The 66,666-nt window shown below is 40.8% G+C and overlaps 2 protein-coding genes across 3 annotated transcripts; one reads left to right on the top strand and one right to left on the bottom strand.

Moving 5' to 3' along the window:
- Positions 1 to 9,651: 9,651 nt before the first annotated feature.
- MCUB (mitochondrial calcium uniporter dominant negative subunit beta) lies at positions 9,652 to 56,152 on the top strand. The gene is made up of 8 exons (XM_084203816.1): positions 9,652 to 9,865; positions 48,393 to 48,468; positions 48,730 to 48,900; positions 52,184 to 52,288; positions 52,498 to 52,658; positions 53,339 to 53,542; positions 54,917 to 55,033; positions 55,982 to 56,152. The coding sequence occupies exons 1-8, from the start codon at positions 9,767 to 9,769 to the stop codon at positions 56,057 to 56,059; spliced, it is 1,011 nt and encodes a 336-aa protein (XP_084059942.1). The 5' UTR covers positions 9,652 to 9,766; the 3' UTR covers positions 56,060 to 56,152.
- Positions 56,153 to 57,789: 1,637 nt separating this feature from the next.
- CASP6 (caspase 6) lies at positions 57,790 to 66,394 on the bottom strand. Of its 2 annotated transcripts, XM_084204278.1 has the most exons (8): positions 66,279 to 66,394; positions 64,514 to 64,555; positions 63,724 to 63,763; positions 62,242 to 62,391; positions 61,729 to 61,805; positions 61,143 to 61,318; positions 58,847 to 59,003; positions 57,790 to 58,238 (listed from the first exon to the last, which is right to left on the bottom strand). In XM_084204278.1, the coding sequence occupies exons 1-8, from the start codon at positions 66,307 to 66,309 to the stop codon at positions 58,000 to 58,002; spliced, it is 912 nt and encodes a 303-aa protein (XP_084060404.1). In that variant the 5' UTR covers positions 66,310 to 66,394; the 3' UTR covers positions 57,790 to 57,999. The 2 variants fall into 2 exon arrangements, with proteins under 2 accessions (XP_084060404.1, XP_084060403.1); XM_084204277.1 differs by lacking the exon at positions 63,724 to 63,763 and having other exon boundaries at positions 66,279 to 66,368.
- Positions 66,395 to 66,666: the final 272 nt, after the last annotated feature.

The following is a 66,666-nucleotide window of genomic DNA, read 5'->3' as shown; positions in this document are numbered from 1 at the left end:
GATGACAGAGGAGGAAACTCATCAGTGTCTATGATTATCTGAAGGGAGGGTGTGAAGGGGATGGAGGCAGGCCCTGCTCAGTGATGCCCAGCAATAGGACAAGAGACAACAGAAAGTTCAACCTGAGCATAAGGAAGAACTTCTTTACTGTGCAGGTGACTGAGCACTGGAACAGATTGCCCAGAGAGGCCAGTTTCCCTCATGGGAGATAATTCAAAAGCCATCTGGATGCAATCCTGTGCCATGTGTCTTGGAATGAGCCTGCTAGAGCAGGGGTGTCAGACCAGATGAGCCCTGGTCCCTTCCAGCTCAGCATTCTGTGATCTAAAAGACAATTTCTCTTACAATGGCTTGGATCACACCACTGTAGCAGAAGATACAGATTGAAGATAAATCCCACCAAGGGAAGTACTGTGAAGCTCAACAAGCTTGTTGCCTACTTAAGTAAGGTTTGGGAGAAGAGATAAAAGACATACTTTTGTATCTGCTTTAATAAAATGCTGAACTGCCCAAAGTAGCTCTCTAGCCATTCTAGGAATTGAACTTTTCCTTAAGTGTCTTCCACACTGCATAATGTAAAGCATGTCTGTTCGATTAGAAATTTAAGATTTCCCAGGGGGAATATGTTTCCCAGCCCCAGCTAAATAAGTCTTTGGGTGATCAGTTCAAATGTTCAGTATTTTAAAATACTGACAGTGGGGATCCCCTTCATGTCTTTGCTCTACAATGCAACATCTTATATGTCTTTTACCTAGGAAGCAGTATGGAAGTTCTTGTGGGAGAAAGTAGAGCCCATGAAGCTCTTACAATGGTAGGACGTGTGATGCAGCTCCCTAAGAAGTGTTATTGAACTCAATTCTTTGTTTTGTTCTTAAGCTTATTTGAAATAAACCTATAATCTTGGTGTAGTGCTTCTCATGGCAGTGAAGGAAAGATGACCGGGGCAGGTAATTTTGTTTTGCCTTGGCTTTCTGTAAATTGTGTCAGATACTGAAATGATAGTTTTGTCATGGCTGGTGTTCATAAAAAGCTAAAATCAGTTGTTAGTAATCCTGAGCCAAGAGCTCTTCAGTAATATTAAATGTGGAGTCAAGTTTTTTCACACCAGGTAGATTTTAAGAACTTTCTTATGAAGTTTCAAGGTATGGGACACAAGTGATAAATGAGGAACTAATTAAAACCTCAGTCACTGATTTCTGCAGTTGGAAGTTTTGGACTGTATTTGTCTCTGCAGGCAGGATGTAACCCTGCAGAAATTTAGTAGCCAGTGTGGGGAGCGGGGGGGATCTGAGGATTAGCTGGCAATGAATTGATGCAATACCCCAAATATGTATCTGTTACTATGTAAAAATTACTTAAGCTATGTTTTGTTTAAAAGCAGTTTTTTATATTTTAATACATGTTAAATTTTTATATAGTACTTTCTGCTATTTTATTCAGTTCTAAAAAAGTGTTAGAGGGTTTTACATGCCCAATTGCATCTCAGATTTTCATAAAGGAGGTTGAATATAATTAGAATCACAGATACTTCTGATTTTTAGCATACCAGGATCTTTGGTAGACTTGTGTTGGGAATTTTAAAGGAAATGGGCAAACTGTAATGATTTATTGATGCAATTTCTTTACCTCTCAGCCTCTAGAATTAAAAAAAAAAGAAAACCATTTCTAGAAGTATTCCATGTCTTTACTTAAACTGATGTTATGTCATATTCAAATTCAGGAGTCTGGAAAAGTCTGGTTACAGCTTTTGTAAATAACTGGGATTGAAGGCTCTTTTGAGAACATTTTCTTTTTCCTCACGAGATACTGATGATTCCTGTCCATGGAAAAATCCAAGGCATTTCTACTTTTTGGAGTGTATCAAGAGAATTCTCACATGATTAGTATCATGTAAAAGATTATTGCAACAACAATGACAACTCAAATAACTACATAATAGGTCTTTCTTCATTTTATGCTTCAATCCACTTGCAGGGCCTTTGATATCTTTTCCTTTACAGTTTTGATATCTCAGCAAAAGTAAATATTACACAGAATTTCTTCTTACTTTCCTTTGGCAGACCTTAGCAAAAGGAGCTGCCTAATTAGCAGTACCAGTCATGCACAGGATTTTAGTCTATGCAGAATTCTGCAGAAGATAAATAGGGAAAGTGGCAGAACTCCTGGAAGTATTTCACAGCCTATTAAATATTTTTGTAAAAGGAGAAATTATTAAAATTTCATTTTACCTTTATGATTTTTTGGTTTTTATTTACTTAAAGCTACATTTGAGGCTTTTATTTTTTTCAGATGTTAAGAGAACTCTGCCCTAGAGGCATCATCAAATACAGATCTCCAATTACACCCTTAATCATGCTACCATTAAAAGAAAAATGTCAATTTTACAAAGGTCAAGAGTGTTGGAAGGAAGCACTGTTTGGTTAGCAAGCAAACCAAAGTATAATACTTACTTATCAATGTGAGTAGAAAGCTTCCACTTGCAAGACACTGAGGCCTTGTGGGATTCTTGAGTTAAGTGTTTATTGGCATAAAAATCCTCAAGTATGAGAAATAGTTGGTGATAATTAGCCATCTTGGTAATCTGCTAACCATAGGAAATGTTATTCTCATATTGCTTGAAAATATATTTTAAAAATTAACAAATTGTTTCATGTTAAATCATCATTTGGGTGGAAAAAGTAGTATTTAGAAAAATACTTTCTTCTTTTAATAACTTCTGTAGATACAAAGCTTTCAAAAAGTTCTGCAGGCTTTAAGTCTCAGCTTCTATGAATACAAAAAACTACTAAAAATTACCTGATAACCTAATGCTGAAGGACCAAAAAAAAAGGAATAAAATATGTAGAAGTCATCTGTAGCTAAGGAATTCTTTCTGCTCTTTTCGGTGGCAGAATATGATGCCTTCATTATCTGAAGTAGAGCTTAGGAGAGGCCAGGACTAAAACTGGAATCACTGGTACATGTCCTCATCCAGCTTACTGAGCATGTGCAGAGCTTCTGAAAGATTGGTGCTTTCCTATCCAGATGATGATGTTTAGGCATTTCTTACAATCTGGCTGTATTTCACAGTGCCTTATATGTTCATTCAAAATAAAAAGCCATTTGAGTTTGCAAGTTTTCCCATTTCCCTCATCCAAGCTATTATTTCAAGTTACTAAACCATGTCCATGTAAGTGGAATTTACTCTTGGAGAGCAAGCATGAAATCTTTCAGCCTTCCAAACATGTTTTGAAACTCTTTAAGTTCCTGGAAGAAAAGTGGGAACTGCCTGTGCAACGCGGGCTCTGGCATCTCCAGCAGCGCGGCGGGATCGGTTCTGCAGGAGGAACGCAGCCCTGGGAAAAGCAGCGGGAGGGGTCTGGCAGCTGCTCCAGCCCTGTCAGGCTGCAGCTGGAGCAACAAGCAGCGCTGCCCATCCACCTGCCCCAGCATCCTGTCTCCTTTAAGAGCGACTGGTATCCGATGGTCGGGGTGAAACATGAGAAATCCCTCGTGTGTAAGTTGTCCTACCCTCAGATGCATCTCTACCTGACGTATTTAGAGATCAGCTGGATATGTAAAACCCTGTCAGCATTTTTGCTTATCGGAGTAACTGAGTATTGTTGACCTTAGACTGAGTCATTTCTTCTAATGGGTGGTTTTGCAATATAATTACCTGTGGAGAAAAGTATAATTCTTCCTTCTTTCTGAAAAATTCCAAATGTTCTGTAGCTTCCTGAACTGAGGACAACAGGAGGTAGCAAGCTGCTCTATACTTTTCTTTAGTACCCTCTTAGGTCTTCTACTTAATTTGCCTTTTGTGGCTTTCAGTTTCTCAGTGTGTTTAAATTTCTGATGGCGTGTTCGTTTGTCTTTCCACAAAGGATTATACTTGACATAAGTGCAAGCTATCACGAATTGTGTTGCATGAGCTGATTTACATGAAGGTGGGTATCACCAGCCTTTTCCCTTTTCTACTCTTTTTCGTCCTGACTTCTTGTTACCATGAAAGGGGTTAACCAGTAATACCCATGTCTTTAAATAAGCAAGTGTGCTTGTATTATAAAAAATTAAGTTCTGTGTTAGCTTCATGGAGAAATTAAAAAAAAACAAAACAAAAAAACCAACCAACAACAACAACAAAAAAACCAAACCAAAACCAACCAAACAACCAACCCCCCCAAAAAAAACAAACAAACAAACAAAACACAATCTCCCCCCAAAAAAAAACCCAACTAAGAAATCCCCCAAAACAGAAACCTGTGAACTCTCAGCCTTCCTCAATGGCAGGAGTTACTAAAACTGGAGAAAGACTTTTTCAGCTCCTTCAAAATTTAGCACTTCCCTTAAAAAAATTCTGGAAGTTACTGAAATCTTGTAGGTATGTGTAGAAACTGCAAGTTGTAGAAAAGGGAAAGGTCCAGGTATGGCTGCAAGACCTCTTGAAGCAGGAGTTAGAACTTCTAGGAATGTCCTTCAGCTTCAGCTTGTGAATTTTACATGAATCAAATATAAAATATCTTAGGAGTCAGCCTTCTCTCAAACACATTGCTATGCTTCTGGCAGCCTTTCTTCCTCAGCCTAAAACACTAACAGGGCAGACCACATTATGCCACCCTGAAGGCAGGGAGGACTGTTACCCAAACAAGAACATTGCAACAAAAACCCTTGACATGTTTTCACAAATATGCTCTGCAGAACAGGCAGATGGAGTAGAATGTCCTGGGAAGGGATGGGGGTTGGAGTGGATACTCATCCCTAAGTATTTGCATAAAACAGGATATCCAGATTTTAGATTGAATAGGTTGTGACTCATGCCGTTTGAGCTTAGCTCTGGTGGTCATTTGCAATGACTAGTGTGAAAAGACTTAATGCAAACTAACAAAAAGAACATGCTGATGTGGCTGTGCATTACTTTCTCTGGTATAATGAATGTTTACTTTGAGGAGTCATTTGTTACTGCTACTTGCAGGTTTGGACTGTGAAGTGTTTCATTCAGTTCCCCTCTTTCCCCTTGCTTCCACATTCTGTGTATTTGAGTGGTGTATGTTGAACTGTGCATAGCCACTACCGCTCCCAGTACTAGCATGGAATGCTTAGGCAGACTTTTCACTGAGGAGCCCTCACCACAAGGCTTGTGCTCTGTTCTGAACAGCTGTTGTTTCCTATCCAGCACTGAGGACATTAAATTTGCATGTTCTCACATTTTAAGCCATCAGTCTTTCAGGTGTAGTGTAGATCATTAAGGCTGCCTGAGTGGGGAAAACCACTTTCTATGATCTCTTTAATACTGCAGGTGCCAAGCTAAAGACTTAAGCTCTGTCTCTGTGGCAGAGTGATGCAGAAGGAACCAAGCCTGGAAACAGCCAAAGCTCTGCTTTGGGTTTAGCCAGGGAAAAGGAAACAGCTGAACTTTTCCATCGTGCTGCTGCTGTCTGATGACAGATGCCTTGAGCACCGGCTGGGCCTGGAATGGCTCCAGAACTGAAACTCGAAATGGGAGATCTCCACCTATATCTTTCTGGCCTGTTTGTTGTGTGTTTCTCCCTCGAGCTGTGGCTCCTGAGGCAGATTAGTCTGATTGCCCTGTGCAGTGTCAGCCAGAGGGGACATTCTGCCCTGTCTCCCCACTATCCCACCAGCTCCCTCCAGCCACAGCCATGCAACCACTTCAAAGATATATTTACAAGCTAGAGGAAGCATATCAGAAAGTCTAAATAAAAAGGGACACACTGTAAAAAGACTCAGAATAGGGAGATGATGCTATCTCCCTTTAATTGTGACTCAGGTCTCTGCTGTACTGTATGATTTAGACAGCCTGACAACTCTGTAATAAAAGTGTGTTTTACGAGCCTCCACCTCTAAGCACTTCTGCCTTGAGTAAGAATTTCTCTCTGTAATTGGAGTCCAGGCATTTTCCCATGTGATGTCATGCCTTCCAGCAGTTTATTTAGGAAATCTTACTGGCATGATCCACTGCTCTATTAAAAAAACAGATCTTTTGTTTGTGTTCTATGCCGGGTGGTGATAGGTCTTGTCTCATTCTTTCTTTAGTAGAGCAGGAGGACTAGTATATTAGTGCTGGCAGAGGTAATATTTTGCAATGAACTCTTCTTTTATACCTTGAGGAGAGATTTTTTGCTCTGTGTCACAGGAGAGAACATAATTTTTCCCTGGTGAAAAAGTCTTGTCTTTACACTGAATAGCACATTGCTGATACCATGTCCAGAAGTGCTCCCCTCTTCATGAAAACCTAGGAGTTTGGGTTTCATTCTTGAGACTTTGGGAAAATTCAGGCTGTTTACTAATTACTTGTAAATGACCGTTCTGCAAGCAAGGCTTGAGATCTTACCTCATATTTGCTGCTGAAGAGGAGAGATTTTGCAGTAACTTTTCATCACCAGACGCAGGATAAATCCGAGTACAGACATGTTTTTTGGGAGATATCTCAGAATTTTATTCTATGGCATTACATTTTCTGTTTTGAACTGTTGTGCTGCAAGATTTAAAAAGAAAAACCTGAAGCTGTTGCTTTTCAAGTAAGAGGCATTGGAAAATTTTGTCCCAGGAGTATGCTGAATCCTGCTCACTGAAGGAGAATAGAATAGAATAGAATAGAATAGAATAGAATAGAATAGAATAGAATAGAATAGAATAGAATAGAATAGAATAGAACAGAACAGCCTTACAGAGAGAACTTCAAACTTTCTGCTGTGTGTTTGGTATTGTTGGGGAACTTTTAAGTCTTGTCATCAGATTTTTTCTGCTATCTCTCCCTTACCCACAAGGTCTGGAAAGGTACCTGTGAAAAGGAAGCATTTACAGAACTGTGATGAACGAAACAAGTCAGAGGATGAGGAAAAGGGCTTCCCTGTAATCATGGCTGAAGTGACATCTGATCATATTTGTTTCCTAGAGTGGTGGGAACATCATCCTATAATTGGGATCTTGATCAAATTTGTCATTGGACTTCTATAGCTGGCTAATGAAGGTGATCACCTTCATTACCCAAAGTCTGTGTGCCTTTCCTTTCTGTGCATATTTGAAATATAATGCATATCGCCTTCAGTCACATTCCTCTCTGTGGTGAGGGTGGAGATCTCTGCTCTTGCAGGGGTGTGTTTCTGACAGTCCAGTTGGTGAGGCATGTTAGGACCCTCTTCTTGGCTTGCTATTTGGCACAGGAAAAGCCTTTTTTTAATTCAGAAGGTTATTTATGTTCTTCTGTCATATCTTAAAGTTCATTTTGAAATTTATGAAACTTATAAGACAGGCCCCTCTCCACTTGGAAGCACCAGGGTCCGTCCCTCTTATTCCCCCTTAGTTTCAGGCTTCCCTAGAACTCCCTCTGGCTTTATTTTAGTAAATAGCTTTGTCTTTAAAAGATACCCTTGAGAATATAACTTGAAACGTAAGTCTTAAGTCTGTAATAATCTGCTTGCTTTCCTAGTAATTTTCTTACTGGATCTGGGGTCAGTCATGTCTGACTGATATGAAGAGAACCCTGATGCTGTGCATGCCTAAGTCACTTCCCTTGAAGTGCTGTTTCTCATTGGCAGAGCACACAGATACCAGAAGGGAAGAGATTAATCTGTACATCACAGAACAATAAAACTCCTTCAAAGATAGTTGCAGGTTAATATAATTTAACTTCTAGTTATCAACTACTATAAGCATCAGGGGGAGAGAGGAACAGGCAAAAATTTGGGAACTAGCTAAAAGTTATCCCACTTGAACACACTCCAGGTTGAGGCCCTGTTTTAGCAGTTACACTCAAGAAACATTGCCTTTCACTCCATTGTATAGGGATTTTAATGGTGTCTGTGCCCTCAGTGATGTTCACAGCAATTTTTATTTGTATGGTATTCAGTGGCCATGAACAGATAAATACAATGATATTTTTATGTAGAGTTTTCCTTGTCAAGTGTTTGTTATATATGATGTTAATTTAGACCTGAACTACAAGAAAATGCATTTTGAGATATCGTTTTAAAAAACTCAACTGAGTTACAGTGAACAGGGAATATTTACAGTGGGAACTGTAAGACACAAAACTTGTTGCTTAGCCAGAAAAGCAGGAGTTGCCTCATGAGATGCACAGGTGTGAAAGGTAAATTTAGGATAGGTTTTCAAAGCATCAAAGTCACCTTTTCAAACTTGGCAGTGACTAATGTTCTCTTAATTCTCCTGCCTGCCTATAAAAACATAAGCCTTGGTTCCCAGTCCCCTCCATAAGTTAACATTCACAAGTTCCAGTGAGCATCAGTGTTTCTTTGCTCCCTATCAACATTTGAAAACAAAGTACAAAGAATAAATACAGCATTGAACAATGACCAAAATTAAATTATGTTTTCTAGTACTGACATTGTTTTTCCTCTACAAAGAAGATAACTTTGATAAAGCCGTCATTTTGTGGTAGAAGTATTAAAAAAAAAAAAAAAAAGCCAGTTGCCATGGCCTAATTACCTTTGCTTGATAAAACCATAAATATTACATCTTGAATTAATATAGCTAACCATTTAATCCTTATTTCACCTTTGGGAACTTTGTGTATCCTAATATAAATTATGTAATAAAATACATAAGGTTGAGAAATTAACTCTTAGTTTTCTAAAGGGAAATTACTAAAAAAAAAATTCAGAGAATTTTTGCGACAGTAAATACTAATAGTGATTGTATCGCAAATTGATGGCTTTGGGAGTCACTGCCTGCTAACAGCACAGCTGCTCTTCTACTGTTTCCTGGGATCACATTCATTTTAATAGATCACCGTGGCCCTGAAATGTGAGTGAATGTCTACGTGACCTCAGGTCTAAGCTGCTGGAAGTTTCTGTTCCAGAGCTCAGAAGATGAATGCAAGTGGGGATTTATTCAGTCCCCTTGAGCCATCAAGTGTGCAGTTGCAGAGTTTTTCCACGACGGTGGCACTTTCAGCTCTACAGCAGCCCCTTTTCTAAGATCCTTTTCACATCCTCAGAGAAGGTTTTGTTTTGTGCAGTACTGCTTTGGAGGAACACCATTAACGGTGGAGAAAGCAGAGGAATACAACAAAGCTTCCCGGTCCGTTTCCCTGATGCAGTGCCGAGGGTCTGATGTGCTTCCGTGGTTTGTACTGAACATGAAAACCTGAGTTTGTGGGCATGGAGGTGATACCCAACAAGTGACTGAATAGGAAAACGCTGAGCCTTGCTAATTGCTCTACTGCTGGAAACAAAACTCTCACATGAATTAACTACAAGAGCGTGTTCCGTTGCTTTGCTGTTCATTTCGGTGGTACCTGAATGTTTATTTCACTGAAACCTAGGAGCAGCGAGAGTGCCGTTCCTCAAAAAAAAAAAAAAAAGGCAGTAGCGACAGAAGAGCCATATGTTCTGGTAAAACAGGCATTAATGCCTATTTTAATATTTTTTAATAGAAAATCTATTTCAGTAATAAGAAGAACGACGCGGAGGAAGGTGCCAGCACCTGTAAGCAAAGGGCGGTGCGTGGGGCACGGCGGGGCGAGACCCGCTCCCTGCCGGGCAGCAGCGCATCGCCGCCGCCGGGGACCGCCCGAGCCGCGGGACGGAGGGAGCGGCACGGCACGGCCCAGCCCAGCCCGGCCCCTCCGGCGGCGGGCGGGAAGGGGCCGAGGGAAGGCGCGCACACCGCCCCGGCCGCCGGCGGAGCCGCCCTCCGTGCGCTCGGGCTCGCCCACGCCCAGCGCGGCAGCGGCGCTGCCCAGCCCCAGGCTCAGGCCGCAGGGGCCGGAGCCCGCCGGGGCAGGAGGAGGCGGAGGTGCAGGACCATGCTGGCGGGGCTGGGCCGGGCGCTGCGCAGCGGCAGGCGGCAGCTCCCGGTGCTGCCGGGCAGGCGGGATGGCTGCGCGCCGCCCTCGGCGCCTCAGGTAAGACGGGGAGCGGGCGAGGATCCCCGCGGGGCAGCGGCGGGAAGAGGCGGAATTGCCCCTCACGGCTGCTGGCGCCTCGCCCGCCTGAGCCCCGGGGTGCGGCGGGGCCGTAGGGGACGGAGCTTGGGGCAGGTGTCCCTCCGGCCGGGCTGGCGCCCCACAGCCCGCGGGGTTCCGCCGCTGCCCTCGCTCGCCCCGGGCCGTGCCCGGCGGGGCGCGGTGACTCACGGGCGGCAGGAGCCGGGGGCTCTGCCCCGGGTGACTCACGGGCTGCTCCGTAAACAGCGAGGAGTAAAACGCCAGTGCGCTAAAAGTTTCGCTTGCGGGCTGTCGCGGTGCTGCTGCTGCCCTGTACGTGAAGTGCTGAAGTCCACCTGCCTTTGAGCTTCTCCGGGCTTTCAGAGGCCCCAGAGGTTCTGTGATTAGGAACAATACAGGCTAACAAACGCACGATGGATTCAAAGATCTGCTGGCGCGTAGGACAGTGTGATATTGAGTCCTGAGCGACTTCTAATTGCTGGGAGAGGAGGCAGATGAGTCCTTTTTTTAAAGTTCTTAACAACAGAGATATGCTTGGAAATGACTGCTGTGATGGAACACTACAGAACCCCGTCCCTGTGTCCGGGGCCCTCCCATGGCAAGGAAGTTGCTGGGGTGTGTGTGTGGTGACAGAAGGAAGTCCAGGGCGATCTGGCGCTTCTTACTGAGCAGCTTCCACAACCCATGTCTCAAAGCCTGCGGCAGTGGGTGGAGTGGAGTTGTACAAAATGAACTTTCTATTTTCCCCCAATATTTTCGTTTCTCAAACTATTCAAAAAGCCTATTACAAAATTCCATTGCATTAATTTGCACCACATCCCTTAATGTGAGTAGCCCCTTCTTTCTTTCTCATGCCTGTACATCTAGAAGACATCTAAGTAGGGAATTTAAAATTAATATTGACTTAGCCTCCTTAATCTTCTGAGTTTTTAGTGGGGCGTGCTGAAAACACCTTTTACCTTGCTGAGAGCGTTTACACTGTCATTCAGCTCACACTGACACTACCTATTCAGTTTGCCACCTCTTACTTCTCCAGGGTACTGCTTTGCAGACAAGCTTCGTGCTTTTCTAAGGCTCTAAATCGAGACTGAAAGCTGATAAAGCTTTAAGAAGAGACACCAAAAATGAGAGGAGAAGGAGGTGGTGGAGGAGGTAAAGCTCTGACTTTGGCACCACTGTCATAATAAGAAAGAGCAAAAAAATGATCGTGTCTGTTACTTTGTGGGATGGAACGACAGTGACATGCATTGGGAATTAAATTATTGCATCAAATAGGTGAAGCAGAGAGATGTAATGGTGAGGAAAAATCTAATTGGGAAAAGTGTTTAATACAAGATTTGGTTTATTTAATAAGTGCAATTTTTTAGAATAAATTAATATACAATATTTTTTATGGTGTCTGCAGCTTGTTTCATGCTGTGTTTGGTGATGGGAATCAGTCTGCCCTTGTGCCTTTTGGGGCCTTGACTGGAGTTTCCACTCATAAAGCTGGAGGTGGTACTTCAGTGACTACCCCAGGCTGTAGGATGTGCAGTTGGTCATCACATACTGCAAGTTACTCAGGTGTTGATGGGCAGGTGTGTGAATGCACAGTGTGTTTTTGTGCTGTGTTTTTGACTAATAAATACACAGCTGTGGGGATAAAGGAGCCATTATTGCTAATTCAATGTCGTTTTTTTCAGGTTTGCAGGATTACAGCAGGGATTGCTGTCCTAAGGAGCTGTATCCTTAATCATTAGTTTCTCAGCTCCACTTTTAAACAAGAACTACAGCTCTTCCTAAAGCTGTCATTAGCTGCTTTGCCTTTCAGAGGGATGCTTATACAAATTCTGTATTTTGTAAAATTGAGGTTTTTGTTAGGTGGATCTTTCTGTATTTAAAGTGCTTAGTTGTTAGACAAACTCTATGTCCTGGGATTGGTGCTTTGACAAGAATGTGTGAGAAATCTGGATAGCAGGCTATGTGCAAAAGAGAAAAGGGCTTAGCAGCATAGGCAGTTTTTCAAAATAATTGATGCATGTTATATTGTATTCTTTGGACAGGCATTCCTATTACACATAATTTCATTCCCCAAAGGCTGCAGTTCATTTTGCTAGAGTCCCAGATTTGTAATTCTGCAGTTATTTTGCATGTGGTAAAATCTAAAGGTTGCCAATTCTTTTGCTTCCTCTTGACTTGGATGTTTTAACTCTTGCAGCTCATGTTGAAAGAAATGCTCTGCTTGCACTGCTCTCTGTGAGGAACATCTCCCCTAACCGTATCTCAGTGGAGAATGCATTTGTTAACACAGAATCAAGGCTATAAATTGTTGGGGGTTTTGTTGGTGTTGTTTGTTTTTTTTAATTCATAAGCCTAAGCCAGGAAACATTGAAGGGACTGGATTTAATTTTTTTTTCAGATGGTCCTAGTTAGTTTCTCTATAGTGCTGAATCCTACTGGTCTAAAATTGTGTTTCTTTTTATGGCCATTCACGTAAGTGAAATTTCCAGTTTAGTCTGTGCTATGGAGATCTCTACCAGCATGCCTGCATCACTCAGGATGGGTGGCAACCATGGGAAATGAAGAAGTCTGGGTTACAGGGTTTTTCTTAGCTTAAAACTGGGTTTTTTGCAGTCACACAGCCCTGTGTCTTGCTAAAACTGTTTCTGTCCTGTGTGAAGGTGCTGGAATTGTGACATTTCCTCTGCAAAAGGCAGGGCTTGCTTTGAGCAAGTATTAGTGAGGGAAGTAAAATGGCAAAACTTGAATTGTTTTCAAAATGTACCTTTATTTAGCATAATTAATTTAGAATACATTTCATTTCTGTGCACAAAATTCTCTTTAAACTGTGCCTCTGGAATATATTGGCAAGGGGAAAGATCGTGTGTAACCTGGCAAGAGCAAATTGCAAAGGTTTCTGTGAAAAACATTATGGATTTATTTTCTTCCTTGATTGGGATATTGCACATGCTTGTTGCTGTGGGGAATTTTCTTCCTAGCTGCAAACTGCAACCAGTGGAAGAGTCATTGGGTTTATCTGCAGAAAGCAGAGTAGTGAGGGTTTTGTTTTGGGGCTTTTTTTTTTTTTGGTCAGTTCCCAATGTCATCCTTATCTGTCAAAAAATATTTTTTTCAGTGCTTTCAGGTGATAAGTTTTTGACTACCCAGTTCCTCAGACTAGCTTGAACTTTTTTCCCGTCCTTCCTGTTAGTTTTTATAGTAATTCTTAACTCTCAAACCACCATAATTCTCCTAGCATTACACCTATCCAGTTTGTCCGTAAGTTTTATACAGTTTTATAAGCAAGGATATGAATGGGTCCTTAATAGCCTCAGGATATTTCCACGGAAGTTTTTAATTTTGCCTCTTTCTCTTGTGCGTATGACCTACTGCTGGGATTTCTAAGATATTCTGACAAACAGCAACCCCAGGACATCCCAGGCAACTACAGAGAAGCAGATTGTCATTGAATTTCTTACGCAGCCAAGTATTTCACATAACTGTGGTTTGAGTCCCTACTTTTTATTTTCTTTTCAGCCCACTTAAGTCCTTTGGAAATTGATATCTAATTGGAGCCAAGAACTGGGAGTAATTTATGGCCGCTGGGCGTGTTTTCCCTTGTCTTTCCTCCACTTTGAAAGCCTGGCACAACAGAAGTTAGCTTGTTGATCCAAATCTTCTTTTCTAAACAGAGGCCTCCTGCTCATACTGGCATATATCAACAAAAACATACAAACTGCTGAACTGTTTGTTTATGGAATCACTGTTCACTCTTTCAAATACTAATTTCTGAATGTCTTAGAAAAACCTATTTAGAAGATCTCTGGTGCTTCTGCTGCAAAAAAATTTCCTGTCTCAGCAAGTTCATTTTTTTGATTTTGCTGCTGTGTCTGTGCCAGAATAACAGGGTGGCATTGGGAATGGCTGCTAATCATTAGCTGTTGTCTCTTCTCGTCTGGCAGCTGGGAGATGGCTCTATTTTCCCTGATAAATACACTTTTGGGGAGAGATGCGATATATAGCACAGAAGTTCATCTCTCTTCGTACTTCTGCAGGTACTCCCATGAAGTCTTTTGCTGTCTTCTCTCTCCAGTACAGATGCTGTGGTTACATAGTGGGCTGTGAGATACTCTTGTGTGTGCACATACAATTACCTGCACAACACTCATTCACTTAGAGGTTTGGGAAATTTCTAAAAACCAATCTCACTCAGGGTTTGAAACACACATCAACAGTGAGACTTCAAATTCTTGGTGTTGTTTTCCAGTGGGGCAATTGACATAAAAGCATGTAATTGAAATGTGTAGATCAAATCAGGTTTTCTTGCATAGTGTTGCTTTTTTTTGCCTACTCTGAGTGTCTTTGGTGGTTGTGTGAATATGGGAACTCCTAAGGAAAGGAAATAAAAACCAGCTCTGGCAAGGCTGGAAAGAATGTGGTCATTCTCTTCAGCATCACAAGCCTAAGGAAGTTAGAGCTTTTGTGTGCCAAGTCAAGGCTGTGTGGTGCTGCAGGAAATGTAAAGAAAACTGAAATACCGGTCTAATATTTTTGTCCATAGCAAAATCTGTGTAATTTTAGATTTCTTGAAGAGCTTTCTCATATGTGATATAGGAGTAAGAGACTGCTTCCCAAAGTTTGGGAAGTTTATTATTCCAAATATATTCAACAGGTTTGTTGTGAAGGAAAATGAAAGTTTATATAAATTCCTGTTGATAGTGACTTTTTAAAATATTTAATTTAGAATGGGGATAGAAATAGTCATAAGGTGATACCTGTATTGGGGGCTCCATGATTAATAAAGTAGATGACAGAAAATGATGATTTTATTTCATTTGCAGTGGATGCTGTGATCATACAAACAATGCTGTAATTATAAGGTTTTTGTTGCTCATGAGATGAAGCTGTCTGGCACTGTTCCTTTTAGCACTCTTAGCAAGTGTCCTGAAAGAATTCACTCACAATCTTTATACCTGCAAAAAAAAAAATACTAAACCTCTAGAGGATGTTCGAGAAAATTGCTTTGCAAGTGTCTGAGATGCTCTGAAGATTTGCCACAAATCACTGAAGTGCTGAGCACTTAAGGCTGTTGACAAACCTTGTTTTAAGAGTATGAATCTCTTCTGTTTTTTTTTTTCTTTTTACATTTTGGTGTTTGAAAGCTTCTAGGGCAAAAATGTAGACCTTGTCCTAGAGTTTATAATATCTTAATTTCTGAAGGGATAGAAGAAGAGGGAAAGGAAAATTGAGATGTTTGTGTTTTGGTTTTTGCTTTTTTTGTACTGAGGCTTTCCCCTCCGGAAGTCCTTCTTACACAGTGAGATTTTTGGCATCAGAGAGGAGGCAAACAGCACACCTGTTCTCAATAGCTAGTTAAACAGCAAAATTTTCAGTTCCCCCTTCCCACTGAGGCAGAATGATCTGAAGGAAAATGAATGGAGTTGCTGTGCTTGAGTTGGGCTTGCTTTCTTTCGGATTATCTTCATCCTGAAGACATTCCAGCATCAAAGGTGAATTTTTCATTGGGTAGCTCATGGTGGGGAAGTCCCTACATCTGAGAAGGCAGTAGGCTCTTCTGAGCCTAGAGATGTTTCATGGTCACTTCTGTGCCTTTTTATAATATGATATTAACTGTCTGTTAAGGGCATGTATCAGCAGCTCTTCCTCTGGGTTGGCTTCTTATGCAGAAAGATGAAAGGGAGAGGCAGGTTCTCTGTGTTTCTGTCTTGTTCTCTGTCTTGCTGTCAAGATACTGAGTAATAGCCTGGTCATTAGGTTTGCATAGGAAAGAGGTGGCTTTTTATAAGGTCATTTCTGCCATTCATATGACTACTCACTTTGTTGTTTCTGTTATCTCAGAGCAGATCTGAGGAGCCCAGCAAAGAATTGAAGTTAACTCTTTGTTCTGTGAACTTGCATAGGGAGGCTGGGAGGAGGACAATTTTCAGGCCTGCAAGTTATTTGCTGTGACATGTTCTATTCTCAGCTCATGCCTGAGTCCCTAGAAATTCCTGCCATCCAGGTGTTGGGAAAGCATGGATCTATACTCTGAAGATCAGGTCTATTGCTAGGAAATAAATCCCTCATGTTAGAATGACTCTGTGGCACAGCAGCTGAAGAAGTTAAAATGAACATTGTTTGGCTGGCTGCCTACTAAGGGTGGTAGCTTTTGCCCATGAACTAATTCTCCTTTGTTCAAGTGAGGCTGGGTGTAAGCAGGCCGCTGTCAGCAGTCAGGGAATGGATAAATAAAAGGCTTTGTGCCTGTGTGATGAGTACTGGCAAGCACAACCTCCCCTTAGTAATCAGGAAATACTCAGTACTTCTTCAAATGGAAATGGAAGAAAGATGTTTACTCTATAAATGTGACATTTATGCCTTTAGAAAAGTTGAATTTATCATCATGAGCACAGGCAGTCCATCCTCAAAGGGACAGAAAAATTGAGTATGTTACACACAGGCAAGATATAATTTACTTTTTTCCTTCAGATTTTGAACAACTTCAAAAACAGTTTTGAAGCAGTTGTTTTCACATTTATCATCTCATCATTACTTCAGTTGGAGAGAAATAAACTGTCAGTTGGAGAGAAATAAACTGTCTTCTTTTAAGAAGTATTTTGTTTATCTGCAAAGTAGGCAGCAATTTCAGCTTCCCAGCATCTCCCTACCTAAAACCAAAGAGACTACAAATTGATTTTGAGATCACAGAAGCATCCTTAAGTGTATTGTATGCCAGAGTGGAGGAAAAATTGCTTTTCTTCCTGGAAAATCAAACTCCATATATCATGAGGATTTCACTTTGGCCAGAGGGCTGTGGTGAGGAAAAGATCACAGAATCACAGAATATTCAAGGCTGGAAGGTACCACAGGGCGTCATCTGGTCCAGGCTTCTTGCTCAAGAAGGGACATCCTTGAGCACATGGCACAGAACTGCATCCAGATGGTTCTTGAATGTCTCCAGTGATGGACACTCCACAGCCTCTGTGGGCAACCTGTTCCAGTCCTCTGCTCCAAGATGAGTGTTATTTGTGCAGTGTGGTCACTGCTTGTACTTGAAGTGCCTATGCTATACAGAACAAGATTCCTAGGGGTTTGTTCAAGGTTTCTTCTTTCTAGGACCTGATCTGACCCTCCCTGCACCTTCTCATGCACACTGTTTGTTATTTATAGTCTTTTCTTGCTGTTTGAACCAGGTGCTCTCTGCCTGTGACAGTGCAGCTGTGAGCACTTTCCATTGTGCTGTCTGTGGTAGGAAGGCTTTTGTAAAACACTTTTATGTGTTTGCTCTAAATAGAAGCATAAAGGTGCCAGGCCCCTGAGGTACAGCAGCATTCACTCTTCTGGGGGCCTTTGTGGCCTCAGCTGCTCCTGAGCCAGCCCCTCTAGGCTGGAGTCCCTCAAGGGAAACATGGCCACGACAGTGTTCCTGATCCAGGGGCAAACCTAGCACAGGTGTGGGTTTGTAGCTGTGGCCCCTGTGGAGGGGCCACTGACAGGGATGGAGGGAAGGTGCCTGTAGTAGTGGGATAATCTGCAGGCTGAGCTAGGTAGAGGCGGGGAACTGAGGTGGTGATTCATCTGGGAGTGGGGCACAGGTTTTGGCTAGCCTGAGGTATGTGGTTTTAACAGGTTAATTGCAGTAAAGATGGGCTGAACTGTCTGAAAGTGTTTTGAGAAGGTGGCAAACCCAGTGCATAGCCGCAAAGTAACTCAGCTTTCCTGCAGATACTGTCTCTGCCCTTCCCTAGACAAGGAAATGAGCTTAAAGAATTCTTTACAATACAAAAATATAAGACAAATAGAAGCTATATGTCTGTTATAAAGAATTGCTGTGTGAGAAGTTGAAGTTAGTGGTCTTGCTGACCTGAATGCTGGACTCAAGGCTGGTGATAATGAGTCAGGTAGATGTTGGAAGTCGAGGGTCTTGATCAGTGACTCAGGTAAATACTCGATGCTTTTAACATAGATAAAACAGTTGGAACTTACAATGCAACTGTGAAAAGCAGCTGCCTTTAAGAGCTGTGTATCTGATCTGCATAGCTGATGTGTTTTAGGTAGAAGAGATATTTGTGAAATAGCAAGGGGGTGAGCTTATCTTTGCTTCTCAGTAGATACATTTCAGTTTACTGGCCCCTCTCCTCCTCTCACTCCATCTTTTCAGAATTTGAAAATTCCAGATAAAACTACCAGGAAGCTGCCAGTTTCTTAAAAGACAGAATCAGATTTTAAAGTTTATGCTGAGATCAGGACTTCCCGCAGCTCTGTAAACACTTTTCCAGAGCAATACACATGCTAGTGTTTTTAACTAAAGGCAGGAAGTCTCTTAAATTTGGGAAGGGAGGGAATGCAGACACAGCAAATAGTGATCTTGAACAATCACTTTTTTCCCGAAGCCAGACGGTGAGTATGTCTTTCCTGCCTTCCCATTTTCATTTGTCTGTTGGATGGCCACAGCTGTGTTGAAACAGGAAGACTGAATCAAGTCCTTGGAGCTCTTTTGTGAGGAGCTTTTGTGCTCAGTAACCAGATACAGTGCAGGGTTGAATCATGTTAGATGGGACTGTTAGATGGGACTTTGCTTTTAGTTCGCGCATTCTCTTTTAATCTTAGGTGCTGCTGGCAATATCCTGGATTCCTACTAGTGCTTTCCCAAAAACTGCTTTCAGATGGGTCCTGAACTATTAAGGCATCAGGTTACATATATTTGTGGCACACCTTTTGGCAGTTTTCCTGTTGGTTTTGAATAGTGTTTCAAAGCCATAATGTGCTTACTGTAATACTGCAAGGCCTAAGCCTTGCTAAAGGTACCCCACAAAGAGGCAGTGAGGGTTGAAAATGAGGAGGTTCCTGGGGATTTTGCCCTTGGTTGACTTGGGAAATGACCTGCTGTAGGATGAGTTGAAATTCACTTAAACAAAGAAAATTATAATTGAAATTTTGAGACAAGATTCCTGCCAGAATATGTTCCCAGGCATTGGTACCACAGCAGTATCTTTTGCAGTCAGTTCTGACTGATACCCTTTCTCAGGTACCTGCTGTGGATTTCAGTCGAAAGGGTTTTTTTGTGAGGCAGGTAACACTGTTATTTTTTGCAGAGCTGGGGCTAGTCCAAATTTAATGTTAAGGGACTGAAATTTTCTGTGCTGAATTGTCTGCCATTTTTTTCCATTTTAATCTTTTGGGTGTGAGATCATTCTTCAGTATTTTTTATTATAGTGGTTTTCAGTAATATTATTTATCTGATGCCATAGAGTTTGATAGGCTAATGGATATGAAAATATAATTCATATTGACATCTGTGGGCTTCAGTCAGAAGCCAAAGGTGGGTGCTCAGTGTTTATAGCCTTTCTGGTAAAATAAAATCAGGCATACTTAGAAGATTGCAGTTTGAAGGCTGATGTTTCAGGCTTGGTCTTGCAGTGTCCTGTGGCTTTAAACACACTGGAAATACAACTGAACTGGAGTAATTTAAAGAGATGCCAAATAACCCAGGCTCTAAAACTGAGTTGTGCCTATTGAACCATACATGGGTCCTTGGAGTACTGACCCCAAGCTGTTCTTCATGGCAGTGGAAGTGTTAAGTGCATATATTTTGCTATAGATCAGACCCTGATACAGCTTTAATCTGTGCAAACCCTCACAGTGGTCCATTCTTCAGCATTTCATAATGCTGCACAATCTGTAGCTTGTTTCCTTGGGAGTTCCTGGTTATTTCTCCTTCTGGAATAGCCGTGCTAACTTTTCTCAGCTATTTTGGGGGATTCCACTGAGCCAGCAGATGAAAACCGTGATCTCACTGGCATTCTAATACAAATACAGCTTTGGGTTGTTGGGAAGTAAGACCTTTTAACTGGGGCACTCTACTGCTAACAGTTACAGCTCATCTTGTCTCACTTGGCATTAAGTATCAGTAGTTAATTCTTTTCTTGACATATGATAAAAAAGATTTTGTGGAACTTAGTAATACTCATAACTAATAAAACAAGTAACTGCATAAAGGTACATAATAAGGTAGAAGCTATCAAAAGCTATTAATAGGTCTAAAAAAATGCCCATGTAGAGTATTGATATACTCAATACTATACTCAAAAACTTTGAATGTGATATAACATTTAGAATTAAAACCCCTAGATACTGCTTTTTACCTTTGTGGTACCTCTGATTCTAGATTTTGGGTGTGTAATTCCACAGCTCAAGGACTTGAACTCTTAAGAAAACTATACAGCGCCCTGTGGCAGCAGTCAGACCAGCAAGACCCACTAGAAGGAACCAGGAGCAATGTGCTGGTTCATAGGTCAGTGCATGCAGCTGTGGTACAAGTTAATCTTTCCTGCAAGTGTGCAAGAGAATAATAATAATAATAATGTATTTTTGTGGCACATATTTGAAATACTCCATATGCACAAGCAATGCAAAGTTCTGAGAGTCAGACAGCAGCTATTCCCAGGCCTGGAGCCAACAGGGGATCCACCTTATCTGCTGGTTTTTTATTTTATCTGCAGCCAGACTCAAAACTGGGATGGCAGGTTGCATGTTATATTTAACTCAAGTGGCTGTTGGTGTCATAGGGCCTCCCTTGTTGTTGTAGAAGTTGGAGTGTGTGTCATTTAAAATTTAAAAAATCCCTATGCCAGTTTATCACACTTAGCATTGCTGACCACAGAAACAGCCCAGCCCACTGCAGCTGGCCCTCAGGGTGCCTCCAGCTCCTGCTCCAGGCGCCTCACTGCCTTCATTCCAGAGCAGCTCAAACCCTTGGTGGGGGATGAGGGTCACACCCCTGCCGTGCTGCTTTCTCAGCCTGTGTTGGGGTCATGATGTGGTTTTTGGTGTTCTCGAGGGATCCACTTCAGGTGGGAGCTGCAGCTGGGGGAACTTTGGTTTTGTTCCCTGCTTTGATGCTCCTCTCCCTGTCTGCCTTCCACTGATGGAAGCAGAAAAGTGTCTGACTTCAGGAAAATATTTTTGAAGCCCAACAGCATATATTCAGAAAGAGAAATGTGGAACAACTCTTATTCCAAGGCAGTGGTAAAAGCACAGAATTAATGGACTCTTATGTTTAGCCCAGACTATCAATATTTACTGAGCAGTTCACCTACATTTTTGCTGGTTGGTTGTAGCATGCTCTGTCTACTCTAACACACACTCTGTGGTATTTATAAACCCTGATCAGTGCAGAACTAACTATTCAGACTATCCCTTCTTGTTTAAGTTATTTTTCATAGTGTTACTTAATGCCTTTGTTTAAATTTCAGTAGTGTTTGCATGTTGCCTCAGAGCCTGCAGCAGCAACAGGTAAATATGGCAGTAGGGTTTAAACTGAGTTTCACTCATTCAGAGAGTAAAAGATAATAAACATAAGAGGGAAACAACCTACAGATACTGGTCAAGTGAGGAAAGAGGTTTTTTTATGATGTTTGTTTATCCATATAAAATCCTCGCTCTTGGAACTGGAACACTGAGAAACCATATCCCTGTGAAGTGCTGTGGTATCAAAGAGACTATGACTGTATTTTCTTCCCTTGTACTTTCTTCCAGGATGACATGTTGCAAAGATGGTTATCAGTCTCTGTTCCTTACTTTTTGTTGATTAGATGTTTTTTCTGATTTTGTAGATTTTTAATAAGCCATCTAGACACTATTTTGCACTCTGGGAAAAAATAAAGGCCTTTAGGATTCAGTATGTTGCTGTAGCTTCTGCAGACTGCATTCTTCTCAAGAAGTTTTATAATGCAAGAAAGATTTACAAGAATCCTTTTACTGTGTGACTGTGGGGAGCTCAGATCAGCTCCCACTGTCTTTCTTCCTGACAACAAAGCAACAAGACAGTCTGAGAGCCTGGCCAATGCCATTTTCTCCATTTCGCTAAGAAGGATGGCGAGGCGGAATAGTCCTGGGTATCTGCTTTCATATTGCAGATGGTCTTGGGTATGCAGATCGGCCTCTGTGGGCATGATTATGCTTTTCACTGTGTCTTGTTCTGAGTGGGCTGCAATATCCAGAAAAAGCTGTCCATATGGAGAGGCTAGCTGTGAACCTGGAAGCAGTGCGCAGCCTCTCAGTGTGATGGTGCACCTGGACCAGAAACCCTTCTGTGTTGTGTGGGGGGCGTGTAGTGTGCACCTAATCACCGGCTGGGGAAGAGAGCAGTGAGCCGGAGCTTGTTTGAGGCTCTTGCCTCAGGATGCAGCTTTTTGTCCAAGTGTCAAATTCACAAGGTAGCAGAGACAAAAAAATAAATTCTTAACCAAAGCAGGTTATAAGGTACAGAAGCCTTTTTCCTCTCTGTATTTCTTCTGGTGGATGTTGTCCCTGTCCGCTTCAGTCACTTGACGGCAAGCAGCTCCTTGAATATTTTGTGTGTGTGTATTTTTCTTTAATGTCATAACTTCTCAGAAACTTTAGGCACTTATCTGCTAAACAAAATACTGTGGTTCTTTGTACTGCCTTCCACTGAGATTTGAGCTTTTGAGACCAATTTGAATAGTGGGGTTTTTTTCAGGCTCTTTGACAATCAAGAGGATAATACGTTCTTTTATAAAAAACTGAGATTCTTATCCTGTAAACAAGCAAAGACAGAAGGGCTGACATAAATAGATTTGGAGTGTGTGTGTGTCAGTGAATTGCCAATGGATATATTTTACTCTTTGGGATTGGACTTTTTGAATTTGATTTTTTTAACTTGTTCAGCAGTAGTGACCTGAGTTAAGGATTGACTTGACAGAATGTGAATGATGTTGTTTCAGAAGGGAATGGCTTTCAGCATCAAATGGATTTTACAACAAAGGAAGTTTGATTATTGCTTTGGTATTTTTTCAGGTACTTTCTGTCAAAGTAATTTTGGTCTCATTCAAAAATTAAAAATGCTTTCAATTTTAGTGTTCAGCCTCTCCTGCATAACAGAAGTCAATAAATTGTACTAGCATGATTTATTACAAATAAAAAAATGTAAAATTTATGCCTTTTGAAGCATGTAACAAACACCCAAAGTCCTAGATTTGGAAAAAAACAAGGAACTGGTGTTAATCTTAGTTTGAAGGAAAAAACAGTCAGTGTAATTATTTACCTGTTGTGTACATATGAGCTATTGCTATACTGAGGGGCTTTGCTGCTATAACTCTGCTATAAATATTTTTTCGTGGTCATTTTGACAAGCAGGAGATATTTACTTGTTTACTTTGAAAGTTCTAGGCTTAAAATACTTAGAATAGCATATTGTTATCATAGATTCATATAATGGTTTGAGTTGGAAGGGACCTCAAGGATCATCTAGTTCCAACCCCCCTGCTATAGGCAGGGACATCTTCCACTGGACCATGGAGGGGCTCAGAACCCCATCCAACCTGGCCTTGAACACTTCCAGTGATGGGGCATCCACAACTTCTCTGGGAAACCTATTCCATTTCTATTCATTGATCATTTTCTGTATTGTAGCTAATGACTTTAATTAACAAGGAAGAAAAATTTAGTGGATTTTTTTTTAATTAGATACTTCTGAGCCAGCAGTAATAGCTAAAGCACTCACACTGAAATTCACCCTTTGTCTTTGTAAAGATGTTTCCTGATGATAGCTATAGCAGTAAGTGCTTTTTAATGCTTACAGTGCCTTAGCATTAGAGCTAATGTGAAAACATTTTAAAAATATATAACTGCATCTTTAAGTTCTTAATTACAGAGGCAAGAGCTAAGTGTGGTTTTGAGCCAGCTGGACACCCACCACATCTATTCAGCAATGCTGTGAATCCAGGTGAGCAGCTTGTCAAGAATAGCATGTCAGGTTTTCTTTTAGCAAGTCAAATTGTCTTTTTCTTTTCTAAGGCAGAGGTTAAGAATTCTGATGGGTACTAAGTGGAAGCCAGAGGTGCTGTCTCTCAAAGAAGAAAGATGCTGCCAGCCAGTTAATTGACAATATCTTGCCTCTGTGTTCAGCAGCGTGTCTCACTTTCTGTTCAGTGCAGAGCTGTGTGTGAGTCATGAGCTGGGGGCTGATGAGGACTCTGGATGCCCTGGGATGCTGGCCCTGTACCAGCCTGCCAGCATGGCCTGCAGCACTAGCCATAGCACTTCTGTTTGCACCAACACCGTGGGATGCTGTTGTCTGCTTTGTAGAAAGGCATTTTTCCTTGCCCACTGCCAAATGCAACATAATCATCTGTTTTGTTGTTACTTATGCTAAAGCAGATTTAACTCATGCTCATAAAATGCCTGCTGTGTGAGTCTCATATTTTTAGTGGAATACTGAAATAAAACAGCTGGTGTAATAATGAGACCTGCTGCTTGCCATGGATCTGAAAGTATATTTGGGAGTGCAGTCCCAGCATTACTCTTATAATGACGCTGGTGACAGTTGAGCTGGAATTACAGAAATAAATGATATTTGAAATCCTCATTAAAAAAACTAAAACTATCAACTGTTCTCTGCCGAAAACAGTCTAACTAGAGCTTTTTACTCTTTTTTGAAAGAAAGCTTCTTTGTCCTGTCTTTGCAGTGGCACATAAAAGGCATAAAAAGAAATTGCAATGTTGCTTAGACCCACAGATGTGTCCAGAGGTGTATTTCATATTGGCCCTTTGGATCTGATGCCTTTGTAGCATTCTAATCCTTAGGAATGTAGTCAATTTTCTTAGCAAATAGATTTACATATTAGATAGGACCCTGTGACTCCAGCTTTAGGGTTTTTTAGTGTCTGTTTTTTTCTGTGAGCTGTTCCAGTGATCTCCTTTCAGTTTGGAATGCTGACCCGAGGACTAGAGCCTCAGAGGTTCAACTGACTTTTTCCTAAGGACATCTGGATATGCTAAGTGTAATTTTAACAGGCTGAAGAGATAAAAAAGAGGAAGAGAAGAGGGAGAAGTGATAGTTGGAATGACAGCCATTCTCTCATTCAAACTCCTTAGAGAAGGAGGTGCCTCGTTCTGCAGTTCTTGCAGTGTGAAGAAGCTGTGGGCCTGGAACAGACAGCTGGATCAGAGAGTGGCCCGGACTTGTCTTGCATCATCAGAATGGTGCAAAGGTTGGGGCTGCTCTACACTTGATACTTTTCTTTCCTCTAGCTACTGGGCCCTGGAGTTGCCTGATGACTTTTTCCACATCTGCCCTTCATCACCCTGCTCTGTGGCCAGCTGGATAACACTTCATCCATAACTGTGAAATGCCACCCCTGTCTTCTTCAAACAGTTTCTGAGGCCAAGCACGGTTCTCTCCCTCTGTTAGTACTTGGGAAAAGTTTTTCTAATCTGTGAAGCTGAAGCTCATAAAGCAACAATGTAGAGCAAACATTCAGATGATTCTTTATCTGAAGAGATAAGATGACTGAAGTCCATTTTAAAGTAAATGGTGTCATAATATATTAGTAGGATCTGTTCACATCCTTGAGGAGAAAGGTGCTAAATATGATACACTCTCTGCTTCAGGCCCTAAGGGATGAGGAAAGCATGATTCTGAAGTAAATTTAAGGAGAATCAAGCTGAGAAGTCTGTTGGCTTGGCTCTGGTAGTTAAATATTTACCAGCAGCAGACAGCTCTTGGAGTCTCATTTTTCTTTAGCCATCGGTATAATGAGGTAATAAGCCATGCACAGATCATAGGTTTCCAGGGAAGTGGCTGCAAAGGCTCCTGCTTCTTGAGCAAGGCCAGTTAATGTCCAGTTCTTTTAAGAAAGAAACTAGAATACATTGAGTATTTATTGAGAATCACCAGAAAACAAGTTTCTGCTTGAGCTATAGAGTTGGTGTAGCACATCTGGTTTCATGTGGGGTAGAGATAATTTTCTTCACAGTGGCTGGTGTAGGGCCAAGTTTTGAATTTGTGTTGATCACTCAAGGCCTTTCTCTGTATCACACATGACTTTTGCAGGTATGGTTCTGGGTTTGATGTAGTCCTCCTTTCCAGCCCCCCTTACGGTCGCTCTGGCTTCTGCCTTTGGACTGCAATCCTTAATGTGCCTACAGAGGTCCAGAATTTGTTACATGAAGGGGAAGAGCAGCAGCAGTGAAACAATGCCTGCTGTGTCTTGACAAAGCTGCCGGCATCGCCCTGCAGCTGCTGCTGCTGAATAGAGAGACTGTGCTTATGTGTACCTTATGTTTTGCATAGGCAGAACACAAGATGAATTTCTGAAGTGGCTGGTGGGTTTGGTTTTTTTCCAGGCTGTGCTGTCTCACTGGTGCTGAAAACAGAGCCATTAATAACTCAAAAGAGATTAATAACTGTAAATTCCTTTTGTGTCCCAGTGGAATCAAATGGCATAGATGTTGAATCTGAAAGGCCATTGAATAATGAGAGCCTTTATTGAGATTAACATAGGGCTTATTTTGTAATTTTTCTTGTAATAAATTAAACTTGAAGTCACTTGATACTCCATTTCACTTTGCATTATCTCAGTGCTAGACACAAAATTGCTGGTCAAAAGAAAAAGAAGAATGTAAAACCTTTGTCATGCCCTTCCCCATCTCCTTGTGAGGAAGCCCACTGAATTTTGGCACTCCTGAATAAAGGTTTTAAATGAGGAATCCCTGTGAATTTGCTAGGGTGGTAGGAAATGTCAGTGTAGTTGCGTTGCATGTGTAGGAGGAGTTGTTTCAGGGGACAAGAGAAGAGTTGAAATATTATATTACAGGAGTTGAAATATTATATTAGTGTTCAGTTATAAGGCCAGTGGTCACTGAAGATAACTCTGAGGCAGTAAATGGGTAGAAGCTGTATAGATTAATTTATGAGGAAAAATGTAAGAATTAAATATGTATAACTTGCCTAAGCAGATTCATAAATCTAACAAGCATGAGAGGTATAAGCACATACACAAAAATAAAGAACTCTGCATGTAGTTGGGGCTATGTCTGAAATGCAAACTTTGGGTATCCTGTGTGTGTCTTCCTAGATGGATATCTAGTAAATATGTAGCAATTAATATCTTATCTTCTTAGGGTGACTAGAGGTTTCTGTTGAGCCTGGCTTCATCCCATATTTGAATCTAGTGTTCATTTAGAGTTAACTGTGCTGTCTTAGGTCCTACGGACAAATGCTGACAAACTCCTCACTCTCTTCTCATCCTTGAACACCAAGCTGGGGGAAGGAGTGTAACAATCCTTTTCAATCTCTCAAATTTACAGGACAATATACTCTATAAACTAAACTTTATTTAATGAGCTTATTGTGAATGAAAGCAAACAAATATGTCAAATGAGCTCAATCCTCTTTGTACAGACTAGTCTAACACAATTTCACTAATTCATCACTTCATTCATGAGTGATTATCTTTTAAAGCCCTTCCAGCTAATTTGATTATAAGTCTCTTCCTCACAGTATAATTGAGCACCTCTGTCTGTGATCCTCAGACAAGTGCTGCAGGCAGGGAAGAACAATTACTTCTTTATGTGCTTTGAAAAACCATCACTCTTTAAATAATCTAAGTTACTTCAAAGCAACATAGGTAACATTCTCAAGTTCTCTCATTTGTAACTTGTGCACCAGTGAGCAAAGTAGTGACCCCACTGGTAATGCTGATCCTTCCTGCTCCCATACAGTGCGGGCATCTTGGTGTTTCCCTGAGACGAACAAAAGCCTCAGCAGTCCGGCTGCTGCTGGATCTGCTTCAAAAGCTTTTTGGGTCAGCTGAGGATCTATAGCATTTCCCTAGGATTCTGAAAAAACTGCCAGGCAATCGTAATGCTAAGGTGGTGGTTGCAGTAGACAGCAAGCTGCAGGTGTTAACAGCTTTTCCTCCTTTGCCAGCGACTCTTTCATAGACTTTTGCTGCTCTTCCTCAGTGTTCTTCTTTGAGGATGTGCCCGTTGCATTTTCTGCTGTTTATGGTCCCTGCAGCATGCAGGAATGACAGGAGTCTGCCTGAAGCAGGCCAGAGTGTGGAGCAGAGCTGGCTGCAGTGTGTGCAGCCCCTCTGTGCTGCATTTGTTGTTTCTGTTTGTTGCAGCTGTTTTCTAAGTTTGACAAAATAGCTGAAGCCTATGAAATTAGATCTCCTAAATGCAAGTTGCTGAATGTCTTCAGTACATGTGATCTTTGCAGTGATAGTTGTGAGACAAAGCAGAATCAGAGTGTGGCAGGGATGTCAAGCTGCTGCATTTTGTGATAGCCACTTTAAAGGTATTTGTATTTTGCTCTTTCTGAGTGGAAACCTGTAAAATGGGCCATGAAAGGGAGTGAAAACATCCTTTCCTTGTTCTCATTCATCCTTGGGTATCCCTAAGGGATTTTGGCAGGTTGTTGAGGTAGCTGGACTGTTGTTGGACCATGAGGGCCATTCAGAGGGTTTAAGAGCAGTTCTTGGTTTTCATGTGGTTCTTGTTTCTTCTCAGCTGATCTGCTATGCCCTCAAAATACGGGCAGCAGATATTTTGACAACACTTCAAAAAAACCCTGGGGCCCTTGTTAAAAAAAAAAAAAGTCAACAAAAATGTGCACTTACAAAAGAAATAGATTTAGACATCAAAGATTTAAAATTCAAAAGTTGTATGTGGATGGTTTAAAATGTAGTGTTTCTCTTGGTAGGGTTATTTTTTTTCTGCTGAGTCTTAGGACAGGGAAGCACACAGCACTCTTTCACACGTCATACAGAGATGACGCTCAGACAAACTGGATTTGTTCTTTCCTCTACCATAAGTTTTCTATGTTCCCTTTAAGTAGCCTAAATTATTTAAACTTTGTGTTGTTTTTTCAAAGTTGATAAAGTTAATTGTTCTTCTCTGCCTGCAGCAGTTGTCTGAGATTCAGAGACAGTCAATTATACTGTGAACATACAATCAAATTAGCTGGAAGTTCTCTAAAGAATATATTTCCTGCCTCCAACCCTCCCCTGTTCTGCAAAGCAGTTTTTTCTAAAACAACTTTTGGCAGGCTGACTGCTCTGTTGTTGAGCTGCAGATACTGGCAGCGGTTATGCTCTGTACAGAGGTGCTCTTTGCTGCCTGTGCCTGAACACCCAGCAGTGGCAAATAAAGCCATGTAAAGGACCAAGATGCCAGGTGCTCGTTCTGTCTCGTATTTCAGATGCCAGCTGTGATTACCACGTAGGGTCAGGCTGTTCAAGCAGAGGCATCCTTCAGAGAACATGGAGTGAGGAGCTGCAGAGGGTTGTCTTAGGGCACTCCTTTATCATTCCTTGGCAGGTGTCAATCAGCTGCTCTCTGTCACAGGCTGAAAGTGCAGGAGCTACCACAGCAGCTGCTCCTCAGGCATCGGCTGTACTGAGACAGGAGCGTGGCTTTTTCCATGACAGGAACTAAACAGCAACATGAATTAAAGCTAATGGTTTGGTGTAAGGAAGCAGCACTTCATGGAGACCTAGGAAAGCTGCAGCCCTGTAAAAATTTTTGCTCTTGTCCTAGTTTAATTTTCAGAAAGCTCTTCCTTCCTCTTTTCTAATTTGAGCTGTTTCCTTTTTGTTTAAATGCAGCTCATGAAGTACATTGTTAATTTAGTCAGGTAGTTTACAGTTACTTTATAAAATCCAAATGAACTACACAGTGTAAAGTAAATACAGGTTTCAGCACTTGGACTCACACAGGTTTGCAGTTACCTATTGGACCATGACTAAATCTTCATGCTCCAAGCTGATGGATATTGTTGATAGTTGTTCCAGATCAGTCATCCATGAAATATTCACAGATTTATAGTCAACATAGAAGTGAAACTGTCAAAACAAGTCACCTGATTATGACAAAGAAATAGCTATCAGAGAAGTGGCAAGCAGCTTCTGGGCTGAAGTGTTTCACATAAGAAATTTCAGTACCATTTGTATTTTGTATCCTTTCTGAGTAATGCATAATATGCAAAATGCATTTGTGGTTTTATAAGAATTTTGATATGTCCAGATCTGTCATCTGGCTATTGACTTTCATGGTGTTTTTCTTTGGAGAAAGAAAAAGTAAGTAGACTAATTACTTATAACATGTATTGTAAAAAATACATGGTGGTGGGTGAATTGCTACAGCTTAACTTTCTGACCCCATAGTCTGAAGACAAGTGGTTGAATATAATTTTTTTAAGTTTTCAAAAGAGATTGTCATGTTAATAATAAAATTGAGTAAGTAACAACAATTGGACACTCAGCAGTTGAGGTCATCTGTTTCCTATCTGATTTCTTAAACATGGGTCTACTTTTCAGATGAAGAAGGTGAAGGGAAATGGTGCTCTTGTACTTGGATAGATCTACTTGGCTTCCATGATCCTGATAATAGGAGCATGGAAAATGTCCTAGGAAAGAGGAACGTGGAAATGGTCTCATCTGGGATAAAAGTATTATGAGAGAGTGTGGAGAGATGGAGCTATGTTTGTGAGCACAGCCAGGTGAACTGAGAGTTGCAGGACTACTGAAGACTGACAGCAGTGCTCACAGCAGCTTCCTTGAAGTCTTTCTTTTCCTGCCCCAGCATCTGTCCATCCTGCCCTGCAGAGCTCCAGCAGAAATGTTGCTTACCCTTATTACGGAGGGTCTGCCCACCTTGGATTGCTCTTAAGAGTCAAATGTTAAGTCTAGAAACAAAGAAACTAACCCCATAATTTGCAGTTTGTTGTTGTTGACATCCCAGGCACTGTTAAATTCAGGCTGTATAGAATACCTGTAAAATTTAGGTGATTGCAAAATATAGGTGGGACCTCTGGGTTATTAAAATGCAAATTGAGAGTGAAAGGGGGGTGTCACTGCAGGAGTGGTGGCACTGGTATGGAGGCAAGGCTAAGGTGCGGAAGGGGCTACAGAGAAAAAAGCAGCAAGCTGTGGTGCTGTGGGTTGGTGTTGTGATGCTGGTCACATTTGCCTGAACTCCCTGTGATAGACTCAAACAGTAAAGAAAATCCAAACACACTGCTGGAACAATGTACCTTGGTTTTGTACCTTTAGACCTGTAACATGTTGTGAAGGCTTGAGCCATTTTATAGCTACAGCAACTCCCTTCCCTTTTCTGTCTACCATGCTTTCACTGAAGTATCGCTTTGTTTTGGGCTGAATTGCTCTGGAACACCAGAAAATGTGAGTCCTGCCTTGTGGGAACTCTCTGTCCTATGTAAATTTAACGTATGTGCAAAACTGATGCAGAGCTAAAAGATCCCTTGACAGCTTTTCTTGATGTTTCTATTCAGGTAGCCTGTAACAGTGTGATTATAAGTTGCGCAGGACAAGCCATCCAAGTTAGATGGCTCACAGACCTAACAAGGCTGTTTCTCTGCAGGTATTCCCCTAGTCACCTGTGCCCACAGGATATGCCATGTTGAGCTGAGGGTGGGAAGCATCAGTGGGTCCCCAGCTGGTAATGCAAGGACTGTCTGTCTGCCTGCCATCTCTCAAGACTGAGTGGAAGTTTGTTTGCAGGTTCAGGAGCTCCAAGGGTTGAGATTCTTCTCTTCCTTCTGTCAGTTTAGTATTTTGATGACCATGGTCAGGTGGATTTGGATAAGTGGTGGGGTATGTGATGAATGTCTCCCAATGTGCAGTTGTTCAGCACGCTGATAAAGTGCGTAAGAGACTTCCTTTAAAGAAAAAAAGTAATCTTTAGGGTACTAAAGCCCTTGGGGAGATCCATTAATGTCTATGTATGTGTTCCTGGTTGGTAAGAATAGTGCTGTGCTACTTTTGGAAAACAAAACTGGATGCCACATTTCCAAGAGTTACAGATTCCAGATAGTGAGGATGTAATGCAAATGTTAATGTTCTGAAAATAATGAGCATGGTTAAGCAGCAAAACAGAAATAGATCAAGTTGAATAAAGCCAATTTTTTTTTTCTTTTTTTTTTTTTCTTACCGGAAGAGAATTCTGAAGTGAACTGGGGAGTTCACTGACCAAAATCCACCTGGATTTCAGGCTTTTCTAATTTCAGCTAAGGGCAGGAAGGCTATATATATATAAATATATATGTTTATTTATATAGAGATAGATGTAGATCTCTCTATATATATAGGTATGAAATAGCTGTTGAAGTGCCTCTGATATCATTTTCCCATAGCTCAGGGTTTGGATTGGCTTATCTTGGCTCTAGGCAGAACAGGAGTATGAGTCTCTGCAATGTGGCCTGTCATTTACCTTCAGCAGTTAACATGAAGCTCTGGATAATAATTATAAAGAATAATAAAGAATAAGTATTCTTTGATTTGTTGCTTTAATCTTCTAGAGATAACATTGAGCTTTAGACTTTGCCTGCCTTGCCTTGGAAAAATAATTGAGTCATTAAGCTCTTTGAAGAGAGTAAATGGTTTACTTCTGATTCTTTTCATGTACAGGTGATTGCACTGCTTTTACTTGTATGACATTAATTATGAAACAAAAGTGAGGTGATTTTTTTTTAAATTATGGTGCTAAAGACATTTTACTGACTAGCTTGGAAATTGCCTGTGGCTGGCAGCTTGGTATTTCAAAACAGAAAGAAATTCAGCTGTTCAGTTTGACAAAAGCTGAGCTCTGACTGCTGCACAATTTTGTAAGGAAATGGGTAATCACACATAATGTAACAGAGGTATGAGATGGCAGGTTAGCTAGACTGTAAGAAAGAAGTGTTTGTTTTCTTTGTGATTGTAAGGGATTCTTGAGCAGTCATTGTGTTTGCATGGTGTGAAACCTTTTGCTGTTTTGTCTGTTGCATTTCATATTTAATTTATATCCTTGAAGCCAGTTGTCCTTGTAAAATTGACTTGAAAGCTGTCTTCCTCCTTTTTGTGAAGGAGTATCTCTGACGCTGTGAAAGGTGCAATAATCCATTTCAAATTCTAAAGTTTGACAAACTGGAGGTGGGAGCAAGTAAGGCCTAACTGGACTCCCAGCATACCAATTACTAACACCTCCTAAAATGTACATCTTGAATTTGTAAACAGGATGGCACAAAATAAACTGGATGTAGTGATGCCACATGTTTGGTGTGGCTGTGTAAGAGCTCTTACCTGCCAGTGTTTATGGTTTAGTATCCTCAGTGTCTAGAGCAAAATACAATTACCGGTAAGATACACAGATTACCCAAACAATATGTTTTACCAGTTGCTTTGCTGATTAATGGAGAGATCAGTGGTAGGAAACTCTGTGTCCTTGCTGAAATTGATTCCTTTGCATCCCATGTAATATGTAAAGGCAAGCAGAAGTTGGGTGAAGTGTCATTATTTCCATCTTTGAGGTGCAGTAACATGTCCAAGGTTTTCCAGTAAGCTACCAAACCTAGTAGTGCTGTTTCAATAGAGATAAAAAAAAAGTAAAAGAAAATTATAGGATGTAAAAAATAAGTTCCACCATCTGGAAACAGGAGAATGTAAATGATATGTCCCATAATGAGGTTGTTGTGAAAGAGGCATGACGATAGTGATGGCTGTATTTGAACCCCATTGTAAGGTTATATTCAAAAGATTTTGGGGGGATGTTTTGAGTATGGGGAGGGTACTGTGAGTTAGGAGTATTAGTCTCCCAATGTAACATTAGTGAGTCTGGAATTCTGAATGCTGAAAAACTGGAAAGTTTTGAGCTTTCTTTAAAAATACTACAAGGATTGTTTCCAGAGCAAAAAAAAAGATATTTTACAATAAAACCCTGAAGATTGTCAGTCTAAGTAGTTTCTTGTAGTCTGCAGGTACCTACAAACAGGAGACATTTCTGAGGCTAGAGAGTTGTTAATCTAAGCAGGTTAAACTCTACAGACCAGCTGGCTCAATTCATAGAAGAAAAATATAGCACCAGGCCTTTTTTGATTATGCTAGTTCATTATTGTCATCTCTGATTTAGGGGGAATCCACAACATCCCTCTATTAAAATCTTTTAAGTCAAGGTAAAAATGCTTTCTGGGGAACAAAATGGAATTCCAGCTTAGGCTGAGCTTTGTGAAGAAATCGCCATGCTGTACATGTGCAGCACATCAAATAGGATCAACCTCTCTGGTCCATTCTGGCCTCAATATCTTGGGGTGAGTTTGCTGATCTGTGCTGCTGTTTTGATTGCTGAGCTATATTTAATAACTGACCAGGACAGCAAAATGTCCCCAAACCAAACAAAAAGGTTCTTCCTCTTCAGATAGTACATTTTTGTGGAAATAAGTGTACCTGCCTTTCTGTGCTTGCTTTGGTTGCTTGTGAGAACCCTAAACTGAAATAGTGTAAATGCAGTTTATTTAAATAAAGTTTTTTCCTAGGTAGTCTTGGCTGCAGTTGTGTACTGGAAATTTAGAAATGGTATTAATGTATTGTGACACTTCACAATTCTTTTTCTAATAAAAATGGAGGAAGATAAAAACTGACAAGAGCCAGAGTTCTTTGCTGTTTTGGTGTGTTGTTTAGCTGATGAATTCAGATATTTGATTACATTCAGTTTTTATTACTGCAAAGACATTGGTTGGGGTTTTTTGGGGCACTGCTGGAACAAATTCATTTGTGTGCCAGTTGGCTGTTGAGGTTTCAGCCTTAACTAAAAGAGTAAGTTTTATTAATGGCATTTTAAATGTGGGGCAAAAAAAGAGAAATAATGAATTCAGATATTGCTAGTGGTGTTGTGTCACTTTACAGGTAGACCTTTCATTGTTTTGCATCCTTCAGTTCCCCTCATTAGCTGTGCATAAAGTACTCTGTGTTTACCTCCCACTGATATGAAAACACGATGCACCAATGTACACTTCCAGTCGAATCTATTTATCCCATGAGTGCTTCGTGCCCCAAGGAAACAGAGGTGTTGTAGCTGATGAATGTTGTACAAATTCCTGTGAGGGTCCATATGGAAATCTCTAGTTCTCTGTCCTACAACCTGCTCTGTGCTAGGCCAAAACCCATGAGACAGACCTTGTTAAATCTCATCCTCACAGAATCGTTCAGGTTGAAAAGATCATCGTGTCCAACCATTCAGTGATGTGTGTTACAGATTATGGGAAGTTATGGCTGGCTATGTGGTCTGCTGGAAGTCTTACAGCTGTATTTCAGTGTGAAGCTGAAGTTTAGAAGCTGAAACCCCCAACATTTTATGATGTGCACGCAGATTTGGAGTGCTCAGTTGGAAGACGTGAGACTGAGGTTGAAGTGTGTGGTAACTTTAGGGTGCTTGATGCCAGGCTTAAACACCTCAAGTGTGAAACACCTTGAGGGTACTGCTCTACCTTAAAACTTGGATGTGAATGCCTTTGCCAAGTCTAGACAGTGAGACAAAACCAGAATTACCACTTGGTCTGACTTCCAGCTCGCCTGCTTGCATTGGCAGCAGGAAGAAAATTGCTGCCCTGTAAAATGGCAGAGAATACATTAGCATGCTTCTTTCACTTTTATGGATGTTAAAATTGGTACCTTTGCTGAGGTATGAAAGATACACTCCTATAATAGACTCCTGGAACAATCTGTGCTATCCTTGTCCAAGGGCAGATTAGACTGGGAAAAGCTTGCAAAAGGATCCTGGGGAGAAAAAGCCTGAAAAGTGCAGGAAAGATGAAAAATGTATTAGGCAGTTTATTAAGCCATTTTCCTACACAAGAGTGTTTTCTCAGTGTAGGTTGCATATCTTTCCATGCTTCTGACAACGCCTTTGTTATAACTTGATTATTACAAGAAGGGCGTGTCTTTGAATATGGTGCCCACAGTGCACTTACCCTGCCAGCACTCGGGCTTTGTGGGAGACCAGGGACTCCACACAGCAATATCTGCAGTGCTCCAGTGCCCATTGTGCAGGCCACCCTGCTGCTGACCTTTGTGAGAGTGGTTTTTTTATTTGGCTGGGGGTACTTTTGTCCACATGCACAGAAAAACATGTTAAAACTATTTTGCATACAAATTAATTGTTGTTAGAAGATACTGGGTGAACACACCAAGGGGGAATAGCTCAGCCTTGCTCCTGAAGGACGTTGCTACTTCCTCTTGCTTTAGTGGTGCAGGGTGACAAGTGTGCTGTCAGGACTGAGCAGATATTAAATGTCACTTTTGAGTAACCTCTCTAATCATATTTAATTTAAAATTAACATCCCTAATGTGCTAAAGTATTGTGTGTCCCAGTAGAGGCAATGCATGCTGTTGGATCTTTGAGAGCTTGTTAACTGTTTCTGACTGAGTGGCTGGTAAGCTGCATAATTAAATGATCTTAAATCTTACTGGAAACTGACTTTGGTAGATAGACATGGGGTGTGATTGTGTTTCTCCTTCCTCTAGGAAACCACACTACCAAAAAAAAATCTCAAAACCAAGCCAGGTCATTCATAACTCTGCTAATACTCCTACCTTCAGGTGGGACATTAATTATAGGGGGTTTTTCCTGTTCTTCCTTTGGCAGAGTTCCTAAGGCTTTGAGTTGCCCCTGATGAACTGAGAAACTTCACCTGGAAAATACTTGGTCACTTGGAAATTCAGGTGTGCCAGTTAATGAGATAGATAACACAGAGCTGCCTTGCTGATGGGTTTAAAAAGCTGTTAGTGCTGTGAAGATACTTCAGATTTTTTCAGAACCAGGAGTTCTTGCAGCTTCTGATACAAACCTGTACTCTACATCTTCCTTCAGATCAAAACTGATACAAGGAAGAAACTGGACCCATAATTTTTAAGGACTAAGTGTAATTTTGAATTTTATTTTATATACTTTTTAGCTTTCCACTAAGTGTTTGGTTGATGTATCAAAAATACATGTTGTCCCTCTGCGTTAGTGTTCTAGGGATGAATGTCTCTGCTATTTCAAGAGAAATTTGATGCAACATGTTAGAACACCTGTTGGCTTCCCCAACCTTTTTTTTTTCTTTCATAAACTGGATATATATAATGCTTTACAAAATAAGATGAACTTGATATTCTTTGGTGCTTAATTTCAAAATACAGTGGCAGAATATTTTCCTGTTAGGAAATCTCTTTGCAAATACACATTTGTGTAACAGAGGGAAGGAATAACTTTAATTTTCCAGTGATCCTGTGTTAAAATTCCAAGATTAAGAACTGAGCAGCTTTCAGGTCCTTGGAATGCAAGTATGTAGTATTGCTTGCTCTGAGTAGTAAAGCATTAATGATGTGTATGTCAAAACACCCAATTCTAAGTTATTTGAAATTGGACTTTGCATAGAATTCCTGTGTGAGTTTGGGTGCATGTTGGGAGGGAGGTGAAGATAAACAGGGTGACCATTGATAATTCATTTTCTGGGACAGTGTTGTGGCTTGTTCTGGCGTACAGGCTATATTTCAACCTGATGTAGAGGATTCTGTGGGATTTATTCATTTTTTATTAGAGTTTTCCTCTAGTAGTAATTTCCCTGAATAAGATGCTTCCACTCAATTAGGAGCAAGACTAGGGACAAAACTCTGCTTTAACTTTATTAACTAACAGCCTGAGAGGATTTATTGGAGGTACCTCAGAGGAAACTTGCCACCATGACTTCTGTCAGTGCTACAGGCCAGAGATTCTGCTCTCTGCAGGAGTGTGATTCATAGATGACACCTGCATTGAAATGTATCCCAGAGATGGAGCTGGGTAAGGGGTTCTGCCTTACAATCACTGTTACAGCAATCTGCTTATGTTGGAAGACAAGATGACTGCATCCAATGCATATATTGGCATTAGTGTAAGCTTGAGGAGAAAAAGGGCAATAGCTTCGGGCCACTGCCTGCTTGCTGTGTGTGGCATTGAATTCTTGTTTGCTGTAGTGATAAAATCCTAAAAACACATGGTAAACCTTGCATTCAGAAGATCCAGATTCTTGCCCTGTCTGTTGCATCAGTCTTTCAGATACATGTCCTGAATGCATTAATAGAGGAAGAGGAAATAGAACAGCTCTTAATTGGCTGGAGTTCAAAGGCTCTGGGGTGAAAAGGGAACAGCTACCATGCAGTTCTGCTCACTTCCCCCCTGGGAGGCACAGCGGGCACATCGGAACACAGGTTCTGCTCCATCCGGGGCACACAGAGCCTTTCATCTTCCTCTACTCCTTGTGATTGTTTTTCTTGTGACAGTAAGCTTTAGAAAAAAAAACACTAGAAACCTTTACTGGAGGACTTCATTTTTTGTTTGCTTTGCCTGCTCTGTAGGAAGGGATAAATGTGCAAGCATGTTGTACAGAGTAAAACTGAAGGTCAGAACAATAGCTCAGCAGTGGTTGTTGATTTCAAAGTTTCATTGCTGTCTGTATGCTTTGTGCTTTTACTCCTGCAGGAAGAAGGTAAAAATCTGTTTATGAGGATTTGGTGTTGCAAAGGAGTTCACCCATTCACTCGTTCAGCTAAATTATGTTTTTAAAACATTGATGCCAACAGCTGAAACATGGAAGTGAGTAGTATCACCAAAGCCACAGCCATTTGACAGCTTTAGATTAAAAAAGCTTCTTGAATGGCAGTGGGAGAACACAGAGTTCCAAAAGAAAATTTTAAAATAAAGCAAAAATGTTTCCTTTTTGACATCTGACAACATTTTGGCGTGTCTTTTTGGGAATGGCAATGTTGAGACCTCTGTCCACAAGTATTTGGGAGTGATGGGTTCTTAGATACAAGTCATGAAGTGCCAGGAACATACATGCTCATTGGGACCTTAATTGAACTATTGGGCTACCGATGCCTCTGCACTCTTGGCAGCAGGTTTGTGTTTCATGCCAGGGTGGTTGGATTTTCTAGGCACCTCTGCTGTGGCAACTTTTCTGTCAGGAATGCTCTTGAAGCTACTTCTCCCAGCAGAGCTCTCTTTCAAGAAAACAAATAGATGTTTTTAAGCTTGCCTGCTAGATGAGTTTCGTAGTTTTAAAACTGTTAATGTAGTTAATCTCTGATAAGGACTTAGAATGAAGTTGTTTTCTTCTGTGAAGTGTTGGTCTTGTTAAAACCCATTTTGTTGTTACAGCTCTGCAAAGTGTGCATGAAGGCTGGAAGCTCTTGAAACTGATGAGTTCGTAGTTAGCGCTTTGATCTTCTTTCTTAGAAATGTTTACTTCCTTTGATTTTGTCTGATTTTTTTAAGTTGTTACCTTTCTGCTGTCAGGCTCTATTAAATGGCAGCTCTGAGGTTTCTGACACCACCTGTTGAAGTTTTTATGAAGTTGAGATGTTAAGTTTGCAGTTGGTTGCTCACTGTGAATGTTTTCAGAGTGTCTGCCCTAGAAATTTAAAAAAAAACATTATTCATTAGAAAGGGAAAGTAATATGGTTCTCTGTTAACTTCAGTTCTTGTGCCTTTGTTTTCTTGGGTTATTTTCTAACAAGGGTAAAAAGTATGTTCTGTACTCCCTGTAAGTAATTTGAGCATCCACAGGAGTGCAGCAGCATATAAAGCTGGAATGTAAACTAAGTTCCATTTTGGAATTGCTTCATAGCTATCTGTTATAAAGGATACAGATCACTATATCTACATCCTAATGCCAGCTACTAAGAGAGCAGGACATTTGGTTTGATCTAGTCTGTCAGTTGTTTTGTTGTTCTACTCCTATTTTTTCTTTTTTTCTTTCCTTTTTTTTTTTTTTTTTTTTTTTTTTTTAAGATAAGCCATCAGCAGAAATATGTGTTTTCCCTTTGGAAAGGTACCTGTTTACAGCTGCCTGCAAAAAGCATGAATTCTTAAGTGTTTGGACAAGTCTTACTGCAGACCTTTAAAGAAAAAAAAAATTATGGTTTCTAAAACCATCAATATATGATGTGCTGTTTTAGAATAATGATAAAGACAATGCATTTCTGGAATTGTTGTGACAGGAGAAAAAGGAAAAACCTCTCTAATAGTGCAATAACAGATAGTCCCAGTATAATTTAGAGCAAATCTAGGTGTGACTGAGCCAGACATGGACTGTTACTGTTCTCTGTTTTCTTAGATTTGATCCCTAACATTTTCCTCCCTCTCCAAATAAAAATTAACAGTCTGCATTGCCAAAAAAAGTCCTGCTTTGGGGTGATGGTGTTTGGGCAGGAGAAATTGCTAGCTGTGGGAAATGCTCTTCAAGAGAGCAAAGTTTCTCTGCTATTTTTTAGAATAGTGCAGTTAAGTTTTCAGGGAGTGGAAGAAAAGAGGTGATACAATTGATCAGGGGAGATGGTTGCTTTGATTCTGCAGAGTGTTCTGGTTTCTCATGGCTTGTGTTCAGACCCTGGGGAGGCCTTAGGGGTGGGGAACATTCCCAGCAGGAGAGAGAGCAACCCTTTGCTGGAGAGGTGGCTGGGTGAGGAATGGAAGGGATGCAGTGAACAGCCAGTTTTCCTTGCCTGGGGCATTTCAGCAGCTGCTCACCTGGTTGCCTTTCCAAGATCTGTTTAGTGGAGCGATTCTGAAGTGTGTTACCTGCTAGAAAGCTTGCTGAAAATCTTGGTGAAAGCTGTCACTGGTGGTAATTCTCACTGACTTTCACTCACATCTATTAGATGCTAATTCTAAGCCTTGAGTCAGTCAAACTTTCCAAGCAGTCTCTTCTTTATTAGCCAAGCTGTGAATGCCTTAAGGCTTTTGAAATCTGCAGTTGAGTAAAGAAAAGCCTGGGGAGAGAATGCCCCTGAAAGAGAAGTACATCCTTGTAGGTATATGAAAACCCAATTCTAGTGAATTGTGGGGAGGAGGAACAGGGTTATTTATGTTGTAAATAGAAATGTCCATTATAAATGAAAATGTTGACAAGCAGTTCTATTTTCTGAGTTACGTCATCGTATTTCCTATGTACTACAACCTGCTCAATGCTTTCAATCTGAAAAGTTCTGTGGGAGAAAAGGAAGACTTGGCTGTAACTTTGATAAACATGTAAGTGTATTCATCTGACTTTGCATCCTTGTGTCTCTTGTTATCTCATTTCAGCTGAAATTTAAACAAGGTTTTGCTTGTCTGGCAATTTGAACAAATAATGTTATTCCTAGAGAAGAGTTTGAGCATATTTTTTTTTTCCTTTTAAGAAACATGAAAGCAACTGTGTACATTAAGATACAGTCTTTCTAAGACTTTTGTAACAAAATGTGCAGCAAGCCCATTTTCTTACGTAATAAAATATAAATGTATTTTTGAAAACAAAGTAATTCTTGTTATTCTTAAAGTTTTCCAACATTTCCCGGGTCAGCATGCCTTCACAAAAGGCACAGCACAAGAGCAAAGATCTGTTCTGTGGGACAAATTAAAAATCCTGTCTGGGCTGACACATTAATCTTTTGACCTAGACTGTTTTGGGGAACAGATGGTACAGCTCTTGGATGTAGGCTTGCTTTTGATAAAGCACAAATACATTTTTGTGCTATAATCCCTCCCTCTCAAATTCTTAGCCCTGTCTGATTTGTAAACTACCTTTTAGGTGTTGCATCCTATCTTTCCCTCTGAAAATAAAGCAGATTGGGAAGAACAGCAGCTTTCAGACAAGCAGACTTCATTGAAACTGGATGAAGATGCAATATTTCCAATAATGTAAAACTTTAGACTCGGAAGAGATTTAACATTTGCTTTTCTTTGTAGGAAGAGAAGAAAAAGCTTTGATAAAATAGTAAGACACAATGATATTGTTCCTAAAAATGCACTTGGCCTGCACAGCTGTCTTGGTTTTAGGTCTGTTTTTACACTGGTTTGGAAATCAACTTGTTTTGTAAAGGGGGAATGTCTGTACCTTCAGAGTAGTCCCCAGAAGACACTACAGGCAGATGCTGTCAGCTGATGTTCGTCCTTTTCATCTCAGCACTTCTGGTGTTGCTTCTTTGCAGTGAGGAGTCACTGCAGTGAGGAGTTACTGAAATCATACTTTTGGTTTAAGAAGGGCAAGGCTTAATTTCAGCCTGGTTTAAATGTCAGTTTTCTCTGCATCTGTTTTTGTGACTTGTAAAACGGATGTGGATGCAAATCCTGGTGCTTCCCTAGAGCTCTGCGTCCGCAGGTGCCTGGTGTAGAGTCAGATGACCTCAGTGAGATACATCTCAAGAAGAGAGACCTCTCCCTGTGTTGCACAATGGATTCTCTCCCCAGTGTGCATGCATCCAGTGGAGTGGGGTGTGCATGAGGGCAGGGAGAGTTTGGGCAGGGAGTGGGTGAGAGAGCACAGAGGAGTAGTGAGGGAGCAGAATGCAGCTGGAGGATGCACACCTGCCCAGTGGGAGAGTAGCTGCGCGGTCTCCCAGGAAAAACCCCTCTGCAGTGGTGGGTTTGGCCTGCTGGACCTTCATAAAAGAGGTTCTTGGTGGCCAGTTGCCTCAATGTACTTCTTATCAGAGCTGTCATTTTGGTCATTGGTAATGATTGGCTGATTAAAACTGGTGGCAGCTGTTCTTGGAATCTGAGCAGAAGCAGGAAATGAAAGATCAGCAGGGATGATAAAGGCACAAAAAATAACAGGCACATGAAACCAAAATTTTGATGGCTTTGCCTCTTTTATTGGGTTTTAACAGTGCTGTAAGGCAAGTGAGTTTTGAGGAAAAGCCTGTGTTGCTCTTACTTCTTCAGCAGCACTGGAATGTACAAACTCGTGATGAAACTACTGCTTTGCTGGAAGAGACCTGCTGGCTACTTCTTTTAAAGTTGATTTGTACTGAGGAAGGGTTAAAAATATTGTGGATTTCGAATTAGCTGCATTGAAAGGATTGAAATATAAATGTTGTAGTTTCTACAGTGCCTTGCGGCTACAGTGCCTTGCGGAACAGCTGGGAAAAGGCTGGGAAAAGATATTCACTGCATGGCCCATTTGACACAGGAAAACTGTCTCAGGAAAATAAAAAAAAATCTGTCCTTTTTGTTTAGGGTTTTTTTGTTTGTTTTGTGTGGGTTTTTTTTTGTTTTGTTTTGTTTTTGGTTTTTTTTGTTGTTGTTGTTTGTTTGTTTTTTTTTTTTGTCCTAGGAAAGAGAAATTTGTCTTGAACACTCCCAGGTGTCAGAAGTATCTTCCCTGGCTGAAACTGGTGTATTGGTATAGGGGTGTTATGACAGAATGAGTGATGTGTCTGTTGCAAAGATTTTGACGGATTTTGTTTGTTTAATTTAAGCTGGGCTTCCAGACATCTGAGCGATGGCTTAATCTGAGTAATATGCTCCGAAGCTGCTGTTTTCATTGAGGCTATTGTTTTGTGATCATCTAAATCAGTTCTGGGACCAGCAAAGAAACAATGGCAACCCTTTAAGTGTAAGAAGAGACAAATGAAAAGTTAATAAGAGAGAAATCATCTGTATCTCAAATAGGCACTTGTTAGATGATTGTAGGCAGTTGTTAGGGCTCCATATGTCTTATTTTCCTGATCATGTAGGACTGCTTACAAAATCAGCACAGAAGTTTAATAGCAGATATCTCCAAAATGGCCTCAGTGACTCATTTTAAAAAGGGAAATACCTTATGTGTGCTTCTTGTAAACTTGATCGGAACAATGATTCATCTTTGGTTAGCTTGGTTGTGCATGATCTGCAAGCTCAGTAGACTGTGGCAGCACTTGCTTTTTTTCCTCCTTTCCCTCAGTTTTAAACCATTCTGAAATGTCTGTAGGTTATTCTGAAACTACAGATTGTTAGTCCATAATTAATTAATCTTGTTTGGTTCCCCTCAAAGAATCAGACAGGAGCCGACATCATTCATCTGCAGGGAACTTCTAAGTGTGTTTGTCAGAAAACCATGAAATCCCTATGGAAAATATACATAGCTATTTATAGCACATGCCTTCACTGAATGGTGGCTAACACGTGCCCTCATGTTTCTCCTGCCCTTGCAAGCAGGCAGCATCCAGGGAGGTGACTTGTCCTGCACTCTTCTTCACAAACTGGGTGAGATCAGCACGTGAGGAGAACTATGGATACTGGGGATGTTGGCTTGTCTGGTGACACTCAGGGGGAAAAAAGGCCCTAAAATTCGTTCTTAGGCATTGCAACTACTAGTTTCCCCCATGAATTGTCACTTCCTGCTCCTTTCATGCAGTCCTCTTCAGCAGCTGTGTAAGGGAGCTGTGCCAGGTGTTGGACAAGGACTCCAGGAGATAACTGAGCTCTCCTCTTCTGCCTGCAGCACTGCATCACTATGGAAAAGCACACTGCAAGATATGTTTTAGTTAGAATGTGTTTTGCTGCAGTGTAATTAAGGGCAAAATGCTCGTGCTCTGTGGAGTAGGGCATTTTATTATTGTGCTTTTCCATATCAGATTCTTATTATTGCTTCAGAGAGAAGGAAATGAGAGTGTGGGAGACCATTGACATAACAGTCTGCATTATTTTTTGTGAAGACTACCTACCTATGAGTTTGACTTGAGGCAGTCTCAAAAGGGTCTCACACTGAAGGAATATAGTATTTCTCTTTGTAGTATTACATGTCCCTTCATGAAGAGGGCAGACAGAGTTGAGCTGACTTCTTTGGTTGCTTTCTCTAATAAAAGCAAATTATTGCAGACTCAAATGCTGAAGGTGCATTACATTTTTTATTGCTGTTGAAATAAAAACCAAAAACTACCATATATTCCAGAGACATATAAGCAAAGACAAAAATTTTAAAAATATGATTTCTGGCTAGCTGCATTTTGATTCAGATTTGTTACAATATTTTGGTATGGTAAGTCAAAATCAAGTAAGCAATAATTCAGAAAGTGTTCTCAGAAAGTCCTAATAACATCTTTTTGTAGATGTTTCTTGTGTGATGACTTTCTTGTGTGAAAAATATTTTATTCCTATGCTCTCTCTCTCTTCCCACCCACATTACAACATTCTACAGAACAGAAGTTATGGTTCCTGGTGAGGTGCATGCATACTATTTGTATGTGCTGAGGAACATCAGATCTTTCATGTTGCCTCAGATACTGGTAATGATATCAATTTCTTAGACATAACTGTTCACAAGTGAATTTGAGCTTAAGTTTGCAAGAACAATCACTCAACATCATAAGAAGTAGATTATTTGGAACTGTTAGCTCCAGAAACTGCAGTGTAGGTAGGTTCAGTCATTTGCCACTCTCAAAAGTGAAAAATACACTATTTCTATTCCAGTCTCTCCCACTCGTCATGTCTGGCTGCCTGCTTTTCCAGCTCAGTTATGATGCTGCATTAGTCCCTAAAACTGCTGTAAACCACCAGAAAAATATTGAAATTTCCACTCTTGATTTTAACAGTGGCAACTTCTTTGCTGTTAGAGACCAGAGGAAGTATGTCTTTAAATATATATTTTCTGTTTTATACCAACTGGTATTTTAACAGACTATGTTGGATTATTTTTATCCCAATTAACACTCTGTGCCTTAAATCCTTAGGAGATTTCACTCCCAGGAGGGTCCATGCCTTGAACTGAATCAAGAGATGAGGCCAACTGCTGCTCCCATGTATTTTGCATTATATATCTATTTTGAAGGTATAGCTGAGGGAGAAGGAGTGTTTCACAGCTAAATGCTGTTCATCAGCCTTTGACTCCTGAACATAATTGTGGTTGTGTCAGAGGTGTTTTAGAGCCAGATGTCCTGCCACATGTGTGTGCAAATTGCAGAAAGCTGTAGAATAGCTTGCTTAGCCTTTGTGAGGTTAGAGGGATTAGCCCAGAGGCACTCACTGGCATGTGGAAGAGTTGTTAGCAGTATGCTGTGCTCCTTACAGTATCGGAAAGCTTGTGATGCAGTTAGTTCAGGACACACATTTCCTGTTTCAGCTCTCACTGATGTTGTTGTGAGGGCAGTCCCTTTGCTTTGGTCCTGTAGTTCAAGTCTTCCTTGTAGCTGTGATGCTTGCTGAGTAACATTTCTTTTCCAGGGGTAGGATAGGGGTCATTCCAAGCATCTCAAAAGGAGTAAGATGATTTGGCTGAAGGGCACAAGCTAATGGTTTAATCACTTCACTCAAAGTGGAGATTTAAGTCTGGAAACAGAGGGAGAAAGTTAACCCAGCCCCTCATGCTTTCCAATTCATCAACCTAGAACTAATATGGAAAGAGTTAATTGTTTGGAAATTAGTTCAACTCCATGGCTCTATGGCTTTTGCTTTTCTTATTTGTTGCAGGTGATTTTAAGGGCTACTCTGCATTTAGACACAATCTAAAAAAACCCCAAAACAGCTCCAGTATATAGAGATTCTTTCAGTGGATCATGAAGAGTAATGTCAAAATCTAAAGAATAATAGAATGAACTACTATAAAGATCTTATTTCAATAAATGTGATTTAATAAGTATTTTAAATTGATATTTGAATATATTTAATTTGCATTAATTGTTGAATGCATTGTTTCTTTTATAAATGAAGTATATAATTCATTCCTTTTGTTGGGAATTGGGGTAACCTTCAAATACAGGCAGGGTGCAGTTCATTGCCTGGGGCATTTTGATACTGATTGCAAAGTTACACATTAAGTGTCTGTAATAAAATTAGTTCCTTATTATCCCTTTATATCCCCATGAAGAATCGAGTTGCTGTTCAAAGCTGTTGAGTTTTCCTGCCCGCTGTTCCAAAGCAGATCCTGTTTTGATGGCTGTCTCCCTGCTCCAGGCTGTGTGTTCCTAAATGTTTTGTGGGTGCAGGTGCCGCCTGCAAACGGGATGAGAACTGGTGAGCTGGGCTGTGTCCTGCCTTGCTCCAGTGAAGGTCTCTTGCCCTGCTCAAGAAACAGATGCATCCTTAGCTCTGGGTGGCTGTCAGCGTTCCTGTGCTCCTGCTGTCTACCTTTCTTTGGGCAATACTTTTGTGTTTAAGATATTCTGCTGTTTGGTCTAGGTTTCTGACTGTCTTTCATCCCTGAAGATTACAACACACAAATTTCTTAGTGTTGAAAACACCCAGAATTACTTACTTTCTTTAATTCCCAATAAGTGCTTGTTCCAGATAAAAAGTTAGGGCAGTGTCAGCATCTTTGAAACACACAGATTCATTTATGGAAGACTTTTTTATTTAACCTAATAGCATATTCCTATCCAGACAGCCAAGGCTGTATTTCTTTAAAAACAAATAAATCATGTGAATGTGGTGAGCAGTGTTTGGCATATTGAATAGCCAGGGCCTTGTGCATTTACAGTTTTGTTTTCCTGCCTTGTCAAAGAATATTATCTTGCAGACTCTGAAATGTTTGGCCTTCAGAAAGATGAGCTATAAAACTCACCGGGGGAAAATCGATCCTTATCATCTCCCTCCACATTGTTTTCCACCTTCCCCAGCTATCATATTTCAAATCCCAGGCCTTGGTCCAGCCCATGTGTGGTTTTTGTAACTGGCTTGGTTAGAGATGTGATTTCGCTTCTTTTACCTGTTACTCTTAGTTTATAGCAATAACACCTGCTCTGTGGAATTGCTGTAATAAAATTGTCCCTCTCCTTGTGCAGGGGGATTAGCTGTGGCTGCAAAGGACATTGCCCCTTCCACCTTCCACAGCCTGCGTGGACAGCTTTAAGTACTGGGTCTAATCAGAGCAGTTTGTCTTCTGTGTTTAGATATGACTGTGTTGAAGTGTACTGATGTGTTTTGCGGAGAAAAAAAACAAAACTCTACAACTTTGTGAAAGTTGTAAAGCTGGTATGTTTTTAACATGCGCTGGAAGCATGTGGGAATCGTTCTCCTAAAATGACATGTGTACCTCTACAAACTTCAGGTCTCTTTTTATGGCCTTCTCAAATACATGTGCATATAATTTCACAATAGGTTCATACATATTTATTCTACTGATTTCATGTGACGCTTGCTACTAATTCTTCAGAAGGAACTCTTGGGTCAGGTTGCCTTGCTCTGTCTGCTCCCCTCCTCCTCCCTTATCTCTTGTCTTTTGGCTGAAGCAGTCTCTAAGCACAGGCCCTTCAAGAGAACAGGCAGTCAGACTAAACAGCAAGCTAAAGACTTAATTCAAAGATGTACATTTCACCTAAATCACAATGGATTTCTACCTTGGAAAATTTTTACTTTGTCTCAGATGGTTCTCCCCAGTGGCTCTGGAAGGGGCAAGCTTTGGCATGTAGCCCTGCAGGTTCAAAATCCCAGTGTCATTGCTGGCCCAGGGCAGGGAGGATGCTCACTGCAGCTGGCTGTTCCTCCTTCAGTGTCATACCAGAGCACAGTCTGGTATTTGCAGCAGCATCTCTCAGCATGCAGTTCAAACAGCTATTCGTATTTAGAACATAAAAGATCTTCAGGCTGTATTGTTGTTATTGTCCTTGAGCAGCACAAGTCTCCACAGCCAGCTTTTGGTATAGAGTATATAACTATGAAGCAACAGGTAGTGACCTCAGGCCCTTATTTTTTTATTTGTGTTTGTTGTTCATGACTCAGCAGCAAGTTTTCACTGAAGCCATGCCCTCTGTTGGAAGTTACACTGTGGAATTCTGCCTTCAGGCACCATGAGGTAGAGGTTTTTCAAGTGGCTGTTTTGTGGGGAGTGGAGAGGTTTTATTGCAAAAGTTTGATGAAGCACTTCAGAAACGCTGCAAATTTTTTCCTTTCTTTTCTTCCCCTCCTCTTTTTTCGTTAATTAAACCACAACAGACAAAAAGTTTTTCTATGGGCAATACCATAATACCTTTAGCAAAAATCATGCTTTCTAGAAGGATGGTTTCACCTTCTGTATAGAATTGCCAAGTAAGGGGTTTTTCTTCAGGCAGATACCTGTGATGCCAGATCACACGGAAGGAGATCACCGTGAACAGGCTGGGTGCTGCCTTTAACCAGATGCACTTTGCATCCTGACTATTTTAAGGCAAGTTTCCTTGTGTCCGTGCTGCAGGTGGGGCTCTGGAGGCACACCGGAGCCTGGAGGGGCCGGGAAGGAGCACCTTACAGCACGCTGGTGCCATCTGATGGTAAGCGTTCACAGGAACTTTTCCCCCTTCCCGTCGGTGTCAACAAGCTTTTTATTTATTTTATGAGAGTCTTGTGAGGTCACATTAGTTTCATGGTTTTATATGTATCTTCCAGAAACAGAAATACTATATTAATTTTTTCAAATCTAGAAATGTTTTATTTAATTTTTCATGTTTATCCTGTGTTTTAAAAGCATCTTTACATTAAGCTACAATCTACAATGCAACTTTTTAACTTAGTTTTCTTTCTTTACCCCCCAGAAGTAACTATTAATTACAGACATGGTCTTCCTGTGATAACTCTTATGCTGCCCACAAGAAGTGAACGCTGTCAGTTCACTGTCAAGCCAGTAGTGACCACTGTAGGAGCATTCCTGCAGGATGTGCGAAGAGAAGATAAAGGAATTGAGAGAGCTGAAGTCTTTGCAACAGGTATCTTGTATTTCTGTTATTCCTTGAGCTAAATGCATTCTGTTTCAAATGAACTGTACTTCTCTTCTGGAGCATAAGTTCAGTCCTCCATCAGGTTTAGCACTGTTGGTGATTGAAAATACAGAATTGAATCTATTACTGGAACTCTTCTCTTATCCCAGTAGTGTCCTCTGTTACCTTTTCACATTAGTTTCTCATTCAAATGCTGTCTTTAAATAAGTGTCTCCTGATTTCCTTGATGTCTCTTTCTTTCCTTGTACTCCATGGTCATTCTTAAAAGACAGCCTGTCTGGCTATTGAATGTGATGCCTGCCAGTTCTTCAGTGTTACCAAGAGCTCAAAGAATTCATTTGCCTTACTACAACACAAACTTGGGTATGAAAAACTCAAGAGCTAAGCAACCAGATAATGTGTGCAATAGTAAAGGACAGTTTTTTAAGACATTGAGGAGATTTCATTTATCAGCTGGAGTACAATATTTCAGGGCCCTTGGGTTGAAAGGAAACTGATTGCCAGGATCAAAGGATAACTGGTATTTTAGCATTGGTGTGGCCTTTCCTCCTTGTAATATCCTGTTTATCCCATTGTCCCAAGTCTTTAGATAATTTTCTCAAGCTTTGCTCACTGTTCTCTTCTATTTTGTCTCTTTGGTTTGCCCATTGATAAAACTAATATTGAATTAACCCTGTTCTCCATTTTACCTCCAAGAAAACTTGGTCTGTATTTTGGCAGTGCTCTTGCAATCCCTTCCCTGGTACTAGAGAAGGATTCAATCTTAAAACTAGAATTGGGATGTAGGGTTTTTTTGTCTGAATCTGGTAGAATAGGTACTTGAATTTGGCTAATCAAAAGCATCTATTCCTCCCCCTCCCCACTCACACCCCTAAAAAAAAAGAGAAATAAGGATACCTACATATCTACAGAAAGATTTATTTAACAGCAGGTAATACATAAACAGAAGAAAAGACGGTGTCAATGAAAGCTGGTCCAGTTTCATAGCTGGGTGGATTCATAACATTCTTTTTTTACTGGTTGATTCTTACAGAGGGGCTTTTAAAGAAACTGAAAATAGAACTGATGTTCCCAGAAGGTCAGGAAGCCACTGACCTAAGAGAAGCTGCTTTAGTTTCCTTTGTGGGCACTTTTAGTAAAACAGGAAAATACCCCACAGGGCAATTTATTGATTTCCTCTGGAGCAATGGAGATGTGATCTGTGTGGATCCCAGTGTGGACATGAGCTTCAGGAGCTTTGTGTACACAGGAGCTTTGGTGTTGGCTTTTTTGGTTTTGTTTTGCTTTGTTTTGACAGTGTCTGCTAGGGAGCAAAAATAGAAAATCCTCTTGAAGATAATTTCCTAAAAGACTCTTTATCTTCAGAAGCCACTGTAAGAAATGGTCGTTGTGAGCAGCTGGCCTTCCCCTTAACACAGAATTCTTTCCCTACAAAAGATTTCTTAATGGGGTGGGGCAGAACTTGTGCTGGCAGCAGTTAACCCCTGGGTACTGCTCTTGTGCAGACATACAGGACAGGAGTGTTTGGGATTCACTGCCAGATTGCTTTCCTCTCTCCTATGTCTGCAAAAGCTACCTGTTCCTGCTTCAGGGCAAACATGGGTTCCTTGTGAAGCATGAGGTAATTCCTGTAAGAAACCTACAAGTCTGGCATTTTTGGCATGGACAGGCAGCAGATTCCAAAGTGGAGATGAATTTGAGTTGTTTTCACCTCGTCTAATCTGTTTAAACACACCCCCATCCCCTCTGATTTGGGAATGCTTCGATTAAAACACTGACTCAGAATAATTCTCTGCTCTGTATTTGTCAAGTGCTGGGCAATTGTTATGTTATAGAACAGCTGAGATGTTTAATTCATTAGGAAACTGATACTGTAAAGAGAAACTATTGGTCAAGTACTGAGAGTTGAACTTAAACATTAATTATTAAGGAAAAATTATGAAGCCTTGGTTTAGTGTAGACACATATCTGTGTCATTTAAACATTAAATGAAACCTAACCTTAACTGAAGTCGTCAGTACTGTATGTGATGACTCTCTTTCTTTACCTGTGGATTTGATTTTCATCCTGCAAACCTTTTGTAGACAAAAAATGACCCTTTGTCCACATTGGAGCACTTGTGTGTAGGTACAGAAAACTACAAAGTAGCCTTTGCTTAAAGCCTGTGAGGAATTTTCTGAAATAAAATACCTCCCTTTCCTCAAAACTTCTCTTCAGTTAATATAAGATTGCACAGGTTAATAAATGTGGTGTATTCAGAATATCTAGAACAAAGAGCCTGTCTGACACTTCTTTTAAAAAGCATTTTTCCCTTAAATGTTACAGAAGGAATTATAAATGTCACCTTAATAATGTGCATGCAAATGAGCCTTGATGTTTTATTACACTGGAAAAGAAAAAATAAGTGAGTGGATAGGCACATTACAATTTTGGATTGAAAGTGATCAGCTTCTGGGTTTGCTTTGCTACCCACACAGAGTGGGCAGGTGAGCCAGCTGGGGCATTTCCCTGCAGAGTTCAGTAGTCTGCGTCTCATCAGATGGGGCCTGAGAACAGGGTTCTGGTGAACAAATAATTACAGATGTGGGGTTTACTGGGGAGCCTTTCTGTGGTGTATGTGTGAGGACAGGTGGAGGAGCTGAGGCAGTAGCACTGTGACAAATATCTACATACAAAAATCTTGGTATTTGTAGCCTGTTTGGTTATTCATCTTGGGAGTAAAGCTGCCTAGCCTTTGCCAAGGGCAGGGGAAGGTGCCCTTCTTGTGTATGGAAAAGGAGAATCATCTCAAACAGCTACTGCAGGGCAGCTGCTCCATGGCTTTTCAAACCCTCATGCCACAGTGATGTGTCCAGCAGCAATGGTGTGTGGCTCTGGGGGATCTTGGGCCATCTGAGCCCCAGTGTGCTCCTGGCAGCCACTGTTCCATGTTCCTGCTGATGAATCCAGAGCTCCTTTTTGGTAGGAGCTGTAAAATTGCATATAAAATTTGTGGGGGACCATTCATGTAAATTTCTGCATTAAAAAAAAAAAAAAAGTAGAAAAGGGTTCTCCAGAGCATCAAAGTTCAACTCCATTTCCTGCACAGGACAGCCCCAAGAATCACACCCTGTGTTCCTCCTGACTGTTTAGTATTTGCTACTAGTTCTAGCAGTAGAGTTGCTTCCAGACATTATTAGTGAAGAACCCCAGCACTTTTCTGCAGGATTATCTGCTAATGTTTAAAACTCCTCATGATAAGTGATCTAGAACTGAAATCTTTCTTCTGCAGATGGTAGCAAGGTCTCTGATGCAACCTTAATGGAGGTCTTATTGATGAATGACTTTAAGCTTGTTATCAACAATAGAGCATACAGTGTGTCACCTCCTGTAAAAGGTAAGAGCAATCCTTATAAAGTGATCATTTCACTTCATTTAGTGAAAGGCATGGGAAGTCTCAGAAAACTGGGACCTGGGAGAAAGGTGTTTCTCTTTGGCTTTGTCTTTTTACCTTTGGATGGTCCAGCTTTTGGGGTTGGAGGTGGGGAGAGAATGAAGAAGGGTGTACTCTTGAAATGGTTTATATGACAAATATTTTCGTTTCAGATAAGCTGAGTAGTGAGCATGCTACTGAAATGGAAGATATAAAATCCTTGGTTCACAGACTGTTTGTGGCTCTACATTTAGAAGATCACCAGATCAGGAAAGAGAGAGAATTGCTACAGAAACTAGACCATCTGAAAGGAGAGCTGCTTCCTCTTGAACAGGTTGGAAAGTGGGGGTACTTTTTTTTTAACTCAAAAGTTTTTCCTGTCATCAGAATTGGAAGAAAATCAGCATGAATGGCTAGGGTGTGTCTGTTCTGTTTCTTATGTAAATGAAGCCAACTCAGGTAGAATGCAAATTATTTTCAATTCAGTTCTTTTTATTCCTGTTGTGGACCTTAATGGGGTTGAAACCACAACACCTGGAGAAAGCTGTCATGATCATGGCTAGTAGTGAGATTGAAAGGCCATTTGTTGAAACGTCATTGAAAGTCACCTGTTGCTTTATGAGTTCTGAATACCCATGACAGCAAAAAGCCACAGTAGTAGGGCTGTCATCCATGGCTTAGGTAGTAGTGGACCACAGGACTCCTGCTTTATGAGGGCCAGCCTCAGTGTTACCCAGAACTGCTTTGAATGATAAATGGAAATCAAACAGACAGAGATCCCTAGTAGAGCAAAGGGGAGATTAATAGCAGGAATTCTTGTTGCACAATGGCAAGAAGATCTGGTTGTCCTTGGACTTCAGTGCTTTTATTTTCTCAGCGGATAAGTCAGTAAGAGGTGTTGGTAAGAGATCCTGAGAAAGGATCTAGCCCAGAGGGAGAAAGCATAGTTGAGGAGCTGTTCGTCAGAGGAGCGCTCAGGTTTATTTGAACAGTTTCTGCCTTTCTTTTCTTCAGATGAAAGCCAGAATCATGGACAGTGCAGATGCAAAAACTTCCAGGCTTTTATGGGTTGGCCTAGCCCTGATGTCAACTCAGGGGGGAGCGCTGGCGTGGCTGACGTGGTGGGTCTACTCATGGGACATCATGGAGCCAGTCACGTACTTCATCACCTATGGGAGTGCCATGGCTTTCTACGCCTACTTCGTTCTTACCAAGCAGGTGAGGGAGTCCTGGTCTGCTAAATGTCTGGATTGTGGAAAAGGAGGAAAACTGAGTCTGTGAATCCCAATGTTTGAGCTCTAATGAAAACAGAACTTGGTAAGTGGCCTTGCCATCAGGCAGGGGCTTGTTTGATCCCTAATGCAGCTGGATACAAACATTACATCATGCAGAATCAAGCAGGCACTGCTGCACATGAACTGCAGGCCAGCTACTGAGCATAACTACAGTCAGTAAGATTTCATAACCTAGGGAATGAAAGGTGAGTAAAGATAAAGGAGGAAAGTCTCTCCTTTAAAATGTTTGTAGATCACTTTGCATAGTAAATGGCACCTTGCTGACTGCAGTAACAGGAGAGCAACTGATAGTGCTGTGCCAGTTTGTGAGTGCTGCATTACATCAGAAATCACCCCAACAGTAGTTTTTATTTGCTGGAGTTTGTGTGCATACAGTGCAGGGTACCCAACTGTTTGGAACTCTGGCAGTTGCATTACTGAAATGTACTGAAGTATATTTGGTGCCTGAAAAAATGCTATTGCTCCGCTCTTCATAATCAGACTGCTTTTCCATGACTTGGAATGAATGGAGGTAAATCTAGGACAGCTGAAATGAGGCAGGGATTGTGTAGAAGCAAAAGGCTTGCTCAGATCTTAACTTAGCTTCATAATACATACTTGTTCTGAAATCCTCTTAAGACTTTGAGAAATGTTTCTTTTTCCTGTTTTAGCTCTGTACTTTACTCTCAAAGTGGGCATCTTGATGTTGAACTTTCTGTGATGCAAAACTCTTTCTGTTGTGGAAGTATGTGGAAGAGTAACCAGTATTTTCTTCCATTATACCAATGGATCTATAGACCGTGTGAGAGATGAGGTTCCTTCAGTGAAAAGGGGAGACGTATCTGTTTTTATGAAGAGCTGGCTCAGAATGTTTTACTCCTTCTGACTGGTTTTTAAGAAGGGCTAAGCCATTCCTACTTTTTGTGAGTAGATAAGAGATTACTACTTGGCTTTTTTGAACAGCTACCTGTGCCATTGCTTAAGACTTTCAAATAAGCCCTCAAGAAGTAGTTCCTGACTTTTCTCTGGCTCCTTGGAAGTAGACTCCATTGGCTGAGGTGGCCCCAGTCATGAAGATCACACTATGTCTTTATTATAACTGAAAATCCCTTCAGACATGATAGAAGTGACTCCTACTATGTGTTTAAAAAGCCCTTATGGTCCCCCTAAGAGCAGAATTTCATATGTAGCCTCTTTACAAAACATACATAGGTGCTGGACAAGGTAAGTCTTCCTGAAACAGGCTGAGTTTCTAATCTGCTGACCTCTACTCAGTTTCCTTGCTAACCACAAATCCATGTCCTCCTTCCTTCCCCAGGACTACATTTATCCTCACGCTAAGGACAGGCAGTTCCTCCACTACTTCTACCGCAAATCCAAAAAGCAGCGTTTCAATGTGGAACGATACAACAAGCTCAAAGACGACCTAGCAGAGGTACTTAGGGGCAGTTCTGCAATAATGACGCAGCTTCTGGTTTAAGACTTTTCCAGTAAACTCTCAGCTAACAGAAAATTGACCTCAAGGCTTGCTACCAAAACTCTGTATTGCTTATTGGCCAGTTTCAGCTTTTCAGCTAATCATGCAATGTTTGCCTTTGATGTATAAACTCCAGAGGTCGTCAGAAAGGGAGACCTTCATGAATTTAATTTAAAACAAGTCAGTTTATCAGCATGACATCTCTGTTTTGCATAGTCTAATTAATGTTGCATTTCTGGCCATTTAATACAATAGCTGCATTTATTTTGGGCACAGTATGTTTGCTGCACTGCTGTGGTAAACCAATCTCTTCCCTTCCTTGGAAGGAGATTGCCTTGCACAGTGTTCAGTATTTGACATCAAAGCCTTATTCTGTACATAAAAGACTTAGATTTACAGAATATGTGTGACTGGATGGAAAAGGTGGTATGTACACCTCGGAGAAATTTAGTGGCCTTCATGAAATAATTGTAGCATATCTCTCACTCCTCAGTTATTACTCCTCCATCCCATCTTGACAGCCCTGTGTTCAATGTCTCATAAAAGAAAATAGAAACTACCTCTAACTTTAGCTCAAAACCCAGAGTTCAGGGTGTAATTTTATGTGCCATAATTGACATAGTTTGATGCTTTTTTGGTGGCCTGGGGGTATGGATTTTTAAATTGTCATTTCAGGAAAATAATATTTTGAGATGTGGGTGAGTGGGTGTATAGGAAGGGTTCATGCTTCTCTCTGGAGACTGCATGAGTTGAGCAGGTCTGTCAGTGTTCAGCATCCTCCTTTGAGTGGTTTGGTTCCTTGCCTAAGACCAGTGCCTTCTGAGAAAAGAAAGACAGTGCATGTGTGAAAGAGGAGAAAACAGAGGCTGCAGAAGGATGAACTCTCCCTCTCTCTTTCACTGGCAGGCCGAAGAATCCCTAAGGCGTCTGCGCCAACCTCTGCACCTGAGGCTTCCCATCCAGGAAATCAACGACAAGGACTGACTTTGGTTTTGTGTATATTGGAGATGCCCTTTCAAAACTGATAGGAACATGTAGTTACTCCATAGCACCTGGGTATTTTTGACCACTGAAGTTTTAAAAGTTGCAATAAATAGCTTTAAAAATTATTTGGTTACTTGATGTTACTCTGGTGTGGGTTTGTTTTGCTTGTTTGGGTTTTTCTTTTTTTCTAGGAAGAAACTGCTAAAGCAAAGTTCTTCTAAATATTTGTCAAATCTCATTAGTACAATGGAGGCATTCTTACTGCTGGTAAAATAACAGAACAAACAAGGACAGCCTTTTTAGTACCATTTACTATAACATCACAGTAGCTCATAGGATAATTAACTTCTGTATGGAGTAGTAAAGATTCTTTCCTGAAGTTACTGTTTCCTTTTCCCTGGCCTGTGCACTGACTCTTTGTGACACCATAGGTGAAGTTTAGATTAGCATGACAATTGAGCTTTCTTAGTAAATAGTGCTGGAAAAGTAAAGTATCTCAAACTTGGTATAAAATCATTTGTTTCACTGTTGCATTTTATTGAAAGAATTTATCAAAACATTCAAACATGCATGATTCATACAACATTTAAAAACAGGTGTAGTAAGATACAGCATTTATGACTCAGAATATTGTATATGGAAAGACTTAACTAAAGCAGAACCAGTAAACCAATGATTTTTTTTCCCCAGGAAAGTGGATTAGTGCTGGAAAAGTAAGATGTCTCAAACTTGCTAAAAATCATTTATGTTTCACTGTTGCATTGTATTGAAAGAACTTATCAAAACATTCAAACATACATGATTTATACACCTGTTTAAAAGCAGGTGTAGTAAGATACAGTATTTATGACTCAGAACATTGTACATGGAAAGACTTAACTAAAGCAGAACCAGTAAACCAATTATTTTTTCCCCAGGAAAGTGGAATCAGACACTTTGCTCAGACTGAGTTCTCTGTTGTCCCTGAGAGGAACAATTAATAATGTTTAAAAAAAAAGAAATATTTGGTTCAAGTCAGCACCACAATTACTGCAGCAGTAAGAATCCTGTGGTGACCATGCACCATCACTTTTGGTGCATGGTCAGAGGTATGGCTGATCTTCTCCAGGGCCAAGAGGAGGCCTGATGCAACTCAAAGGCCTGAAGTGTAAAGGTTTGCATGTTATATTTTGTAGAGCTGCCTAGAGATCTTCAGCAGCATCAGCTTTAGAGATATGGATCACCCTGAGCAAACTGTACGTGGTCTCGTCTCATTACTGCCGTTTTTCTCCTGAGGATGTAAAGCACCAGCAAACTGTAACTGTGCCTCAAGTATACATTATATTCAAGTAAAAGGAAACCCTTTATTAATCAACCCTATTTGATTAATCCTATATTAATGCTATAGTTGCTATAATGCTATAGCTCAAGGAATTAGGTTCCTTTTTAGTGCAGCAAGAAAATTAAACGTCTAAAAAGCCCAATAAAGCTGAAAAGTTGTGGATTCTGCTGTCCACAAATTTAAAAAGATGCGCTACAAACCTGTAAACTGTATATTTCCTGTAAACTGTGCTCTAGGAGCAAGACAAGTTCATCTAACAGAACATTAAAAACGTTTTGGAAATAGTAAAATTTGCCATAGTTAGATGGCAATCAAGCAAGATGCTTTTAGGGAAAAAAATCAATTTATTTCAATTTCAAGCATCAATTTCAATAAAATCTGAGTACCTTCTAATAGTTTGGCCCTGGTCAACTTTTCCTATATTCCCTGAGATGAATTCCCTGGTATAATTCTAGTTTTAAGACTGCTTCAAGATTTTAGAAACTATTAGGTATGAAAATTGTAATGTTTGATCCCAGTGATTTTACAGACAATCTTGTAGAATACTACATCTTCTCTACTAAGATGGTACTGTTTGCTCTGCTGCAGATACTAGTAATGGTCATCACTGCTAAGCAATCTAATTAGATTTTGGATGAAAATACAGTTTTTTAGTTAACATTGAGGCAAAAGAAGGAATCTGTTTTTTCCCTATAGCGTTCCTGTCCTTGCATCTATCCACTCTGCGATACGATACTTTCCTGTTAACCACAGTAAGAAGTTCTGTGAACTCCCCGGAAGATCCATGCTTCCTAAGGGTCTCACACAAATCTTGGATGTACCAGGAGCCATTAAAAGTGTCACGATGAGAATAGTAGCCTAGAGTAGAAAAAGAACATAAAATTACATCCAAATGTAAGTAGTGATAACCTCTTGGAAAAATATTTATGAGAGTCACTGTTTGCTATCTACCATCTATAAGGAATTACTTACTAATGGGTGTAAATCTTACTTTGCCAATTACACTGCAAACTGTAGATGGGAAGTGGCTTTGGTACCACCTGTGGTGCTCAGCTAAAAGGAATGTGATTCAGGGATTGGTAGCTTACAGGACTGCACCTCTACTTCATAAGAGAGCAGATGGGACTGAGGACAACATACATGGGGGACTGGAGAGAACAGCCATGTAGTGCAGGGAAATTTATAAGCTACCAGAATCCTGGAAAAGAGATGGATGTTGGCTGTCAGGAGGCAGCTCAGCCTCAAGACTGATGACAATGCTTTTGTTTGGCAAATTTAATGCACCTTGATAATTTACTTTCACTTCTTTAGCACGTAACATTCTTTCCCAGACAAGTTGCTACTTATCAGATGTGCGAATCAGATTTCCATGGAACTGTTCTCATTTTTTGGACTGCAAAATGAAGACATGTTCAGAGTTGTTACAGAGAAGTATCAGACACAGGATGTAAAATACCAGAACTCACCTTGTGCCACAGAGTAGCACATGATAAAGTCTGCACCAGCAGGCAGAGTATAGACGGCAGCTGCATCCACTTCAGTCTCATTGACAGGGGATTCCCTGCTGTTGTCTGTTGCATCGTGAGCAATGACTGCATCATCATGTTGATCACCACGACAGGCCTGTTGGTGAGAAGTGTTGTTATGTTTGCACCCCTGCTGAGCACTGTTAATATGATAATTCTGAACTAACCAGAGGCACTTTCTTCAGCTAGGTGTGCCACATCACCATGGCTCTGCCTTCAGAAAGACATTTATTTCTCTGACACTTAAAATGTTGAGGACAAAGTCCACTGAAAGTTTAAAGATGATCTCGGAATCACTAAGATTGGAAGGGATCTCTTGAGATCCTCTAGTCCAGCCCCCTGACTGAAGCAGTGCTAGCTACAGCATGCTGTCCAGGACTGTGTCCAGTCAGCTTTTGAGGATCTCTATAGGTGGAGACTCCACAGTCTGTATGGGTGACCTCTTCCAGTGTTTGACCAACCTCACAGTAAAAAAAGTGTTTTCTTGTGTTTAGGTGAAATTTTGTGTTTTAATTTGTTCCAGTTGCCTCTTGACCTGTCCTTTGGGTACCACTGAAAAGAGCCTGTCTCCCTCTTGTTCCCTCCCACCAGGGACACTGAATAGACAGAACATTGGTAAGATTCCCCTGAGCCATCTCCTCCAAGCTGAACAGTCCAGCTCTCTCAGCCTCTCCTCATATCAAACATGCTCCAGAGTCCCTTAATCATTTCTGTGGCCCTTTGCAGGACTCACTCCAGTAAGTCTGCATTTTTCTTGAACTGGGGAACTCAGGACTGGACACGATACTTCAGAGGCAGCCTCACCACTGCTGAGTAGAGAGGAAGAATTGCTTTGGTGGCAAGCAGTGTTGAATCACTGCTCTGAAGCGCAGCCATCATTACATGCTGTTACACTTCTGCTCTTAGTGCAGTCTCAAGTGTGTTTGTTGAGGCAAGGTTTTTTGTGAGAAGTCAGTAGTGATCCCACTATTGTCAGTGGTGCAGAAAGGCTACACATGAAGGATGAGGTGAGAACACACTCAAAAGATACAAAGGAGCATTACTTCATAACTACCACTAAAAAAGAAAACACAAAGAATCTTTACAGTGATAAAGTTTCATCTTGAGGTCTCTGATTTCCCGAGGTAAGTGCTATGCCAGTTGTGCTGGAAAAGAACTCAGCTGATGAACTAAGTTAAATAACTTTTTGATGAGTATATATTATGAATATTTCCAAGTATTACTTAGACCTAAAAATTGAAATAATAAAGTATTTTTCCCATCTTTGGCACTAGGTTAAAAAAAAAAGGAAATCTGAGTGAGTCCTAATGAAAGGTGAATTAACAATATACTACTTCTTGCAGCAACCCTGTGCCCTAAGGAAGCTTGCATTTGGGGAAAAAAAAGGTAATACTTAGAATTACTCTGTAAACTACTGCAATTACAATCTGCTGAAGCCCAGGTTCATATAAGAGTTTGCTAATTGTAATCTGGATAAAGATGGGATAAAGCCCTGCATGACCTGGTCTGACCCCATAACTCTGCTTTGAACAGGAGGCTGGACCAGAGACCTCCTGAGATATCTCCCAACTTTCATTCTCCCTTGAACCAAGGGAAGAAACAGGAGGTTACATATGGTCTTTATGTGACCACTTAGCACAAACAGTATTCCTGAGACAATAAAGCCTTAATTTGATTCCTTAGATTCTACAGAGATGCTGAGTATAGGTCATAAACAAAAAAAAAACTCAACCAAACAACAACAACAACAACTGAAAATCACTACCACCACAAAAACCAACCAACCAAAAAAAAAAGAAAACCCACAAAAAAAAGAAAACAGACAAAAAAGTCAAACACAAAACCCAACTTCACTGAGGATCACGTAAAGGGACTTGCCTGGAAGGAAGCAATGAAGATACAAAGGGTAGATAGCTTATCAGCTTAGCCTTGGGCTGTGAAGTGTGACCAATAGGAACTGAGCTGAGGCTGCAAAAAACACTGTACTGCTATTAAATACACACTGACAGTAGATCTGACATGGGTTTAATCTGAGTTTCTTTTTTGTAAAATTACTTACTAAGTACAGCTGTAATAATAACATTAACAGTAGTATAGATTAGGATTTCTAATAAAAAGAGAAGAATCCTTGTCTTAAATGCCTTGTGGAAAGACTGCATCAGAAAAACTGACATCTGTATTGCAGGAAGACACAAATGACTGTTAATGTCACTGAATTCAGAAACAGACATCTTACCTGAATGATAAATATCTTTGGTTTTCCTACCAAACTCTGGCATGTGTTTCCTCTGAACTTGTCTGTCATTGTCTGAATTTTGATTTTGTCATCATAGGCATAAATGTGATCATCCTCACCATGGCTCAGGAACACACACACAAAGCAGTCAGCATTGCTGTGGTCCTCCCTAGAAGCTGAAATAGTCAAGTGGTGTTTAAATGATGAAATACTCTTATTCAGGTCTAAAACAATTGTACATTTGTATCACTGAATCCCCAGCCAGTCCTTTTTCAAATGGATGCCATTTTCAGGAAAAACCATACTGTAAGGATTTCAAGGTGCATTGATTCAACCTGGCTGAAGGGGCACTAATCATAAAAAGGAGAATGTAATTATCCTCTCCCAGCTGCACATACCATCTTTCAGCTTTTAGTGGCTTAATTAGTTCTCTCACTGAAGCCTCACTTACATTGCAATAAAGTAATTTTCAGTCTAACCTTTAAGTCCTTCCTTGTGCACAAAAAATTATTTTAAGTTAGATGAATGGAGAAAAGGTATCTGGAAATTCTGCTGCAATAGACATAACCAGTACACAGTCTCTTACCTTCATCAATTCTCCTCTGCACATCTTCTGCTTTCAAGTCATCAAAAACTCTGACTTCAAACCCAAGGTCTCTCAAACTATTGTTAGAACAGATCAGTATTAGTAAAAGTCTTGCTCAAATTATTTATCAATTGCTACCAACTCAGTTTTTTTCCCTGTGGGGGAATTAATATTCTTTGCATTATTTATGAACAAAACTACTAAAGTTGATTTTGAGTTCAAACTGGTGTCAAGCAGCAGTCTAGCACCTAAAGTTACTTCAAAGAGTTTGTCCAAAGAAAGCTCTGGACTCACTGAACTCACAGGACTTGTGCCAGCAGTTTCTGTGACCTAAAAAAAAAGTCCCTTGTAGCTTTTTAATTAGAGCTTCCTCCACTCAAGTTGCATAGGTGCTATGTCTGCAAAATCTTCTGGTCTCTACTTAAACAGAAGATTTAGGTAACTCCTTAATTTGACCACAATTTCTAAAGTTCTGATTTTTGTAAGGGTTAGCAGAGCAACCAAGTTTCTTACGTGCGATTCAGATTGTCTTTGTCTGCCTCAGTCCCACGTCTGTCGTGCAGCATTAATTTCCAAGAAAAGTGCTCATGATTGAAGATTAATGCAACTCCTCGTCTTTTATGGTCCATTTTGTACTTCTCTTCAAGATCACATGATGGCCTGCTGCCACAGATGGAAAACATTCTTGGTAAATGAGGCTGTTTCATTAGTTAAGGCACATAATTTCAGACATGGCTCCAATTCTCCATGTTAGTTTTTTTAATTGTTAATTTTTTAATTAGCATTTAATTATGCTAAATTAACATAATTGGACAATACACATGCACTTACTTGGAATTGTAGCTGTCTGTGATTTACATCAAATTTTGCTAAGTAAATCAAGTTCTGCATTGTAATCAATAGACAATAAACTGGGGATGAGGTGCTAAGTGTAGTGTATCTTGCAAAAGGAGAATCTTTCTTTCTGCTTTTGTAGTTACTGGTGCACAAAACAGAAACTGAAACACTCCTGGCAACAGCGCTGGCAATAAACAGGTCCAGAGTTCGATGTACATGGAATGACAGTCCAGGTCATGCTTCCCTAGACTGGCTCTGGTCAGAGCTGTCATTTTTGTCATATTAATATTTTCTTTCATGCTATGGAATATTCAGATTTGGTGCAATTACAGGAGAAAGTTGCTTAGAATATCTGTCTGCAGAGGTTGAAGATCAGAGTTTTGTTGGCAAATGCTTTTATTTCACGGCAAAATTACCATTCTTACCCATAGACTATCTCTGCTTCTCCACTTTGTTATGAGAATCCCCTTAATGAAACATGTTTTTGTAACGTATACACAAGAATTCAGACACAGAAGAGGAATTTAGGATGACTGTTCAAAATCAGGGAGGTTCTACAATGTTGGCTGGACAACCAGTAAGAGAAGTTGGGTTCTTTATCACATTGTTCCCATTTGGAGTACCAAACATGATAAAATGCAAAGATTATAAATTTTAGCCTTGCAATTATGAACAATTTCACATGTACCAGAATTGTTTCAGATTTTGTCAATTTCTCTTCCTTAGGATTTGGATAGGTGCATGGCAAGTAGGGATTTTGATTACTGGATTCTGTGAATGACCATTGAAGGATGACTCCCTTAATAGTTCTTGCTCTACTCAGCTGTTTTCAGGGCTTTCATGGAATCACTATTCCATGGTCCATTTCCCCTCCTTCCAGAGGAAGGCATTCCTGTGCTACAATCTAACACTTAGTCTGTCCAGTGGCTCCTTCAAATGTGATGGCATTTGCACATTGCCTACAATAAAAAGAGAACACTCCTCCTAGTCCCTTCTACATGCCTTCACATCTGCAGCTGGTGTAGCTAAAACTACAAACATGTTTTGTAAGTGGGTGGAGTTGAATCAAATAATTCTGTCGAATTCTTAACAGAAACCAGAAAACCCTGCATTGACCTCAGTCCCCTGGGACATCTGTCACTGCCACCAGAACTTTACCTTATATTGAATGAAACTTCTGTGATGTTCTCATTTCGATCTGTTAGAGAAATCAAAAAGTTATTTAGCCACAAGCTCATTCATTAAAAACAAACAAAACCAATTTGAACTCATGCATCCAGCCTTAAAGTTTAGCTGTTAATGTGAACCAAAAGCTCATTCACACATTAGGTAAGTAGGCATGTAGGTAAACAGCCTCATTAGTGTTTGTCTGCAGCCACAGCTTTTGGAGGTTGTTCTCGAAGTTCTGACTCCAGCAGTCTGGATTTCAGGTGGTCAAGACATGCATATTTTCTATCTATCTGTACCTATATAAACATATTCAGAGATTATGATTTTATATAAATAACTAGCTTGCTGTATTTTTTAAATGATACTCTAACTCAGTAGTTAAAATTTTACATAACTTAAAAATACACTGGTGTTACTTCTCTATCAGTAATGCTGCTAATACAAAGCTGAGCATTCTCTTTGGGGTTGGATGCAGCACATAAGTCACAGCAGATAGTCTAACAGCTACTGACAACTGAGAAGATGCAAGATTTAAACCTTTTCTTCTGCTGAACTATACAGACTTTTAAGTACCTCCAGTACAGAAGGGACATAAAAGTAACAGTGTGGGAACAACAAGGAACATGCACATCTTGGGAGTGTGCAGAACTACAGACTTCACGTGGTTAGGCTAAAATCCTTGTTCCTCTTACTTAAGCATCTCAGTGGGCTACTAAATCACTACTATTACTGGTAGAGACTAACTACCACATAATGAGAACTGTATACGGCACTGTACCTGTGGTGGGTAATATGGGTCTGCTATCCAGCTGGACATGGCCTGCAATTATAAGAAGAGTCACATGTACATTTTTTTTGCAAATTACTTTGCACATAGAATACTAGCTTTTCACATCTCTTTTTCAAATGTTATTACTGCTTTTCACAAAGCTAACACAGCAATGTATTGATACAGGACAAAAGTTCTTGCGATCCACTCCCCCCATGAAACAGATAATAAAATTTTTTACTCATCAAACTTTAAGACAGAAAAGGTAGACACAGGAGGACTAGAATTCCTGGGCTACAGGAAACTAGGAAAAAAATTTTCCTGTTAATTTAATCTTGTTTAGTAACTTCCTAGTCTTTGGTTTTTCATTGTCACTCTCATATTGCAGCTTCATTCACGTATACACTATTTGAATTACCATGATTTATGAAAAATTTTCAGTTTGTCTTACACAGGAACAAGCTGGTTCTAAAATCTGACTGAGACCAACAGGACTACGTGTCTTTAATTTTGTGAAGATGAATTGCTTCAAAGGAATCAAAAATCAGGTATGTGCTACGTTACCCTGGAATCTCACAGCATCTATCCCTGGATGCCTTTCCCTCTCAACAGGTCTACCATCCTGACCAAAGGCCAAGGCACTTACAAACGAGGAAACAGCACACAAAAGAAGTCCCTTTAAGCCTAGCCGCATTTCCAGGAACCCAGCTCAAGTTTTGCTGCCCTGACTTCTCCTGCCCTCCAGTTACACCCCGGGGACCTTCCCCACTTCCCTGTCCCGAGGCCATGCCGGGAGCTGGAGGGGTTTTCCCCTCGATGCGTGCCCTGGATTTATTGCAAATCCATTTCCTCGTTGGCCGTCCATCTCCTTGCACCTTCCCGAACATTCCCTTCCTCCTCCGGAAGAAAGGAAATGTTATAGATACATATTATAATATTGGCTTTTCACAAATATAAAAATGGATTTTAGATGTGTAGTGTTAAAATAATTTTCTTACGAAGTTTTTATTTCTGTTGTTAATTAAACTTAGTGAAATAGCTGATATAAGTACACTTGGGTTAAAATGCCTGCTTGGATGGGATAACATCCGATGAACAAATGAAGAAGACACTTGGTACATGCCAACAATCAGCATTCACCATCTGAAGACAGTGTGGACCAAGGCCCAAAAACTGGAAGTGTTAAGAATAGACTAAAACCATAGCCACGGAATCCACCTGTTCTGAAAAGGTAGACCCAAATTAAACAGATCTTGGAATCTGTAAACTAAAAAGGAAAGTTTACTATGCATAAAGGAAAGTTTACGATGCATAACTGAATTGCATTGAATATGCTAGGGGCTGATGCAATAGATGTAATAGCCGATGTAGGGAGTATCTCCGAAGATAAGGGTGGTCCTGCCTGAGGGCTAAGATGCACCCGGTAATAACCTTGCTCTATGGTCCTTGCCTTCTACTGTCCTTTATTAAACTTAAATTTTCACAGGAGAGTGAACCTGTTTTTCACAGAAAGAAGGATAAAAGCAAAGCTCCCGCTCCCCGTGAGCGCCGGCAGCGCCCTCCGGGCCGCGCTCCCACTCTGGGGGAAGCTCGGGCGCTCCGGCTGGGCAGCCCCGCTGCCCCGGCCCCTCGCAGACATTCCCCTGCCCCTCGCAGACATTCCCCGGCCCCTCGCAGACATTCCCCGGCCCGCTCCCGTTCCGCGCTGCCTCCGCCAGGAACCCCCAGCGGCCCTTCCCGGTCCTTCCCCACCGCGTCCCCTCCGCACACGCACCCGCCGGCGGCTGCCGCTCCGAGCCCGACATCGCCGTGGTCCGAGGCACCGGCTGCACACCGACACAACCGCAGGCAAGCCAAGCCTTCCCTCTCTTCCTCTTCCAAGGAACAGGACTTCTCTCGCTCCGGCTTTCGTCGTTTCCCCCGGTCGCCTCGCCCCGCCCCCTCGCCTTTTGCCCCCCCCACGGAAAAGCCGGGAAAGCGCAAGGGTGCGGTGTTAGATAAAGTGGGCTTTGTGTTTACCCTGCTCCTGGGCCGGTACTCAGAGACCGTGGTCGAGTAACTGCACCGGCTTGTACAAAACCATCGTCCTGCAATATGGTGAGAGCCTCCCGTATTCACTTAGTTTAAATTTTTCAAAACTGTACTCCGATTCCCACTTCAGG

This window comes from Fringilla coelebs, assembly GCF_963513975.1.
Source record: "Fringilla coelebs genome assembly, chromosome: 4".
Taxonomy (NCBI): domain Eukaryota; kingdom Metazoa; phylum Chordata; class Aves; order Passeriformes; family Fringillidae; genus Fringilla; species Fringilla coelebs.
Note: the sequence above shows the minus strand (reverse complement) of the source record. Positions and strands in the feature narration are given on the sequence as shown.

What these genes read in the sequence shown, in the direction of transcription:
- CASP6 (XM_084204278.1), bottom strand. Translation starts at nt 66,309, where the DNA reads ATGTCGGGCTCGGAGCGGCAGCCGCCGGCGG. An exon ending in AAAGACAATCTGAATCGCAC is followed by an intron (nt 61,806 to 62,241) that starts GTAAGAAACTTG and finishes TTCTAACAATAG; the next exon opens with TTTGAGAGACCTTGGGTTTG. An exon ending in GCAGAGGAGAATTGATGAAG is followed by an intron (nt 61,319 to 61,728) that starts GTAAGAGACTGT and finishes TGACTATTTCAG; the next exon opens with CTTCTAGGGAGGACCACAGC.
- MCUB (XM_084203816.1), top strand. Translation starts at nt 9,767, where the DNA reads ATGCTGGCGGGGCTGGGCCGGGCGCTGCGCAGCGGCAGGCGGCAGCTC. An exon ending in ACTTCGTTCTTACCAAGCAG is followed by an intron (nt 53,543 to 54,916) that starts GTGAGGGAGTCC and finishes TTCCTTCCCCAG; the next exon opens with GACTACATTTATCCTCACGC. An exon ending in TCAAAGACGACCTAGCAGAG is followed by an intron (nt 55,034 to 55,981) that starts GTACTTAGGGGC and finishes TTTCACTGGCAG; the next exon opens with GCCGAAGAATCCCTAAGGCG.